Source organism: Sus scrofa, chromosome X (genome assembly GCF_000003025.6).
Source record: "Sus scrofa isolate TJ Tabasco breed Duroc chromosome X, Sscrofa11.1, whole genome shotgun sequence".
In the NCBI taxonomy this organism is placed as follows: domain Eukaryota; kingdom Metazoa; phylum Chordata; class Mammalia; order Artiodactyla; family Suidae; genus Sus; species Sus scrofa.
This window is the reverse complement of record NC_010461.5, coordinates 36,145,805-36,217,893: the sequence shown is the minus strand read 5'-3', so window position 1 is coordinate 36,217,893 and position 72,089 is coordinate 36,145,805. Positions and strand designations below refer to the sequence as shown.

At 49.6% G+C, this 72,089-nt stretch overlaps 1 long non-coding RNA gene across 1 annotated transcript; it reads right to left on the bottom strand.

Moving 5' to 3' along the window:
• On the bottom strand, window positions 40,166-65,751 carry LOC110257757. Its single transcript, XR_002340715.1, has 3 exons — window positions 63,710-65,751; window positions 63,518-63,589; window positions 40,166-40,657 (listed from the first exon to the last, which is right to left on the bottom strand). It is a non-coding gene; the product is annotated as an uncharacterized LOC110257757 (long non-coding RNA).

Here is a 72,089-nt window from a genome sequence, read left to right as displayed (position 1 = left end):
ATGAACAAAGAAGAACTACAGAAACACCTGGAAAACAAAGATTAAAATGGCAATAAGTACACATCTATTGACAATTATTTTAAATGTCAATGAACTAAGTGCTTAGATCAAAAGACATATAGCGGCAGATTGGATAAAAACACAAGAGCCTGGAGTTCCCCTTGTGGGTCAGTGGAAACAAATCTGACTAGTATCCATGAGGATGTGAGTTCAATCCCTGGCCTTGTTCAGTGGGTTAAGGATCTGGCATTGCCGTGAGCCATGGTGTAGGTTGCAGACACGGCTTGGATCATGCATTCCTCTGTCTGTGGCATAGGCCAGCAGCTGCAGCTCTGACTAGACCCCTAGCCTGGGAAATTCCATATGTTACAGGTGCAGCCCTAAAAAGCAAAAACAAAAACAAAAACAAAAAGCCCACAAAAACCTGCAATATGCTGTCTGTAAGAGACTCACTTCAGAGTAAGTGAAAGACTCACAGACTGAAAGTGAGGGGATGGAAAAAGATATTTCATAGAAAGAGAAATGAAAAAAAAAGTGAGGGTAGTGATACTCATATCAGACAAAATAGACTTAAATCAAAGCCATAAAGCCAAAGAAAGGCATTATATAATGATAAAAGAATCAATACAAGAAGGGGATATTACATGCATTAACATATATGCACCCAATATAGGAGCACCTAAATATACACAGTAAATACTAACAGACATAAAGGGAGAAATTGACAATAACATAATAAGAGTAGAAGACTTTAACACCATGTTGGCATCAATGTACAGATCATCCAGATAGAAAATCAACAAGGAGTTCTCATTGTGGTGCAGTGGTTAACGAATCTGACTAGGAACCATGAGGTTGCAGGTTCGATCCCTGGCCTTGCTCAATGGGTTAAGGATCTGGTGTTGCCGTGAGCTGTGGTGTAGGTTGCAGACGCGGCTCGGATCCTACATTGCTGTGGCTCTGGTGAAGGCCGGCGGCTATAGCTCCGATTAGACCTCCTAGCCTGGGAACCTCCATATGCCACGGGTGCGGCCCTAGAAAAGACAAAAAGGCAAAAAAAAAAAAAAAAAAAAAAAAGACAACAGTGGTCCTAAATGACACAATAGACCAGTTGGACTTAATTGATGTCTACAGGACAGTACATCAAACCCCCCTCCCCTGGATACACATTCTTTTCAAGCATGCATGGAACATTCTCTAGTATACACCATATGCTAGGTCACAAAACAGGTCTTGACAAATTTAAGAGAATAGCAATTATTTCAAATATCTTTTCTGACCAGAGCAGCATGAAAGTAGATATCAAACAGAAAGGAAAACAAGAAAAGAATGAATGTGTGGAGACTAAACAACATGCTACTGAAAAAACCAATGGGAAAATGATGAAATCAAAGAAGAAATTAGAAAATACCTCCAGACAAACAAAATGAAAACACAACTCTACAAAATCTACGAGATGCTGTAAATGCAGTTCTAAGAGGGAAGTTTACAGTGCTACAGGCCTTCCTTAAGAAACAAGAAAAATCTCAAATAAACAACCTAACTTACTACCTAAAAGAATTAGAAAAAGAACGAACAAATCCCAAAGTCAGCAGAAAGAAGGAAGTAATAAAGATAAGAAGAAATAAATAAAATAGAGATAAACCAATAGAAAACCAATAGAAAAGATAAATAAAATGAGCTTTTTTTTTTTTTAAGATAAATCAAGTCAGCAAACCTCTATCCAGGTTCACCAAGAAGAAAAGAGAAAGGTCCCAAATAAACAAAATAAGAAATGAAAGAGGAGTAATAACAACTGATACCATAAAAATTTTTTAAAATCATAAGAGAATACTACAAACATTTATTTATGCCAGTAAATTAGACAACCTAGAAGAAATGGCAAGCTTCTAGAAACACAGAGCCTGCCAAAATTGAGTCAAGAAGAAACAGATAATTTGAACAGACTGATCACTGGAAGTGAAATAGAATCTATAGTAATTAAAAAAAAAACAAAAATCAAAAAACTCCCTATAAACAGAAGTCTGGGGCCTGATGGCTTCACTGGAGAATTCTACTAAATATACAAAGAACTTATACCTATCCTTCTCAAACTCTTCCAAAAATTGAAGAAGAGAGAACACTCCCAAATCCATTTTATAAGGCCACCATCACCCTAATACTAAAACCAGACAATGACACTACCAAAAAAGAAAATTACAGGCCAGTATCTTTAATGAATATAGATATAAAAATCCTCAACAAAATATTAGCAAATTGAACTCAACAATACATAAAAAGAACATACAACCATGATCAAGTTGGATTCATTCCAGGGTCACAATGATGGTTCAACACATGCAAATCAATGAATGTGATACACCATATTAACAAAAGGAAAGACAAAAATCATATGATCACCTCAATAGATGCACTAAAAGCATTTGACAAAATTTGACATCCATTCATGATAAAAACTCTCACCAAAGTGGGCATATATAGAGGGAATATATCTCAACCCAATATAGGCCATTTATGGAGCTCCCTTGTGGCACAGCAGATTAAGGACCTGGTGTTGTCACTGCAGTGGCTTAGGTTGCTGCTGTGGCGTGGGTTTGATCCCTGGCCTGGAAAATTTCATATGCTACAGGCACAGCCAAAAAAAAAAAAAAAGGCGGGGGTAAAAAATAAAGGCCATTTATGACAAACTCACAGCCAACATAATACTCAACAATAAAAAGCTAAAAGCTTTCTTGTTAAATTATGGAACAAGACAAAGATACTCACTTTTTTTTTTTTTTTTTTTTTTTGCTTTTTGTGGCATATGGACGTTCCCAATTCCCAGGCTAGGGGTCAAATCAGAGCTGCAGCTGCTGGCCACAGCCAAAGCCACAGCCACAGCAACATCAGATCTGAGCCACGTCTGTGACCTATACCTCAGTTCACAGCAACACCAAATCCGTAACCCACTGAGCACGACCATTCCAACCCGTAGCCTTATGGATACTAGTCATTACCACTGAGCCACAATGGGAACTCTGAGGATATCCATGCTTATCACTTCTATTCAACATAGTACTGGAAGTATTAGCCACAGAAATCAGATAAGAAAAAGAAATAAAAGGTATCCAAATTGGAAAGGAAGAAGTAAAACTGTCACTATTTGCAGGTGACATGATACTCTACATAGAGAGCCCTAAAGTCTCCACACAAAAACTATTAGAACTGACAAATGAATTCAGCAAGGTAGCAGGATACAAGATTAACATATGCAGATCTGATGCATTTCTCTACACTAATGGAATATTGGAAAGAGTTTAAAAAAATCCTATTTAAAATCACATAAAAAAAATACCTAGGAATAAACTTAACCAAGGAGGTGAAAGATATATATGCTGAAAACTGTAAATCACTGATAAAGGAAATTGAAGATGATTCAAAGAAGTGGAAAGGGAACCTGTGTTCTTGGATTGGAAAAATTAATAATGTCAAAATGGCCATACTACCCAAAGCAAACTACAAGTTTAATGTGATCCCTATCAGTAGACACGTGACATTTTTCGCAGAAATAGGACAAAAAATCCTAAAATTTATATGGAACCACAAAAGACCCATAATTACCAAAGTAATCTGAGGAAAAGGAACAAAGCTGGAGGCATAACCCTTCCAGACTTCAGGCAATACTACAAAGCTACGGTAATCAAAATAGTATGGTATTGGCACAAAAACAGACGTATAGATCAATGGAACAGAATAGAGTCCAGAAATAAAGACATACACACACATATTATTAATTAATCTACGACAAGGGAGGGAAGAATATACAATGGGAAAAAAGGTAGTCTCTTCAACAAGTGGTGTTGGGAAAGCTGGACAGCTACATGTAAATCAATGACACAAGGACACTCCCTCACACCATATACAAAAGTAAACTCCAAATGGTTTAAAGACCTAAATATAAGACAGGATAACACAAAACTCCTAGAGGAGAACATGAGCAAAACATTCTCTGACATAAAATGTAGCAATATTTTCTTAGATCAGTCTCCCAACACAAACAAAATGAAAGCAAAAGTAAACAAATGGGACCTAATCAAGTTTAAAAGCTTTTGCACAGCAAAGGAAACCAACAAAATGAAAAGACAATGTATGGGATGGGAGAAAATATTTGCAAATGATGTAACCAACAAGGGGTTAATATCCAAAACATCCTAATAGCTTATACAACTCAATATTGAAAAAACGAACAGCCCAATTAATAAATGGGCAGAAAACCGAAACAGACATTTCTCCAATGATGACATGTGGATGGCCAAAAGGCACATGAAAAGATGCTCAACATTGCTAATTATTAGAGAAACGCAAATCAAAACTACAATGAGGTATCACTTCACACCAGTCAGAATGGTCATCGTTAAAAGTCGACAAATAATAAATGCTGGAGAGGGTGTGGAGAAAAAGGAACCCTTTTACACTTTTGCTGGGATTGTAAATTGCTGCAGCCACTATGGAAAACGGTATGGAAAATCCTTAAAAACCTAAAAATAGAGCTACTACATGATCCAGCAATCCCATTCTTGAGTATATCTATATCCAGAAAAGATGAAAACTCTAATTTGAAAAGATACATGCACCACAATGTTCACTGCAGCACTATTTACGCAGCCAAGACATGGGAACAACCCAAGTGCCCATCAACAGACAATTGGCTTGAGAAGATGAGGTATAAATATACAATGAAATAAAAAGAATGAAACCTTGTCTTTTGCAGCAACGTGGGTGGACCTAGAGAATATTGTGTGTATTGAAATAAGTTAGGCAGAGAAAGACAAAGAGTTTATGGTATCACTTATATATGGACTCTAAAAAATAATACGAATGAATCTATATGCAAAACAGAAGCAGACTCACAGACATAGAAAACAAAATTATGGCTACCAAAAGCAAGAGGGAGGCAGGGAGGGACAAATTAGGAGTATGGGATTAATATATACAAATTACTACACATAAAACAGGTAAACAACAAGTTACTGTATAGCACGGGAAAGTATACCCAATATCTTGAATCACTATGCTGTACTCCTGAAAATAATACAATATTGTAAATCAACTGTACTTAAATTTTAAAAAGGTGGGGGGATTGTCCTGGGTGGGCCTGTCCTTATTCGGTGAGTCCTTAAAAAGGGTTTGGGCTCCTGCTCCCGAGAGGGACCCAACGCATAAGAGACAACTGGTGTCAGAGAGATTCTCCATTCCTGGCTTTAAAGATGGTTGGGGTCCCATGTCAAGGACCTAGAAGTCTCTAGGAGTTGAGAGTGACTCCTGGCCAACAGCCAGGAAGGAAAAAGGGCACCTCAGTCCTGCAACTGCAAAGAACGTAATACTGCCAGCAACCTGAATGACCCTGAAAGGGGATCCTGAGCTCCAGGTAAGACTGAAGCTCTGGTCAACACCTTGATTTTAAGCTTGTGAGAACCTGATCTGAAAATCCAGTCACACTGGGCCCCAACTTCTTTGCTTTGCTTTGCTTTGCTTTTTAGGGCTGCACTTGTGGCATAGGAGGTTCCCAGGCTAGGGGTCCAATTGGAGCTACAGCTGCTGGCCTACACCACAGCCACAGCAACACAGGATCCGAGCCATGTCTGCAACCTACACCACAGGTCACAGCAATGCCAGATCCTCAACCCACTGAGCCAGGCCAGGGATCAAACCTGCAACCTCATGGTTCCTAGTCGGATTCGTTTCCACTGAGCCACGATGGGAACTCCTAGGCCCCAACTTCTGACCTACACAATTATAAGGTAATAAATGGCTGCTGCTTTAAGCTACTAAATTTGCGGTGATCTGTCCTAGAGCCATAGAAAACACAGAACACCTCGGTCCTAGCACTGGTCCTGCCTCCAGTTTACTGTGTGACTAAGGGTATGTCACTCACCCTCTCTGAGCTTCAGCTTCCACAGTTAATGGAAACAATAACTCATCTCCTGCCTGCAGAATTCATGTGAAAATGGAATCATTTAACGTATGTGAAAGCTCTTGCAAAGTTATGAGGTGGCTTATAAATGGAAAGTGTATTACTCTATGTTAAAAAGAACCCCCCAACTCTGACCATAGGAAATGGTTTAGAATCAACCAACCCAGGGCTTTGGAGTTAAACAACCATGGGCTAAAACCCTGGTTCCTCCACTTATTAGCCATCTTTTGAGGATTTCTCTTTTTAACTTTTTTTAAGACTTAGTGTCCTGGGTGTACAAAGAACCTCGTAAGATTGTTGTGAGCTTCAAATATCATAGTACCTGGCACAGAATAAGCATTCAATATATAATACTAAAAGTCATACATGTACCAAGCTTGGAGGGCAGCCTGTCCAGATTGGGGCGGATCAGAAGGCTCCAGGAGAGAGATTTAGAGCAAGATAAAACTGATTGAATACTTGATGTGTCTGAATGTCTTCAGAGGAGGTTCAGACACCTGGCAAAGTTTACAGTTGCATTTCTACACTGATAAACGTATAGAAAACTAAGAAGCCCAAAAGCCAGATGACTGTTAATTCCAGGGAAAGGATTGTATGAGAAAAAAAAATAATCACCATCATAATTCACTACATGGATCAGCTATATAAAATATTTACAAAATATTTAAACATTTAATAAATGTTTATCTGAACATTTAATGGAATAAAATAGTGATCCAATCAAAAGTACACTATAACTTTATTGGGAGCACGGGGGGGGGGGGCGGTGAAAGGAAAAGCATGCATGGAAAGGGCAGGAGGAGAAATTTTTAAAATTTAAAGAAAAAAAGAATGGATTCATGGATAAAATATTATGCTCGAATTTGATCATCATAAGTGAAAGATATTTTAGTCCATTAAAGATTTTAACTTGTGGAAAAAAAGATAGAGTGAGACTAATATTTTAAGAGGCCTCAACCAGGATTTGGGGCTAGCTCAGAGGCACCTGAGAGGGCAATATTTTCCTGGTAGAGGGAAAGTTGCAGTGTTCCGGAAGGCACAGAAGTTTCTAGCAAGTGAAAAAATAAAATTCCTATCTATTTTATTTGGGAAGGTAAAAAAAAAATAGCAAATAAATGTGAAAACATCTGCCTATATCAATTTTGTGCAGAGACAAAATGGTATGCAGGTGGCAGTGTTCAAAAGGAGTGAATTTTTTTTTCTTTTTTTTTTTGGTCTTTTTGCCATGTCTTGGGCCACTCTCGAGGCATATGGAGGTTCCCAGGCTAGGGGTCTAATCAGACCTGTAGCCGCCGGCCTACACCACAGCCACAGTAACGTGGGATCCGAGCCGCGTCTGCAACCTACACCACAGCTCACGGCAAGGCCAGATCCTTAACCCACTGAGCAAGGGTAGGGATCGAACCCGCAACCTCATGGTTCCTAGTCGGATTCGTTAACCACTGCGCCATGATGGGAACTCCTGAATTTTTTTTAATAATAATGAATTTTTTTTAATAATAATGATTTTTATTTTTATTCATAGCTGATTTACAGTGTTCTGTCAATTTTCTACTGTCCAGTCACATACATGTATACATTCTTTTTTCTGACATTATCCTGCTCCATCATAAGTGACTAGATAGAGTTCCCAGTGCTATAGAGCAGATCGCATTGCTTATCCATTCCCAAGGCAAGAGTCTGCATCTATTAATCCCAGACTCCCAGTCCATCCCACTCCCTCCCCCTCCCCCTTGGCAACCACAAGTCTGTTCTCCAAGTCCATGATTTTCTATTCTGTGGAAAGGTTCATTTGTGCCATATATTAGATTCCAGATATAAATGATATCATATGGTATTTTTCCAAAAGGAGTGAATTCAACATCATTTATTCCCCATGCTCACTTTGGGGACTGAACACGCCCGCATCCAGCTGACATGTTGACTGAGGGCCTATAACAAAATAGGGGCTCATCAGCGCTGGCTTGGTTGATTCTAAATCATTTCCTGTGGTCAGAGTTGGGGGGTTCTTTTTAACATAGAGTAATACACTTTCCATTTATAAGCCACCTCATAACTTTGCAAGAGCTTTCACATACGTTAAATGATTCCATTTTCACATGAATTCTGCAGGCAGGAGATGAGTTATTGTTTCCATTAACTGTGGAAGCTGAAGCTCAGAGAGGGTGAGTGACATACCCTTGGTCACACAGTAAACTGGAGGCAGGACCAGTGCTAGGACCGAGGTGTTCTGTGTTTTCTATGGCTCTAGGACAGATCACCGCAAATTTAGTAGCTTAAAGCAGCAGCCATTTATTGGCTTATAGATGTGTAGGTCAGAAATTGCCTCCCCCCACCCCAGTACCATCCTAATGTATAATTTACATGCAGGAAAGAACAGAGATCTTAAGCACTCGATTACTTTTTGTTTTTCTTTTTTAGGGCTGCCCCCAAGGCATATGGCAGTTCCTGAGCTAGGGGTTGAAGCAGAGCTGCAGCTGCTGGCCTACACCTCAGCCACAGCAACGCCAGATCTGAGCCGCATCTGAAACCTACACCACAGCTCACGGCAACGCCAGATCCTTAACCCACTGAGTGAGTCCAGGGATCCAACCTGTGTCCTCATGGATCCTAGTTGGGTTCTTAACCCACTGAGCCACAGTGTGAAATCCTAGCACTCAATTACTCTTTATATGTGTACATACTCCTGTGACCAACATTCGGATCAAGATCTAGAAGATTCCATCACCCCCTAGAGAGTTTCCCTTTCCCGTTGATATGGCCCCTCCTTTACCCCCCAGATGTAACCAGATGTATTGCGACCTTCACTATCCTAGATTAAGTTTTGCCTCTTTTTACGATTCCTTTAAATAGGAGTCTGTAGTATTTATTGTTATATGTCTGGCTTCTTTCACTCAGCAGAATGTCTGGGAGGCATCCGTGTAGTTGTGTGTATCCAGGCCTGTTCCTCTTCTTCTTCTTCTTTTTTTTTTTTTTGTCTTTTTAGGGCTGCACTTGCAGCATATGAAAGTTCCCAGGCTAGGGGTCGAATCAGAGCTGCAGCTGCCAGCCTACACCACAGCCACAGCCACAGCAACACTGGATCCCCAAACCACTGAGTGAGGCCAGGGATAGAACTGGCATCCTCACGGATACTAGTCAGCTTTGTTTCTGCTGTGCCACAACGGGAACTCCTTTTTTTTAAAGGGCCGCACCCATAGCAAATGGAAATTTCCAGGCTAGGGGCTGAATCAGAGCTACAGCTGCCAGCCTATGCCACAGTCACAGCAACGCGGGATCCGAGTGGTGGCTGCGACCCACACCACAGCTCACGGCAAAGCAGGATCCTTAATCCACTGAGTGGGGCCAGGGATCAAACCCACGTCCTCATGGGTACTAGTTGGGTTCATTACCACCAAGTCATAATGGGAACTCCCAGGCTCTGTTCTTTTTTTTTTTTTTTTTTTTTTTTTGTCTTTTTGCCATTTCTTGGGCTGCTCCCGCGGCATATGGAGGTTCCCAGGCTAAGGGTTGAATTGGAGCTGTAGCCATCAGCCTACACCAGAGCCACAAAAACACGGGATCCAAGCCGCGTCTGCAGTCTACACCACAGCTCTCGGCAACACCGGATCCTTAACCCACTGAGCAAGGCCAGGGATCGAAGCTGCAACCTCATGGTTCCTAGTTGGATTCGTTAACCACTGAGCCACGACGGGAACTCCCCAGGCTCTGTTCTTTTTTAAAAAATATATTTTGATTTTTTTAAATTGAGGTAAAATGGACATAGAACCGTATATTCGTTTCAGGGGTACAGCAGAGGCACTCGATACTTGTACATATCGTAAAACAATCATCACAACAAATCTAGCCAACATCTGTCACTACAGAGTGACAGATTCCCCCCCCCCCCCCCCCGTGATGAGAACTTCGAATGTCTATTCTACTGCAGATGGACATTTGGGTTGTTTGAAGCCTGTGTGCTTGACCGCTAAGCCATGTATGAAGTCAAGGTCAGCCTCCTGCTTTGCTTGGACTTCACTTAGCGAGGCTGGTAGGATTGCTGGGGCAGAGTCATTGTCAGGGAGCAGGCGAGGGCCGTGGGGCTTCTCAGGGAGTGTGCCTTGGACCAGGCTGGCGAGGGCAAGAGGCCAAGTACCTCTGCCCACTGGAGAGAGGAGCTCCCAGCTGCATCTGCCCTTCAAGGGCAGCCAGAGCTTCTCCCTGAGGTTGTTTTGAAATCTCCATGGAGACTCGAGAGCCCTCCCCCGCGTAGTTCCCACCTATCAAGCAGTCAGGGTTCGGAGGGGTTGTCTGGCCTCAAAAGCCATTTATAAAGCTAACAAACAAATCACAAGGCAAATTGAGTCCAGTCTGTTTCTGGGTGAACCCAGCAGCCGTTTCATTGTGGGCTTAAGGGTGGGATGGCTAAGGCGCGTGGGGTCACCTGCACAAAGCCTGGGGAAGTTTTATGGGCCCTCGGTGGACTTGCACGCCTGCTACAATGAACATGCCCAACAAAGGGGCCCTTTAAAGAAGAGAAGTTTTATGGCCGTCAGCAGCAAGCTGGGGCTTGTTCTCTGGCTTTGGGGAGGAGGCAAGGGAGAGCGAGATTTACAGCAGCTGGGGCACCACCCCTCCTGTGAACTTCTTCAGGTTAAAACACGCATCTGGTGGTCTCCAGAAGCCTGCAGGCCGGTCTACGGTGAGCAGCTGGGGGTGACAGCTTACAGCTGGGAGGATGATTAAAAGCCCACAGAACAGGACGGACAGGCACTCTTGAAAAGAACTTGGGAGTTCCCATTGGGAACTCAGTGGGTTAAGAACCAGACCGTCTCCGTAATGATACAGATTCGATCCCTGCCCTTGCTCAGTGGGTTAAGGATCTGGCATTGCTGCAAGCCACCTGCAGATGTGGCTCGGATCTGGTGTGGCTGTGGCTGTGGTGTAGGCCAGCAGCTATAGCTCTGATTGGACCCCTGGCCCGGGAACTTCCATATGCCGTGGGTGCGGCCCTAAAAAGACAAAACATTTTTTAAGAAAGTAAAAGAACTTGGATTATTCAGGCTGGAGAAGTAAAGCTGAAGACCCACACCCAAACACTTGAGGCTCCTCCACCAAAGTCGGTGGCCAGCTCTTCTTTCTCTCTCAGAAAAAGGGAGGAAAAACCATAAGATGAAGTCGTTTTAAATTCCAGCGGAAGGGACTAAGGGTTGAGAATAAAAAGCAAAGTTCTGATAATGAGACGTGAACATCAGACAGGGTTACCACGGAGGCCGATGAGCCCTTTTCTGTGGAGCTGGGCAAACAGACTGGATGCAGCTAAAGGTCAAGAGGGTGACGGCTCAGCTTGCTTTAGTTTTTTTGTTTGTTTGTTTTGTTTTGTTTAGCTTTTTTTTTTTTTTTTTTTTTTTTTGCTTTTTAGGGCTGCACCTGCAGCATATGGAAGTTCCCAGGCTAAGGGTTGAATCAGAGCTACAGCTGCTGGTCTACACCACAGCCGCAGCAACATGGGATCTGAGCTTGTCTTCGACCTACACCATAGCTCACGGCAACGCTGCATCCTTAACCCACTGAGTGAGGGCAGGGATCGAACCAGCATCCTCTGGATACTAGTCGGGTTCGTAACCCACTGAGCCACAACGAGGACCCCCAAGTTGCTTTATTTCTGCACGGTTGTCTTAGTGTGGGTCCCTGAGACATGGCCCCTGAGATAAGGATGTGGGTTCATTTGGAAAGAGGTCCCAAGAAGCACAGCGATGGTCTGGAGAGGCGAGGTGGGGCGGAAAGGCGGAGCAAGAGTGAGCCAAACTGGGCAGCCTCTGTGGGCAACTGAGGTGCAGTGGCACTTGGGGACTCTTTGGGAGATGGTGCGGAGCAGAATTGTTGTCTCCCATGAGTAAAAAAGCTAGGAGACTTCTCTCTCAATTCCCACCTCTCACTGGTTGAGGCTTATTCCTTTTCTGAAGAGTCCTGTGGCCATTTCCTTGGGTGACAGAGCCTTAGAAAAATGAGGCGACACAGATTTCAAAGATTTGGGATACAAATGTTAACACTAGGCACACAAAACACTGCCGTGGGCCCCCTGTTAGAATGGGAAGAACATGGGGGCTGGGTGCTACATGGAGTTCTGGTCCAGGTCTGCCTGATGGTGGTTCCATCCAGTCCCTGAACCTACCCAATGGCCATGTCTCTGGTCGCTGAGGGTCTAATTGGAATGGACATACTCGGTGGTTGGCAGGACCTCCATCCATATTGGTTCCTTAGCCTATGGAGTAAGGGCTACTGCAGTGAGAAGATGGAAGCCTCAGAAATGCCCCCTTGCACACCAAGCCAAGATGGTAAATTAGCATAAGCAGCAGCACCTCCGGGGGGGATGGCCGAGATTAGAGCCACCCTCAATCATTTAAAGAAATCATTGGCTTTGGGAGTTCCCATTGTGGCTCAGCGGGAAGGAATCTGACTAGCATCCATGACGATGCAAGTTTGATCCCTGGCCTTGCTCAGTGGGTTAAGGACCTGGCATTCCTGTGAGCTGTGGTGTAGGTCGCAGAGGCGGCTCGGAGCTCATGTTGCTGTGGCTGTGGGGTAGACCAGCAGCTGCAGCTCCGATTGGACCCCTAGCCTGGGAACCTCCAATATGCAGTGGGTGGGGCCCTAAAAAGACAAAAGGCAAAATAAAATAAAATAAAGAACACAGGGTTGGAGTTCCCATCGCGGCTCAGAGGAAAGGAATCTGACTAGGAACCATGAGGTTGCAGGTTTGATCCCTGGCCTCGCTCAGTGGGTTAAAGATCCGGCGTTGCCGTGAGCTGTGGTGTAGGTCACAGACATGGCTCAGATCTGGCGTTGCTATGGCTGTGGCGTAGGCTGGCAGCAACAGCTCCGATTAGACCCCTAGCCTGGGACTCTCCATATGCTGCTGCAGGTGCAGCCCTCAAAAGACAAAAAAAAGACAAAAAAAAAAAAAGAATGCAGGGTTGATGGTCCCCAAATATCCCCCATTTAATTCTCCAGCTGGCCCCTAAAAGAACTGGACGGATCGTGGTGAATGAGAAAAGGCAGCAGTCCCAATTGCAGCTGCTTTGCTTAAATGTGGTATCTTTGCTGCCGACACCTGGCACATATACTCTTTGCCATCTCTAACGGCTTACATTTGTGTGGGATGGACAACAGTAGACACGGAAGGTCTCGCTTCTGGGCTATGTTAACTTTCCCACCCTCTCTCTCATAACCTGAAGGGCTCTGGACCATCTGGACATTCGGCAAAACATCACATGGATGCCCACGTTGCTGGTGACACGTTACTCTTAGCAGATGGGCAAGAAGTGGTATGTTGGAGGTCTGGATAAGACACATGAGCACTGAGTTCCTGTTGTGGCTCAGCAGGCTACGAACCTGACTAGTATCCATGAGGTTGGCGGGTTCAATCCCTGGCCTCGCTCAGTGGGTTAAGGATCCGGCATTGCCGTGAGCTATGGGGTAGGTCGCAGATGCAGCTCGAATCTGGCATGGCTGTGGTGTAGGCCAGCAGCTGCAGCTCCGATTTGACCCCTGGCCTGGGAACTTCCATATGCCTCAGATTCAGCCCTAAAAAGGAAAAAAAAAAAAGACATATGAGCACCAGAGAGCGAAAGATAAACTCTATGAGTTGAGATAGGGCCCTGCCACATCAGTGAAGATTTGAGGGACCCAGTGAGCTGGGCCATGCGGGGACACCCCCTACAAAGTAAAAGACAACTTACTGCCTTTCACACGTCCCACCACTAAGAAAGGAGTGGCATGTTTGGAGAGCCTCCTCTGGTGATATCCATCACCTGAGTGATACAGAAGGGCTGCCAGCTTTGAGAGGGGCCCATGGCAGGAAGGAACTCTGAAACAAGCTCAGAGGTGTCAGCAGCCCTGTAGCTGGGACTCCATGGCCTGATACTTGAGATCTGTGCAGAGGGAAAAGATGCTGGCTAGAGGTCATGGCCAGCCCCGATAGAAGAATCCCAATGCAGATGCCTAGATCTAGCTTCCAGGGCAAGGTCATGTCATGCCATTCAGAAAGCAGCTCCCTGCATGCTACTGGGCCCTGATGGAGATGGAGGATCTAAATATGGGACATCAAGTGACCAGAACCACCCATTATGAGCTGGGACCATAAGATCTCAAATCACAAGTCTGGGCAGGCCCAGCATACTCCATCGATTATGAGAATGGTACTCGTGGGTTGGAGACAAGCAGGAGCAGAGAGCACACGTCAGGTGCACGAGCAGGTGACCTGGGTACCATGTCATCCACCACTGTTACACCAGCATCTTTCCTTCAGCTGGCCTCAAAGGGCCACATGTTGGGGGTCCCTGATGACCAGCTGATGGATAAGGGAAAAGGCTGAGCTTGCGTTATGGAGGGATCGACTTGGTACATTGGTACAAGCCAAAAATGGATGGTAGCTACATGATAGCCTTTGCCAGGGGTGGTTTTGAAGACAGAAGTGGGGAAAAATCCTCTCAATGGGCAGAGATCTAGTTGAGGCACCTGATAATTTCCCTTTTCAGGTGGTAATGGACCCCTGATCATCTTGTGCAGAGAGAGAAGAGCCTGAAGAAAGAAATATATGGACTCATAGGCAGCGGCAAGTGGCCAGGCTGGGTGGTCAGAGTCCAGAGAAGAGAAGATCAGATCGGGGACAAACAAATCTGGGAAAGAGGCATGTGGAGGGCAGGACCTATGGGCATATGCACAAAATATGAAGATCTTTGTACTACACACAAATATGCACCAGAGAATGCCAACCACAGAAGAAGAACTAAACGACCAGGTAGACTAAATGACTCTGCCAGTTGACATCAGCCATCCTCTGTCACTGGTCACCCCAGTACTGGCTCGATGGCATAACAGGTGAGTGAATGAAGTACTTATGGCAGCAGGGACGGAGGTTACTTGTGGGCGCAATCACATGGACTCTCTCTCACTAAGGCTGGTCCAGCTACTGGCATTGCTGAGTGTCCAACCTGTCCAAAACTGAGAGCAATGCCGCACTCCCAATATGGCACCATTCCTCAAAGAGGCCAATTGACCACTTGGTAGCAAGCGGATTTCCACCATGGAAAGGGCAATGATTCCACTTGACTGGGATCAACTCCTATCTGTGGTGTGGGTTCATCTTCCCTGAGCCCTGGCGCTCAGCTAGCATCCCTACCTGAGCGCTTACAGAGCAATGGATCCACTAACATGGGATCTCACAGAGCATCACCTTGGCCAGAGGGACCCTCTTTATAGCCAACAAGGCAGGACAGTGGGCGCACAACCCCAGGATGCTCTGGTTCTAGCGTATACTTTACCACCCAGGAGCTGCTTCGTGATAAAGCAAAGGGATGGCCGGAGTTCCCCTTGTGGCGCAGTTGTTAACAAATCCGACTGGGAACCATGAGGTTGTGGGTTCGATCCCTGGCCCCACTCAATGGGTTAGGGATCTGGCGTTGCCGTGAGCTGTGGTGTAGGTTGCAGACACAGCTCAGATCCCGGGTTGCTGTGGCCCTGGTGTAGGCCGGCAGCTGTAGGTCCGATTAGACCCCTGGCCTGGGAACCTCCATATGCCGTGGGTGCAGCCCTAGAAGAGACAAAAAGACAAAAAAAAAATAAATAATAAAGCAGAGGGATGGCCTGTGAAGGGTGCAGCTGCTGCCCCAGTTTGGAGGAAATCTTCCGAAAGGATGGGGTGCGATCCTCCAGGGCACTGCCCACACTCTAAGTCAACAATGATTCTTCTATAGGGCTGTGGCCCCAATGGGTAGGATATGTGGATCCAGGAACCAAGAGGTAGAAGGAGGAGTGGCCCAATGAATTCCAATCCCATTGACCCACTTGGGATTTTGTGCTTCCGGTCTTCTTACTATGGATCTACACGCAGGTCTTGGTTCTCAGAAGAGGAATGCTTCCGTTAGGGGGCGCAGTAAGGTCTTCATTACACTTTAAGGTTCAGCGGTCTCCCAGTCTCTCTGGGCTCCTTATGCCAAGTGACTAGCAGGCAAAGAAAGGTGTCACCATCCTGGTGGTGGTAATGGACCCCTGATCATCAGGAGGAGCAGGGCTGCTGCTATACAACCGGGACAGTGAGGGATCTGGCTCCCCGACATCCACTGAGGGATCTCTTGGGTCCCTACTGCCCCGGGCTAATGGTAAATGGGCAAGTACAGCAGTCACAGCCTAAGAAGACCATGGTGACCCAGCATCCAGACCTTTCAGGGATAAGGGTCTTTGTCTCCTCACCAGGAAAGGCAGCTAGACAACAGGAGTGCTAGCCAAGGGGAATCTACAAAAGCTGGTGCTTTTCTTGTACATTTCTCGGAAAACAAGATCCCAGGATCCTGGAGAGGCTCTTCTAAAGTGGAGTGAACTCATTATAGGAAGCAAGTGAGGAGTTCCCATTGTGGCTCAGTGGTTAGTGAATCTGTCTAGGAACCATGAGGTCATGGGTTTGCTCCCTGGCCTCGCTCAGTGGGTTAAGGATCCAGTGTTGCCGTGAGCTGTGGTGTAGGTCGCAGACGAGGCTTGGATCTGGCGTGGCTGTGGCTCTGGCGTAGGCCAGTGGCTATAGCTTGGATTAGACCCCTAGCCTGGGAACCTCCATATGCCTCAAGTACAGCTCTAAAATAGCAAAAAAAAAAAAAGAAGAGAGAAAGTCAGAATGTGGAGGAAAGGGAGCCCTCCTAAACTGTTGGTGGGACTGGAAATTGGTGCAGCCACTGTGGAATATGGTATGGAAGTTCCTCAGAAAACTAAGGATAGAATTATCATATGATCCGGCAATCCCATTCACGGGTATAAATCCAAAAAACCTCCAAACACTAATTCTAAAAGATACATGCATCTCAATGTTCATAGCAGTATTATTTACAATAACCAGGACATGGAAGCAGCCTAAATGTCTATCAACAGAGGAATGGATAAAGAAGATGTGGTACATATATACCATGGAATATTACTCAGCTATAAAAAAGAATGAAGCAAGGCCATTTGCAGCAACATGGATGGACCTGGAGGGCATTACGCTTGTGAAGTAAGCCAGACAGAGAAAGACAAATACTCTATGATATCACATATGCAGAACGTAAAAAATACAACAAACTAGTGAATATAACAAAAAAAGAAGCAGACTCAGATCTAGAGAACAAGCTAGTGGTTACCAGTGGGGACAGAGGAGAGGGGAAGGGCAACATAGGAACAGGGGATTAAGAGGTAGCAACTATTAAGTATAAAATAAATAAGCTACAAGGATATATTGTACAACATGAGGAATACAGCCAATATTTTATAAGTGGAATAGAACCTTTAAAAATTGTGAATCACTATATTGTACACCTGTAACATGCAATATTATGCATCGACTATACTTTTTAAAAAAATTTCATAATGGGGGGGGGAAGAAAAGAAAAAGTCAGTGTCAGGCCTGAAGGCCACAGGCCTAATTTATCTGTCCTGGGAGATTTGGTCAGAAAACTCAGCAGGCAGGGCTGCCTACATAACTCGTGGGGCTCCACGTAAAACAAAAATGCCGGGTCCTTATTCCCAAAGCAAGAAAAAAGTACTGTTAAAGTTACAAAAATAGAAAGCTTTTTCCTTTAAAAATATTTTACTACTTAGAAAACACCACAGGAGTAACTGTGATGCATGAATAGCAATATATTTATAAACTGCAAACGATAACATTTTCGGGGTCATAATATTATGTAGTACAATAAATAGGACTTTGTTAATGCATTCTCTTGATTGTTCATATTTTTCTGGCTCACTTTTCCGCAAATTCATTTCTTAGGTCATCAAAATTTATGCTTTTAGCAACTTCATTTTCTATCAATTCAAATTCAAAGCAACATCAGTCACTCTTGGCAAATGCGAGATTGCAGGTAACTTTGATAATTTTTAATTTGGAAAAGGATCCTTCTGCTGATGCAACTGTTACTAGAGCTGTTAAGAGTATTTTTATAGGCTGTGACAACATTGGGATGCGTACCTAATCAATTATTTCAATATATGTTTTGAAATTCAAACATTTCAGTGATATTTATTTATTTTTTGGTCTTTTTAGGGCTGCACCCATGGCATATGGAGGCTCCCAGGCTAGGGGTCGAATTGGAGCTGTAGTGGCCAGCCTACACCACAGCCACAGGAACATGGGATCCAAGCCGTGTCTGTGGCCTACACCACAGCTCACGACAATGCTGGATCCTTAACCCACTGAGCAAGGCCAGGGATCAAACCTGCGGCCTCATGGATCCTAGTCAGATTCGTTTCTGCTGAGCCACGAAGGGAACTCCCCAAAAATTTCAGTAATATTTAGAGCTGACTGATGATTTTTTTTTTTTTGGCCGACCCCCCCCTCCACCCCGCCCCGCCCCGGCATGTGGAAGTTCCCAGGCCAGGGATTGAACCCATGCCTCAGCAGTGACTTGAGCCACTGCAGAGAACACTGGCTCCTTACCCTGCTACGCCACAGAACTCCCAGAGCTGATGATTCTGATGGAATTTTTTTCTAAAAAACTTTACACAAATCAGTTTCATGTAAGGCTGAATTTAAGTCTAAATGTAAATTTACACAAAGGCATTTTAATATTTTGTCTGACATTTCCTGTAACTTGCAGAGGTCATAGAAGAAACCGAAAGTGGTTTTGTGATTAATATATAATTCAAAATGCCTGTTTCTGTATTCTATGACTGTATCTTTAATTACAAGGAAAACAATTTTAAAGTCCCCTTCTGTTAATAATTGGTTCATCTGAAGATTCCTATGAAAACAGTGTTCTTTTCTGTCAACTGTGACAAACTTTAAGTTTAATTTCTGGAGTGGGAGGTTGTGGTTAGCAGATGTAAGCTATTATACACACAGGGGATAAACAAGGTCCTACCCTAGCGCACAGAGAACTATATTCAAATTCTATGATAAACCAGAATGGAAAAGAATATTTTAAAGATGTATATACATGTATAACTGAATCACTTTGCTGTACTGCAGAAAGTAACACCTTATAAGTCAACCTATACTTCAGCAAAAAAAAAAAAAAAAAATTAATTTCTATTTCTGAACCCGTGGACATTTATCATGCAGTGTTGCCATGGTTTTCCAAACCTGGGATTCTAAACTCTTCGGAAAACTCCAACAGCTTCCTGATATGCTTTATTGCAACATCCATGCATACACTTTCATTTTTTAAATAATTGACTGACAAAGTGTACTGTCTGAGCTCAGGCAGTTCCTGTCCAGGCGCTCAGGCTGGGGGGTTAATGATTGTGCAGATGCCACAGGGATGGGGTCCAGGGATTGACAGGCAAGCTGACCTCCCACCTTGGCTCCCAGGGCTCACCCCACGCAGAGCCCCTCGCCCCTCCCCCGCCGCGGCAGCAGCTGCCGCCCGCATCAGCACCACCAATCTGAGCCTTGGGGCTCTGTGGTCACCCGGACTGCCCGGAGGCGTGCATGAGGGCCGGGGTTATCAGGGAATCGCTTGGGCTGTGCCATCTACAGAGCCAGAACTGCCAGCCTGCATTATCTGTGCTGCTCGCGCGCATGCTCCGTTGCCTCATCAGATGTCACTTACGAAACACCGGTTCAAAGATAAAATGATTCAGCATTGCAAGATGGCTTAAACCAAGCACGGGGTTCTTCCGAGAGCGGGCCCTGTGCTGCTGCTGACACTGTCTGCAGGCATCAGGTTGTGCTCCTGACCAAGTTTACGGGTCAGCGGGTGCCAGACTACCCGTCTTGATTTGCGTTGCCCGCAAAGCAGATGGGCCCTGAGACCAGGACGCTGGTGCAAGTTGTTAATTGGGAGGTGATCACGGGAAGCACAGTGACTGGGTGAGAAAGTGAGAAAGAGAAGTGGGGAAAGCCAATTAAAGTCTGTTCAGGGGTGGACTCTCCCCTGGGCAACTGGGCTGCAGTACTGCCGGAGGCTCCTGGGGGCGCTACATGGAAGACACACAGAATCGGCCTTGCAGAGAGAGACCATGAAGCTAGCTGGCCGGGTGGCGTGGCAGGGGTATCTGGGCGTTTGGGGGGGGGTTGTCCTTCAACTCCCATTCCTCATTGGTTGAAAGTCACTCTGGGGTCACTTTGCTGTACAGTAGAAATGGATAGAACAGTGTAAACCAACTATAATGGAAAACATAAAAATCATTAAAAAAGAGTCACTCTCGTCCTCCTAGGGCACTGATACCCAGTCAGTCTGTGCCCCCCCCCCCACCGGCTAGTGAAAGCCTTTTGGGGGAGATACAGGAAGTGGAGGCGGTGTGGGAACTCTCCGCAGATGCTCTCAGGGTGGAGCTTGGGGGGACGTCTGAGTAGCCAAACCCTCTGCCACTCCGGCCGCGCCCCCGCCCCCTCCACGCGTCCTTTTCATTTATCCTCAGTGCTGTAATTAGCACTTAATTTCCTCCCTACATTAGTATTGCAAGGGCCTCCAACAACTTTATTTTCTCACTTTATTTATACCAGTGAAAAGGCACTTAGAAGCAAATTATGCTCGCCTCCATCTATCTCTCGACCTGTTTATCTCTGTGTTTACGGGGGTGCCTATCACCGCGGTATCTGGACATTTAGACAGTCCCATTAGCTCAAGTTCATTCCCCATTCCTCCTCCAGCCTCCAGTGCAGAAGGTGTTCGCTCGCTCGCCCGCCGGCAGACGGAGGGCTCCCAGGCTCGGGGAGATGTGCCAGCCCCGAGCCTCTCATCCTCCAACTCAAGGAGAGGAACATTTTTGGCCAAGAACTGAATCCCCTCCTGGAACTGGGCACGGAGAGCTTGCACACTCATTTGGAAGAGGGTGGGTCTCAATATGTTGGGCATTTAAAATTTGAAACCGTTTCAGTTTCGCTGCTCTCCAGCGATCCAGTGGAGCCTGTTTTTCACAAACGCGGCTGTGCGGATGCCTGAGCCGCTTCCATCAGAAGATTCCAGCTATGAATCCGCGCCTTCTCACCGTGGAGTGATGGATGGTGCCGAGCTCCAAGAGTCCCGAGCAGCTCTTTGGGCCGGGCCTGCGGAGCTGCATTAAGGCCCCAGCGCCCCAGCATGATCTGGGCACGAGGGTGCTCTCTGGCCCTCAGGACAGGTCACAGCCCTGGGCCCCCTGCCCTGCCCCTCCTTCCAGCTTCTGCCTTCTGCTCTTGGGCCTCCCTCTGAGGTGATGGCCTGGTCCTGCCTCTCAGGCAACAGTGACTGCCATGACCCCACCTTCCCCAGAGCTGGCTTCTGTCTCAAAGCATTGTGCGTGGGCTGTCCTGGCCATCCAGCCTCTGATCCCAGGACCCTTCAGCACCCCCCATGGTGGGTGTTTCTCCCCAGGGAGCTCACATGGGCCCTGGTAGGAGAAGCCAAATACCTCTGCAGGTGAGGAAACACAGCTAAAGGAACCATTGCATTTTAAAACGGCACATCAGGACTTCCCATTGTGGCGAAGCAGAAACAAACCCAACTAAGTATCCATGAGGATGCGGGTTCGATCCCTGGCCTCGCTCAGTGGGTCAGGGATCTGGTCTTGGTCGGTGAGCTGGGGTGTAGGCTACAGACACGGCTCAGATCCCTCGTTGCTGTGGCTGTGGCCGGCAGCTGCAGCTCCAAAGCAGCCCCTAGCCTGGGAACTTCCATATGCTGTGGGTGAGACCTAAAAAGCAAAAAATAATAAAATAAAATAAAACGGCGTGTACATGTTAACAATCTTAAAAACAACCCCTACCACACACAAACCAACAGCATAGATGAGCAATACAGTGAAAACTGAAATCATCCAAAGTTCTCCCCAGCCAGAGATTGCCATTATTAACACAGGGCACATGGAGCTTATCGAATTTCACCTCTGCAAATATACGCATGTAAACATATACATATAAACAGTTTTCTTTAAACAAAATTAGGATATGCCCTATAAATTAATTCAAAAACTGCTCTATTCACTTAACAATGGATTGTGAGTATTTTCTGAAATGAAAATAGATCAACATTGAGCTTTTTTTTTTTTCTTCTTAGGGCTGCACCCGTGGCATATGGAGGTTCCCAGGCTAGGGGTCTACTTGGAGCTGCAGCTGCCAGCCTACACCACAGCCACATCAACATGGGATCCGAGGCGCATCTGAGACCTACATCACAGCTCATGGCAACATTGGATCCTTAACCCACTGAGCAAGGCCAGGGGTCGAACCCGCAACCTCAAGGATACTAGTTGGGCTCATTAACCACTGATCTATGACGGGAACTCCCAGACTCTTTAAAAAGTGTTTTATGATGGGACTTTGTCCATGGGCTCCAATTCGACCCCTAGCCTGGGAAATTCCATATGCTGTGGGTGCAGCCCTAAAAAGTGAAAAAGCAAAAACAAAACCCTGAATGCCCAGATAGTTTTCACGGAAGGGTTTTTAAAGGCAACATTTGGCATGAGGGCTATAGCTTGTGGACCTTTTGATTGGCTGGTGGTGAGGTAACAGGGCAATGTTTCAGGAATCTTACTCTCCAACCTTCTGGTTCCAGCCACTCTGGGGTCCTATCTACTTGGGGTTAGCATGTAGTTACCATCCTTCACCTGGGTGGGGAATCTTAGTTTCTGTGGAATGACTAAAAGAGATGTATCAGATTATTATGAATATCTCTTGAAGAGGGACTAAGACTCTTTTATAGCTGAACTATTGTGTTGTTGTTAGGGCTACACCCGCAGCATATGGAGGTTCCCAGGCTAAGGGTTGAATTGGAGCTACTGCTGCTGGCCTACCCCACAGCCACAGCAATGTGGGATCTAGTCATGTCTGTGACCTGCACCACAGCTCATGGCAACGCCAGATCCTTAACCCACGGAGCAAGGCCAGGGATCGTACCCGCAACCTCATGGATACTAGTTGGGTTCATTAACTACTGAGCCACGACAGGACCTCCTGAACTATTATTACTCTTCTTGCTTCACTTCCTTTCCTTTGTTTCTGAGTTCCTTCACTTCCCTAATTTAGTAATTGCTGAGTTCACCCTTTGGAACTCAGGGAAGGGCCTAGGAGACGAAACCCTTTTTTCTACAAACAAGAAACAGGAGACACGAAGGATCTTTTGTACCTGGGAAGGCCCTACCGGGTCCTATTCGGTGTCATTATTCCTGCTCCTAGGCTGAGCTGTCTCTTAAGGCGACAACATCATTTCATTTTCAAAGGCAAATGTCACTGTGAACCATGAAGTTTTCAAGTCCCAGCTCTCCAAGTGGCCACATTACAGACTCACTAGGTGGGGAGGAGGTGGGTGTCAGACCAGAGAAAGAAGAAGAAGAAGAGGCAGTACTAAGTACCATCTGGAACCTTCTATGTTCCCCCCTACAACACACACAAAGCTTGCCTCAGCTGAGGCAGAATTTCTAGGGCTCTAGGGAGCTCAGACTTTGCAGTGAACATGGCTGCTGTGATATTGTGATTTATACTAAGAAATAGGTATTTGATCTTCGAAGAGCCGTTTTCCATGATAAGGGCGATAAAGGTGTCTTCTGTGACATTAATGAGGTGACTTTTGGAAAACACTTACATAACCCAAGGAGGGGGGCTGCTTACCAAGGGAACTGACCATGTGATTAGAGGGTAGGAACTTTCAGCTTCATCCCCCTCAATCCCAGGGGAGGGGAGAGGACTGGAGCCTGAATCAGCTGCCAGGGGCCAATGACTTCATCGCTCCGGCCCAGGTAAGGACGCCTCCGTAAACACCCCAAAGGACGGGGTCCGGAGAGCTTCGGGCTTGGTGAGCACGTGGCAATGCGGGGAGCCTGGTGAGCCCAGGGTGGGCATGGGAGCGGGGCGCCCCTTCCCACACCTTGCCCTACGTGTCTCTGCCACCTGGCTGTTCCTGAGTCAAATCCTTTTATAATAAACCAGGGATCTAGTAAGTAAAATGTCTCCCTAAGTTCTGTGAGCGGCTCTAGCAAGTTAATCCAACCTAGGGAAGCAGAGGGTCATGGGAACCTCCCTACTATAGCCAGTTGACCAGAAACAAAGGTGACAACCTGGGCTTATGACTGGCGTCTGATTTCCGAGGAGGAAGTCATTGGAACCTCCAGTTTGTAGACAGTTATTTAGAAGCACAGATGACAACCTGCACTTGTGACCGGTGTCTGAGGTTGGGGGTGGGGGTGGGGAGCAGTCTTTATCATTGAGCCCTTAACCCATGGGATCTGATGCTGTCTCTGGTTAGATGGTGTCAGCATTGAGTTGGATGGTAGAACACCCAGCTAGTGTCCAGAGCATTGCTTGGTGTTGGTGTGGGGGGACCCGCATTACCCACACATACATTGGAAGTGGGTTCAGGAACCCCAAATAGCTGCCATTCTGAGCGACTCTGGGACAATGAGGAGGGCGTCTGAAATGGAAAGCTGAGCATCCACCAGCACCTTGAAGCCCAAGGGCCAGGGTGTTCATGCTGTCAGAGCTGTGGTGATAGAATTATAACTATTAGTACCACTGCTCTTACAACTGTGACTTCTAGTACCACTGAGCCTTTGCACCAAGGGGGGGATGTGGAGGACCTGTAGCTCCGGGGCCCTATCTGCTACAGCCCAAGGTGCTCAGGAGCCCCTTTCTCCCATTTGGGGCAGTGGCTTAGGAATTCCCTTTCCACAGACATTCGTTGTTGCATCCATGCTTCTAGGTGGTGATCCCTTTAAAGACCAGAATTGCATTTTGTTTGCCAAAGGCAAGGATCAAGTCCAATTTGACCTTGAATTCCAACAGGTGGACCACAGTGAGTAGCTATGAGTAAATGTTCAGTGAATGAATTATCACCATTGCTGTGACTTGACCACGCACTCCCTGTGGTCCACACAACAGCAGCGTCAGGAATGACTCTTCCCATTTGACAACTGAGGAAACTGAGGCTTGGAGACGGTAAGTAACTTGCCCAAGGTCCAGAGCAATGAGTGGCAGAACCGAGACTTCAACCTGGTTATGTCCAATCCCAACACTTGTATTCTTTTTTTTTTTTTTTTTTTTTTTTTTTGTCTTTTTGCTATTTCTTGGGCCGCTCCCGCGGCATATGGAGATTCCAGGCCAGGGGTCGAATCGGAGCCGCAGCCACCGGCCTACGCCAGAGCCACAGCAACGCGGGATCCAAGCTGCGTCTGCAACCCACACCACAGCTCACAGCAACGCCAGATCGTCAATCTACTGAGCAGGGGCAGGGACCGAACCCGCAACCTCATGGTTCCTAGTCGGATTCGTTAACCACTGCGCCACGACGGGAACTCCCCAACACTTGTATTCTCAACCACTGTATGAGTTTCCTTTTGCTGCTGTAACAATTACCACAAATTTAGTGGCTCAAAATGATACAAATTTATCATCATACAGTTCTAGAGGTTAGCATCTGAAATGAGTCTTATGGGGCTATAATCACAGTGGTGACCAAATTGGTCCCTTCTAGAGGGTCCAAAGGAGAATCTATTCTTTGCTTCTTCCGGCTTCTAGAGGTTGCTGGCATTCCTTGGCTGGTGGCCGTATCACTCCAACCTCTGCTTTCATGGTCACATGATTTTACCCTCCTACTATTCTGGCCTCCTGCCTCCCTCTTAGAAGGATCCTTGTGATTATAAGGGGCCCACTTGGATAAGCCTGGATGGTCATCACATCTCAAGATTGTTAACTTCATCACCTCTGCAAAGTCCTTTTTGCCATATAAGGTACCACTTACAAGTTCTGAGGATTTGGATGTCAATATCTTTGGGGACACCAATATCTGGTTTGTGACAGCCACTCTCTGTGCTGCCTCCCTTATAGATGGCGATGAGAGGAATTAATAAAGGGACTGTGTGCCCTAAGTCAGGGTGCTCCCCAAAGAAGACAAGGACTTGGGTGCACCTGCAGCATATGGAAGTCCCCAGGCTAGGGGTTGAATTGGAGCTGTAGCTGCCAGCCTACACCACAGCCACAGCCACGCCAGATTCTTAACCCACTAAGTGAGGCCAGGGACCAAATCCGCATCCTCACGGATACTAGTCAGGTTTGTAACCCTCTGAGCCACAATAGGAACTCCTCATCTTGAGATTCTTAACTTGATTATGTCCACAAAGACCGCTTTTCCTTTTTTCCTTTAATTCAAGTATATTTACTTTATTATAAAGTTGATTTACAATGCCGTGCCAGCAAAGTAACCCAGTCACACACACATATATATATATATACATTCTTTCTCTCATACTATCTTCCATCATGTTCTATCCCAAGACACTGGATATAGTTCCCTGTGCTACACAGCAGGACCTCATAGCTTATCCACTCCAAATGCGACAGTTTGCATCTACTAACCCAACTCTCAGTCCATCCCACTCCCTCCTCCTCGGCAAGTACAAGTCTGTTCTCCATGCTCAAAGACCTTTTTGCCAAAGAAGGTCATTATCACAGGTTCCGGGCAGACATATCTTTTTTTTTAGGGCCACACCTGTGGCACATGGAGATTCCCAGGCGAGGGGTCAAATTGGAGCCACAGCTTCCAGCCTACACCAGCCACAGCCACATGGAATCCAAGCCGCGTCTATGACCTACAGCATAGCCCATGGCAATGCTGGATCCTTAACCCACTGAGAGAGGCCAGGGGTCGAACCCACATCCTCATGGATAGTAGATGGGTTCATTAACCATTGAGCCACAATGGGAACTCCTGGGCAGACATATATTTTGGGGGCCACCGTTCAGAGCCCCCTGTGGCTGTGAAGCCGGAGTAGGGACCTGCAGCCTCACCTTCCCCACTGGCTGGGGTTGCCTCTGGTGGTGTCAGACCCTACAGCACCGAGCCTTGCCCCCTATCAAGCAAGCTCCCCACCTCCACAGAAAGCCCCGGGCAGGGAATAAAAGGCAGAGAGGTAGTTACTTGAGGTGGAAAGCCATCAGCCAGCTCAGGCACTGTCCACCATGGCTGCAGGCGAACCCAGAGGTGGCCCAGGGGACACAGCGGGAGGCACCATTCAGGGATATGTAGAATCTGCGACAGGGAGAGGGCTGACAGAGAGCCTTCCTGCTCTGCTCTCAATATCTTTCTTCCCCCCCCCCACCCCGCCCCCCTAGCCAACTCCTTAGGTGTCCTGGCCTTGCTCAGCCTCTGGAATAGATGAATCAGCAGGAAAACCTCTCGTCTGCCCGGAAAGCTGGAGAAAGATGGAGGCCCAGGGTGTCTCGTTGCCCCTCCCACACGAGCAGGCCCAGGAGTTGGGCTCTGAAGCAGCCCAGCCAATGAGGTTGCGCAGCTTTCGGGGCGGGCCAAGCGGAAAGAAGGGCGGGGCGGGGCCGGGGGCGGGAGGGGGGGAGTGAGAAGTAATTAGTTTGATGAATCTTCTTTTTAAGTCGTTCCCTACATGGAGCTCTTGCGGCGTTATAGGCTCAGTGATGCATTCCCCAAGTTTTATGAATCCTTAAACACGGGCCATTTTTCAAAAGCGAGAGGTGAAAGGAACCATCTGCCCGCACAAGCCCTAGGTGTCCCCGGTCTGGAACAAGGACACCCGATGAGGCCCCCCGGGGCCAGAGAGGGCTTTGGAGAGTCAGGACGAGGCTGAAGTCTTCTTGCTGCACCGCCCCCGCCCCCCCCACTCCCACCGCCCCAGCCACCAGAAATGATGTACATTCAATACGCAGCCACACTCTTTGCTCCTGCCTGATTCTCAGATCTGTGGCTGGGCACCTAAGGCCGATGACACAGCCCTGTTCTCCATAAGCTCACAGCTCGCTCGGATGTATGGCCCCGAGAAGATGGGGCCAGGAGACGCTCCTCCCCTAGGCTGGGCGGCGATCTCCGTCTGTGATGGATGGATTGCAAAATTAGCCCCATATTCTTCCCCGCCCTTTGGTAATGCTCTCCCACGCTGACCTTGAACGTGGACATTGACTTGCTTTGGCAAGTCACAAACAGTCCATGCTAAGTCAGGGCTTCAAAAGCTCTTGCACAGTGGGGCTCATGCTTCGACTTGCTGCTCTTGGAATCTTCGGCCGCCAAAGCCCAGGCCGGCCTGCGGAGGACCAGCGCCTTGGTCTAATTAGCCCTTAGCTGCAGCCGACAGTCAGCCCCAGAAGCTGAGCTTCCTGGCTGACCATGAGCCATGGGCCAGAGGTGGGAGGGGGCCAACAAAAGGAAACACAATCGGGCAGGTCCCCACCAGGGCACCTGAGGTGCAGTCCTACCAGGGACCACTGGGGGATGGTGGGGTCCCCATGAGGAGTCCCCACTTGAGCTCCTTAGTGGGGCTACTTGTGGTTTATTGTCAGGCTGATTCTCAGCCTAGAACAATTCCCAACCTCGATCTTAATGCTCTGCCAGCAAAATTAAGTTTACTTTCATTCCCTTTGGGGGGCTTTTTGATCTTGTTCCCAACTTGAGGTTAGCCCCCAGATTGTAAATTTGTTTTAATGGATGGGGAGGTTTCCCTGGGGGGTTGAGTTTTATGCCAGCAAATAGAGCAGAAGCCTTGCCCTGGGAGGTGGCTGGTTATTGGGCCAGTGTCCGGGCTGGGCGGCTTCCTCTCCTGCTGGGCCAGTGGACATTATCTCCAAGGTGGCCCAATCTGGCATGTTCTAGACTCCACCTCTACCTATCACTAGCCTGAAAACCACAGGGAGCTCCCACTGCAGTAACCCAGGAGGAGGAAACCTAAAACAGTCAGATCCAGAAAAAACAGCCCCTTCCCTCCTCACTTGGGGTTCTAAAAGACGCAGGTCTGTGGAGCTCCCCTTGTGGCTCAGTGGGTTAAGTACCCAGCTCTGACCTGTCTCTGTGAGACGCGGGTTTGATCCCTAGCCTTGCTCGGTGGGTTAAGGATTCGGCGTTGCCACAAGCTGCTGGTGCAGGTGGCAGATGTGGCTCAGATCCGGCATGGCTGTGGCTGTGGTGTGACCCTCAAATGCAGCTTCAATTGAACCCCTGGCCCGGGAACTTCCATATGCCGCAGGTGCGGCTGTAAAAAAAATAAATGAATCAAATAAAGAAATAAGTAAAAGCAGCAACTCCTTTTTCCTCCTTTCTCTCAATGATCACAATCTGTCCCTCTCACTTTGACCTTTGGTCATCCACAGAATTGCCTGCCTCCAGAAATGCCCTTTTTGAACCGGGGCCGCAGCAGTGAAAGTACCGAGTCCTGACCGCTAGACTCCTAGAGAACCGCCAACACGTCCTTTTCTCGGCCAAAGTCAAATTGGCCATGAGGGTCACAGGGCTTCTCTGTGCAAGGCTGCCTTGCCCACTGGATACGGCAGGAGGACACAGATACTGTCCAGCAGCAGGGGCGGGGGCGCTGGCCTTGCCTGGTGGGCAGACACGTGGGCCTCTGAGTGCCCTGTGAGGACGTGCAGGCTGATCGGCAAGCGCGGGCCTGGAACCCGGAGCCCCCACCCGGCCCTGAGCCTTGTTCTCACGTTGCCCTCGACTGGGTTGGCTCCTGAGCCCAGGGAGAGGGCCCGCCACAGCCGATGGGGCACCGGGTCATGTTCTAGGGGAGAGGCCTTCACTTTGGACGCCTCCGGAGCTGCCAGTTTGTAAGAGAAACAGCAGAAGCCAGCGCCAGGCCTGTCTCCTGACTCATTCTTGGGGGTCGGAGGGGGAGGGGTGGGTAGAAGGGGGGGTACAGACCTTCACACCGACAGAGGTCACATCCCCAGGGTGGCCCTTTAAGACCTTTCTTGCCTGATGGGGTCACAGAAACCAACAGAAAACATGTGTGGGGGAATGAATATGTGAGTGTGTGTGTGCGCCTTTGTATATAAGTGTGAGAACACATGTATTTGGGTTTTTTGTTTTGTTTTGTTTTTTTGGTGAAAGCCAGTAGTTAGTCATCGACAAGCTTAAGCTAGAGATACTTATATTTAAAGCCACCTCTGAAATAGGTATATACTATGGCTCTTTCTACCTTTGTTAGTCATTTTATTTTATTTTTTTGCATTTTAGGGCCACACCTGAGGCATATAGAGGTTCCCAGGCTGGGGCTGAATTGGAGATACAGCTGCCAACCACAGCCACAGCAATGCAGGATCTGAGTGCTGTCTGTGACCTACAGCACAGCTCACTGCAACGCCAGATCCCTGCACTGAGCAAGGCCAGGGATTGAACCCGCATCCTCATGAATACTAGTCAGGTTTGTTACTGCTGAGACACAACAGGAACTTCTTTTTTTAGGGTGGCACTTGCAGCATATGGAGGTTCCCAGGCTAGGGGTCAAATCAGAGCTACAGCCCCAGCCTACACCACAGCCACACCAGATCCGAGCCATGTCTGTCACCTACACTGCAGCTCATGGCAATGCCTGCTCCCTAACCCACTGAGTGAGGCCAGGGATCGAACCTACGTCCTCATGGTTAATAGTCGGGTTCGTAACCTGCTGAGCCACAGTGGGAACTCCACCTTTGTTAGTTCTCATTGACTCTAACCCACTGCAGTCTGGTTTCCATCCCCAGTCCTCTGAAAAGAACACGTGCACTTGTGAATGGGGGTAATTTGTGTGTGTGTACTATATGATTGCCTGTGCCTGTATTCGTGTATACTTGTGTGTGCATGTGTGCACCCTGCTATGCTCTTACACCAAGGGAAGACCTAGTTGAGGTCACAGAACTCTCTAGGCCTAGAAGCTAGAGGTAAAACCTGGATGGTGGAGTTGTTGAGAGTCATTTACTAACTGTATTTCCCCTTCGAGTCACAGGCAGGGGCTGCGGCTCCCTTCTGATGACCTCACCCTTGTCCTTTCTGCCCTCGTCTTGGCCGTGTCACTGCTGGTCAGGGCTGGAGGAGCCCCAGTGCCAGACTCTCTACTGCCATTAATATCCCCTGTCCCCACCCCGCCCACCAAGCAGCAGGATGGCGGGGCAGCCAAACCGCCAGACGGTAGGGTCCCCCATTCCTGCCGGCAGGATGGGGGACGAGTAGAACGATCACTTCCGGAGAACCTAGCACGTGCCAGGCTCTGTGACTCTTGGCACATGGCCACAGGCCCTCCCATGTCCCCTAGCGTCCCCTCTCACACACCCTAGGAGCACCCCCATCCTTATCTCAGGGGCTACTTTCAGGGCACCCCACCAAAGCGAGTGATTTATGTGATGAGTTGGGGCAAAGAATCCAGGCCCCCGGGGGTCTCAGCCCCTTGTGGGTCCCCTTCGGAAGGCAGCCCCCTCCCTGGCAAAGCACAGCATCTCTGCTCCCTAGGGCCTCCGCGCTGCCTGTGGCCGAGCGGGTCAGATTGATGCCGGGGCAAGCGGCGGCAAGACAGTTGTGACGGGCCTCAGGCCCCACCTGCCAATAGAGCCTTTTCGGTCATAAAGAACGTTTTTGAACTGCACCTCACGGACTTCTGTGTCTATTTCTCAATCGGTCAGAGGAGAAGAAAGGAGCATTATGAATGGATCCTCCCGAAACCCCAACATTTATCACCGTATTCCCAGAACCCCAAAGTGCCAGGAACATAACAGGGACTCATCAATATTTGCTGAATGGAAAAAAAGGGACAGAGCAAGATTCACACTCAGGTCTGCCTTCCACCAAGGCCCCGCCACTGTTTCTAGACCTTGTCTAGGAGGGGGGGCTGGAGGGAGCCGGGGTGGGGGGGGGCAGAGGAGGCGTGGGGTCGCCCAGACGCCCGGCTCTCTTGCCCTTGCGCAGAGACAAGTTCCCCGGGGGCCCCAGCCCAGGGGCGAGGTCGGCCGCTGCCCCAGGAGGAAGCCGGGGCCGGGCCGGGAAGGTGCAAATCTCTGCACGTGAGCCTGCCAGCCTCGTCTCATCACAACCCTGTGTGTTTTGACTGAGAAGCTCTACCTGCCTCTCGGGATTGATGTGAAGATTAATGCCTGTTTAGCAAATTACAGCTTCCCCGGCACCTCCTGCTCCTGGGAGAGAAGGAGCCTTGGAAACGGAAAATAAAAACAAATCTCAGCGCTCCGTGTCAAGGCTTGGCCGTGGCCATGACAGCTGGGCCCGACTCGACAGAGCGTGGAGGCTTAGCAAAGCCAGGTGAGGCCCGGGATGCGCCAGCACCAAGGCCGAGGCGATGCCAGGCCCCCCCCTCGGGCTCTGGGGGTGTGCGGGGGCTGAGGGAGGGGCGCGCGGGGTGGGGGGGGCAGGGCTTTGCTGAAAAGGTGGCCAAGGGCAGCTGGGGGCCAGGGCCTGTATCGGCTAAAGGCCGGAGCAGAATGGGGGTGGGGAGGGGGAGGGGAGGGGAGCCCCGCCCCCACACGGGAGGGCTGGCTCAGTCCGCCCCTCTCCCAGGCTGTTTCTGTGGTCTCCAGGGCAGGGAGGCTGATTCCTTTCTTCTCAGGAACTCAGAGACGGAATCCAGGGATTACGGCGACTTTTGCTCCAGCCACGTGGGGTTCTTGAGAGATGGATGTCGGAGATGGTGGCAGGTGAACGCTCAGCCGATCGTGTGGGAATAAACTGCCCACAGAGGAGCTCCCTTGTGGCCTAGTGGGTTAAGGACCTGGCCTTGTCACTGCTGTGGCTTGGGTTCGATTCCTGGTCGGGGAAGGGGGAACTTCCGCCTGCCAAGGGAGCGGCCACACACAAAATAGGGAGTGAGCCCACAGAGAAGGCTGAGGACAGGTCTGAAGGGAGAGAGCCCGCTGCAGGCACAGGAGTGGCCCTGATGTCGCTGATGGAGGGCCCCAGGACTCCCAGTTTCTGTGCAGGCCAGCCAGCGGGGTCCACTGTGAGCTCGGGTGACCTCCGCCAGAGGGCTGCCTTCTGGCCTCTGCACGCAGGCCAAGTTCTCAGCAGGCAGCAGGCTGTTGGCAGGAGTCAGGAGATAATTACTCAGCTCCTGGCCCCGAGGCGGGGGACTCCGAGGCAGGCGTGTTGAACCCCATGGCGGCGGGTGGCAGTGACTCTCTCCTTCCCTTCTCTCCGTCCCCACCCCCAACCTCCCCGAACAAACCAGTTTATGCTCAGATTTTGCCCTCAGAGTCTGCTTCTGAGGAAGCCCAAACTAGGTCACAACGGAAAGGAGGGATCTGAGGAAGCGAGAGTCTGGAAGACACCGCAGGACGAGCAAAAACAAACCTAGTGGTTGCTGCTTAGGACAGAGAAAGGTGTTATGTCCACACTCATCAAAGTCTTCTTTTTAAAATAAAAAAAAAAAAGCCCGATCCAGATTCTCTCCCTTATGAACAGTCTGTCTTTCCAGAACAGCAGCAATGTGCTAAAAGAACTTAACCCATCTGTGACTGAGAAGATTTCCTGGTGACAGGAACCTGGCCCTGGCCAGCCTGGAGAGTGCGGCTGGCCACTTCCCCACTGGGCGCCCAGCAGGCTGGGGACACAGAGTCTTCTCTATGGATCAGGCGCCTCCTCGCCCCCTGCACCCTCTTCTAGATGGACTCTGGGATCTGGAACCCTTGGATGCCTTATGCAAGACAGGTCCTCGCCGGAGGCATGGCCCTTGGTCATCTGGAGGACAGATTTTTAAAGGACTGCCATCGGGATTTGCAGGGACTGGTTTGGGGAAGACCTTTTTTTTTTTCATCTTTTTAGGGCCGCACCTGCAGCATACGGAGGTTCCCAGGCTAGGGGGCGAATCAGAGCTGCAGCTGCTGGCCTACGCCAGAGCCACAGCAACGTGGGATCCAAGCCGTGTCTGCGACCTACCCCACAGCTCATGGCAATGCCGGATCCTTAACCCATGGAGCGAGGCCAGGGATCAAACCCACATCCTCGTGGGTGCGAGTGAGGTTCGTTACTGCTGAGCCACAAGGGGAACTCCTGGGGAAGAATTTGATGGCTTTACTTCACTTCCTGTCCCAGCCCTAGGCCACAGCTCAGAGTCTCAGAGGTTGCCCAGGGCAGGAATGGAAAGCCTTGGGGACCGGAAACCCAACCTGTTGATTTTGCAAATAAGAGGCCTGTACTCTTCTTCGATAGAGACAGTTTGGGCCATGGGGTGAGCAAAGCGAGGTTTGGGGCTCCCAGAGGCGCATTCAGAAGGGGGTAGCCCCCCAGAGGCATCTTCATCCCCGCCCCTCCCCCCCGGAAGCAAGGAGCCCAGAGTCGGGGAGGGGCGCTGCGCGGTGAGGTAGCGAGGCTACAGAGTGGGAGGGAGGAAATGGGGCAAACTCCTGGGGAGTTCCCGTCGTGGCTCCGGGGTTAACAAATCCGACTAGGAACCATGAGGTTGCGGGTTCGATCCCTGGCCTTGCTCCGGGGGTTAAGGATCCGGTGTTGTCATGAGATGTGGTGTAGGCTGCAGACGCAGCTCGGATCCCGCGTTGCTGTGGCTCTGGCGTAGGCCGGTGGATACAGCTCCGATTAGACCCCTAGCCTGGGAACCTCCAGATGCCGCGGGAGCGGCCCTAGAAAACGCAAAAAGACAAAAAAAAAAAAAAAAAAAAAAAAAAGACAAAAAAAAAAGTGACTCCTGGGGGTGCCCGGGCTGTCCCCTTCGCCACCTCATGTACCCCTCCCATTTACTCCATGAACGGGGATCTGCTGTCCCCATTTTACACATGAGGACACTGAGGCGTTCCACCAAAGTCAGCAAAGCCAAGAGGGGAAGAGGCCAGGTCTCGAACCCAGACCTTTCTGGTTTCTGAGCCCATGCCGATGCTTTTTCCCACCAAACGTTGCACGGTCCCTCTAGGGGTCTGAAGAGCCAGACACCAGCTCCTGTCCTGGACCCCAGGGGGGCTGCAGACTGCCGCATCTCTTGGAAGGTCAGTGTCCTCATCTGTAAAGGCGGGCGAGCAGGACGTCCCCCAAGTCTTCTGTTCCCAACCCTGGACGGGCGGAGGGCAGCGGGGGGTCCTGTGCTCTAGCAGAGGCCCATTGGGAGCTGGAAGATGCAGGCCCCGCGTGTGGGCTCGGCCTGATTGCCAGGGACTTGACGTGGCTGGTTTCTCACGGATCAGGCTGTTCTGTGGGGGAGTCCAGCCCCCGTCCCCACCAGTCCCAATTCCCAGAAGCGTCCATGTGAACTGTCTGCGGCGCTGACTCTCTCAGGCCCGTTCCTGCAGCCCTGCTGTTCCGCTTTAGTTCCTTCTGCATAAGAAGCCACCACCATCCTGAGCAGCAACTGGTTCCTTATATTGCACAGCTTCCTAGGTCAGGAATTGGGGCGGGGTTTGACCGCACCACTCCTCTGCTTCTGGCGGCACTGAGGGAGCTGTTCCGATGGCAGATGGACTGTTCTGGAGGCTTCCCTCACACGTCTAGAACCTTGGCTGGGCTGTCTGGCAGGCTGGGCTCAGAGGGAGCTTTCCAGCGTCGGGTCGCAGAGCAGGCGCACTTCTCACAGGATGACCCCGGGCTCGAAAAGCAAATGTTCCAGAGAACCAGGAGGAAGTTGTGTGGCCTTTGATGACCAAAAGCCTCAGAGGTTACATCGGGCGCCTCAGCAGTCACAAGCCCACCCAGGTTCAAGGGGAGAGACCATAAACCCCACCCCTCATTGAAAGGAGTGTCAAAGACTGAAGGCCATGTTTTAAAAGTGTTATAATGGCCCAGCTGTCCAAGTCTGCCCTCAGCCTTCCATGCTCCACCCCTTCGTCTATACTCCTCCTCCTCTGCCCCCAGCTGCTCCCCCGCCAGCAAGACAGCCAATGCTCACCTCCTCTCTTAGGAATGATCTGAAACGCTCATCATTAAGTATCAGGGTCTTCACGTGTTACTCCCCTGAGGGGCGTTTTTACTTGGAAATTGTGGCTCAAGAATGGTGTGGCATAACCAAAGGAATGCATTGCTAATGGTGGAATTTTAGGCATTTACCACAGGACAGTAGGGGATATATTTTTCAGCCAAGGAACTTTCCTGCTGCAGACAGCTGGCTGTTCAATCTGCCCTGAGCCCATAAACACCAAACCGTGGCCAAACTGGGACTCTCAAAGCAGCCTGGACAGCAGCTTCTGCATAGCGGCTCCCCAGCCATCTCTGAGAATTCATACCCAGCTGGCAGAAGGGGACGAGGTGATGGCTGGGCCACCCTGGTGGCCAGCTCAGACCTACCCAGATGGAGGGCTCCACGGCATAAGGGGCAAGAATGAAGTGGGGTGCACAGAATTCAAGTTTGTTTGAAAGCGAAAATATTTACGTAGCACGGGCTGCCGCAGAGCATTCTGCCTTCTCCTCATTATTTTGTTTCTCAGCACTAACCTGTATGCTAGAAACAAAGACCATTCCAAAAACCCCAAAGCAATTAGGGAATAATGCCCCAATAGAGAATATTAATTTTAAGTGTATGGGGGGGAGGACCCCCCCCATCTGCTTCTCCCTCTCTCCGCATCACACCAGGACTTGATCTGATTAGTTTTCTTGGTTTGGTTTCGCTGGATGTTAGGATAAAGTGGGTATGGCCAGTATATTTCAAGTTTTTTTCAGATAAATCTCAGAAATTTTCACACAGATTCCTTTTTTTTTTTTTTAATTTTCTTTTTATGGCCACACCTGCAGCATGTGGAGGTTCCCAGGCTCGGAGTGGAATCGGAGCTACAGTCGCTAGACTACACCACAGCTACAGCCATGCCAGATCCTTAATCACTGAGTGAGGCCACAGACACTATGACGGATTCTTAACCCACTGAACCACAATGAGAACTCCACACAGAGGCCCCTTTATAACGTACCTTTTTTTTTTTGGCTGTATTTGCAGCACGAGAGAGTTCCCAGGCCAGGGATCAAACCCACGCCACAGCAGTGACAATGATCAAACCCGAACCATAGCAATGACAGTGCCAGATCCTTAACTGCTAGGCCACCAGGGAACTCCTTAACATTATTTAGCTTTTTAGGGCCACACGTGTGTCATATGAAGTTCCCAGGCTAGGTATTGAATTGGAGCTGCAGCTGCCGGCCTGCACCACAACCACGGCAACACCAGATCTGAGCCACCTCTGCGACCTACACCACAGCTCATGGCAATGTCGGAGCCTTAACCCACTGAGCGAGGCCAGGAATCGAACCCACATCCTCATGGATACCAGCCAGGTTCACTGCTGCTGAGCCACAACAGGAGCTCCCTTAATGTACCTTTTAAACCAAAGCTGAGAGTGCCTGGTTTCAGGGGGAAAGGCGAAGAGACATCTGGGAGGTTCTAAGAGGAGACACCAAAGACATTACAGGTAATTTTAAGTGAGCACTCACAACGCGCAGGCATCATTTCTAAGTGTTTAAGTTCTAAGGGTTTTCCGTGCATTGACTCCGTGGAACTCTCACGGCAACCCGGGAGCCGGGGGCCAGAATGGTCCCCACCTGACAAGGGAGGATTCTGAGGCAGGAGAGGTTAAGCAAACAGCCCGAAGACACGGAGCTGGGAGGGGGCAGAGGGGAGATTTGAAGCCAGGTAGTTTGTTTCCAGCGTCTGTGGATCTGCTAGACCACAGACTGACTCTGGCCCTCTGCCTTTAGCCTGTACTTCTGGGATCAATTCTGAGCAAATTTAGGCCAAGGCTGATCTCAATAGATGAGGGGGCCTTGTGTGGGCTGGTGAGGAAGAAGTAACTAGAAAGGCTGCCTCTGCTTCAGATGCATAAGAGGCTCCGGGCTGCTTAGACAACAAAACTAAAGCCGCCCTGTTGCAACATTCAGGACAGGTGTCTGTCTGGATGGTGAAAACAGCAAGTTCTGCTCAGATCTGTCCAGCCTCTAAACCTTGCAGAGACCCTGTGGCCATAAGAACTCCCCATGCCTCCTTGACCAAATGCTTCTAGGAACATTCTTCCCAGGCCACACAAAGCCTGCCTGTGCCATTAACCCTGGAAGGGCCAGACCTGGCCCAGGCTCTGTGGTTCGGCAAAACAGAAAGCTCCTGCTGCCTGGACTTCACTTTGCAAACAGTGCCGGTGTTTGGTTGAGCATGATTTCTGGGTCTCGGTGCAAAGGACATCGCTAGGAGCCAGGAGATCCCGGGTCTGGTCCCCGCATTGCTGTTAACTTGCTGCGGGATCTTGGGTATCTCACTTCTCCCTCTCTCTGAGTTTGTTACAGCATCTTAGAAACTTGCATTATTTGACCTTCAAGGTCCCACCAGACCTGAAATCTGATGATTCTTACATGAGTCACAAAAGTGAGTCAACGAAACCTCTCAAACCCCAGGATCAATTTAAGCTTGGAGAGAGTAAGCGAGTATGGAAGGAAGGAGTTGACGTAGGCTAGACAGTTTGGAAACAGGACAGATGGATGAAGCTGTAGGATTCCCAATCTGCAGAACCAACATACCCCCTTCCACCCCATGCCTCTCTGCCTTATGAGATTTTTGAGTCAAAACCCTGTTAATAGCGACAAATTTCTCATTGCAGAGTGGCTTCCATCCAGAAAGATTTGAATGCAAATCGTCCTAAGAGACTTATTATTAAATTCATACTAAGGTGTAAATGACTCACATGAAATGCATTCCGAAGAGCCGGTTTCAAAGGTTGGGAGCCTGGGTCTAGGAGCTTAAAGACACAGAGAAGAAGGAGCATCCTGAAGAGCAGAGACTACACAAGAGTCCAATAGCACGATCGGACTACAGTCCAACATCGCTTTATACACCATTGTCCTCGTCTTCCCCATTCTGATGCAGGAGCTGTGCTGGTGAGATTTCTGGTCTCAAGAATCAGAGAGGAGAGGCCCATCAAGCTGAGATACCGGGGAGGCACCTGACGGAGCTGTGTCTGCCAAGCCTGCCTTGTGTCCAGGTAACCAGCCAGAAAGACGACCTTGTTTCCTCAAGGGCTGGGGAGGGAGACACGGGCCCGGCTGGCTTGGAGCCCAAGGTAGAGGGGCGCGGGGAGGGGAGCCAGGATGTGCTGAGCTGGCAGGTTGAGCACTGCCCGTGCACAGCTCTGCATACATTTTGTGCCTTCGATGTCCTCACCTTGGAGGAGAGTCGTAGCTTGTGTTCTAACCAGCTGTCCCAGTGTGTGAGGTTTCACATGATTTACTAAAGGGGGGGAAACATTTGTTTCTTGCCGCAGACATCCAAGAGAGCCCTCGTGATGCATGGCAGAGGAATTGGCACAGAGGCTGCTGGAGCCCTGGCCCTGATGGCGATCATCATGCTCTGAGCATCAAGGAGGGAGGGAAGCAGGGGCTGGAGCCCAGGGGGCCCCCGAGCGGAGACAGAGCCGAGGTGGGGAGGAGGGACGGAATCGGTTGTGCTTGTCACCACGCTCCAGACTCATCCAGCCTCGGGCAGGGGAGCCTGGCCAGCAGGTCTGAGAAAGCCATCGCAGAGCTCTAGCTGCGGTGGCCTTCCCAGGCGAGCCATGCGGCTGTGAAGTCTGGTGTGAAGATGCTCTTCTAGCACCTCGCACACACTGAGCGCTCAAAAACGGACGGCACCACCACTAGTTATCACCTCTCGCGAGAGGCCGGGGGTCTTCGGGACGGGGAGGGGGAGGCCTGCTTGCCCTGGCCGGGCCCCTCCCGCCCCTCAGCTCCTGTTCTTGCCTTTTGTTCCTCCGAACCCATGTGCAAACGCTGGCTTTGCTGCATCACCTGGCTGAGCCCCAGGGTCATGGCACTTACCTAGCCCTGGGCGATGCTCGGAGCGTGGTGGCAATGGTTTCTAGGCAACACTACCCTTCTGGGAGCACCTTGGACTGTGGGCCGGGCCTTGAAGAGGTCTGAAGGCTGAAGTTTGATAGGGGCCTGGTGCCAAAGCAGCTGTCGGAACCAGGGCTGGGGGGGGGCATCCAGATGGGACGGTGAGCGTGGCCAGGCCCCAAGCTCCAGGCACTTCAGCCTCAGCAGCCACGGTGGCAGATGCTAGGACAGCCAACTGGGCAGATGCCAGGGGCCCGGCGTGGCCTGGCTGATGGAGGATTGTACCACTGGGGATGCAGAAGGGTGGCTGGCAGCAGGGCCCCGCACCCCAGGAGAGGGATTCAAAGTCAGGATTCTGCAGGCATGCTGAAACCATGGTGGCCCTCTGGTCCTTTCGGTAGTGGTGAGGGGATGAGGCAGGCAGCACGGAAGCAGAAGGCCCTTCAGGAGCCCATGTCCCAGGTGGGGGGCTTGGCCAGGAAGACCCGTTTCCAAAGACCTGGGCCCAAGGTAGGAGGGACACAGCTGGCCTGAGCCACCAGCAGCTTCGGGGCCTCCTGTCCCTGCCCTGGCCAGTGTTTTTGTTTTTGCTTTTCTTTGCTTTTTAGGGCTGCATCAGCAGCACATGAAAGTTCCCAGGCTAAGGGTCGAATCGGAGTTGTAGCCACTGGCCTACACCACAGCCACAGCAACACAAGATCCAAGCTGCATCTGTGGCCTATCCCACGGCTCATGGCAATGTTGGATCCTTAACCCACTGAGCAAGGCCAGGGATCAATCCCACATCCTTGTGGATACTAGTCAGGTTCCTAGCCCACTGAGCCACAACAGAAACTCCTGCCCTGGCCAGTGTTGACTGCACCACATCAGATCAAGAGCTTCCTGAGGTCTTGGACAGGACTGACAGACAGAAGGGTCAAGCTGGTGGCCAGAACGGCTCCAGGTGCAACATGCATGCTTAATACCCATCCACACGGGCACCACAGGGAATGGGATTGAGCAGCATTTTGGCGACGTCACCTTTCCCAGCAGAGAATTCCGTGGGCTTTATTTCGATCCCCAACACGAAGGCCATGAAAGGCTATGGAACTCTGGCTTAGGAGCTCTACGGACAAAGCAGATGCCACCCCGGGTTTCCAGGGAGCGGAATTCGCTCATCCTGATTCCTGTGGTTACGCTTGCAGAACGAAAGGATTCCTCCATAGCCATGTCATTTCAACAGCGCGGTGGCGAGGAGCAGCGAGGGACCTTCTCCAGCGTCCTATTTATGAAAACAATAGCTCAAGTTCACGGTATTAACCGTCACCACAGGCACTGCCCTTCTCCCGACTCGCCCTCTCCCCACGCATATAAATAGGCGCGCACACATAAATACGTACAAACACACACACTCAAAATACACATACACCCAAACACAAACTCACAGAAATGCACACACACACACACACACACATGCAGAAACAGATTCAGACACGTACACACGTCTTGATGAAAATGGAGAATTTCAGTTTGGAGGAAAAAAGCAGAGCAAGCAGATTTCCTGCTCCTTAGGAAGACAGTGTGGACAGAACCTCTTCCCGGCATTGGGATAAAGGTTCTCCATCCTATTCTGGTGCCTTCCAGCTCTTTTTGGACTCTGTAGGATAAAGGACAGAGAGGCGGGCACTGCTGGGCCCCATCTGGCTCTGTGTTCCCTGACTGCCGAGGTCGTGGGCTCTTGGCAGAGGTGAGCCGAGGGTGCTGGCTGCTGAAAAATTTAAAGCAAACTCTTGCTGCCATGCTGGCAATCAGAAGATGACTATCAGGCGTCAGTGCTTCTGCCGAACTGGTGGAAACCCACCTGCCTGTGAGGCTGACGGCGGAACCACGGATGGTACCGTTTTATGAGCTTCAAACCTGAAAACGTCCTTGGGTTCTACTCACCAATATGCCTTCCGGCTTCCTTGGTCTTCCTGGCCAGGATGGGAAACGCATCGTACCACTCAGGGTCCAGTGCAAGGAACGGAGACTGCTCCAGGTATTTTAAGCAGAAAGGGATTTAATACAGGGAAGCTGGTGCTTACAGAATCACTGGAAGGGGCAGTTGTTCCCTGAAGCCACTGTAACAAAATGACCACGAACTGGCTGGCTTACCACAACAGGAGTGAATCCTCTCACTGTTCTGGAAGCCAGAAGTCTGAAGTCAAGGTCGGGCCACGCTCCCTCAGGAGAATCCTCTACCTCTTCCAGCTTCCGGCGGCTGTCAGCATGCTTTGTCGCTGCATTGCTCCTGTCCCTGCCTCTGTCTTGCCCTGGTCCTCCGATCTCTGTTTTCTCCTCATCTGTCTAAGGGCATCTATCATTGGATTTAGGGCCTACCGAGGTCATCCAGGATAATCTCATCTCCAGATCCTTAACCTAATTCCATCTGTAAAACCTCTTTTTGCCAAATAAGGTCCCACGTACAGGTTCCAGGCAATGGGACATGGACATAGCTTTTGGGAGGCTACCATCCAACCCATTACAGGAGGGCCGTTGTGGAAACTCTAGGCTGGATCTCCAGGAATGACGCCCAGAATCCTGCAATCCTGACTTGCTGGGGAGCCACCTTCTTTGCCACATGTGGGAAGGCCAGGAGCCACCAATAGAGCAGCTGTGTCTAAAAACTCATGGCTGGAGCTGTGAGCTTGAAATCAGGATGCTGCCTCGGCTGCGGCAGCAACTGTCTCTGGACACGGACAAAATGTGAGTGGACACTGGAATGCTGCCACAAAAAATTCCACGTCTTCTCGAGCCCATCGGTGGCCCGGCAAAGTCGACTACACAGAGTAGATGGCTGTGGTGGGTTCCTCTGCATTGTCCATCTAGCATCCACTCATTTAATTTCCAGGAAAACCTTCGGGTTTTCACCTGGGGAGACGCTCTGTGTCAGCTCCCCGTGGCTCTGTAACGAACTCTCCCCAAACTCCATGACTTCAAACAAGGACCGTTATTTCTCACGGTTCTGGGTGCTGACTAGGCTCCGCCGGGCGGTTCTTCTGCTCCTTGTAGTGTCTGGAGGCCCAGCCGTCTGGACTGTCCTAGACGGCTCACCCACGCAGCTGGCAGTAGTGCTGGGTGCTGGCTGGGAGACCGGCGGAGCGTATTGGCCAAGATTCTCCCCTGCATGAGCTTCTCCACATGGCAGCCACACTCTTCTTTGCTCCTGCCTGGTTCTCAGATCTGTGGCTGGGCACCTAAGGCCGATGACACAGCCTTGTTCTCCATAAGCTCACAGCTCGCTCGGATGTGTGGCCCCGAGAGGATGGGGCCAGGAGACCCTCCGCCCCTAGGCTGGGCGGCGATCTCCATCTGCGATGGATGGATTGCAAAATTAGCCCCATATTCTTCCCCGCCCTTTGGTAATGCTCTCCCACGCTGACCTTGAACGTGGACATTGACTTTACATGGTGTCACATCTACCATGTTTGGGGGCCAAAACAAGGCATAAGGCTGGCCTCGGTTCAAGGGGAGGGGAAAAACTCTGCCTCTCAGCGGGAGGAGTGGCAAAGAAGTTGTGGGCAACTTTCACCCACCACTCACCCCAACTACTCTCAAGCCATGGGGTGCTGGTGGAGCTGACACCCCTGCCCAGAGTGGCGTGTGACGCATGCCGGGCCTGTCAGAACCTTTTTTTCCCCCCCAGCATCAGTGATTGGATCAGAGATGGTCACCTGATGCCAGTCAGGTCAAAATAGCCATCGGACTCACTTTTGGGGACTTTTTTTTAGAGTCCTTAGGAAAATAGCCTCTTTGCTTTCCATGCCAAACCAGAAGCCGAGTAAATATAAGGAGATGCTGCCACCATCTTGCCTAAGAATGAAGCCAGGGCCAGGAGGAGAGAGAGGGGGCAACTGAGTCCGGACGACACGAGTTAATGCCTGAATACATCTCATCCGACTTGGACAGCTGGTGGGCATCCCTGAGCTGATCCTGCTGCCCGGGAAGTGTGCCAGGGAAAACGGTTAGGGCTCTACCTGTCCTTCCTCACTACCCACTGCCAGGTGGTATGTTGGAGCGAACGCAAACCTCAGGTGGAATCTGACCAGCTGGATGATCATTTATTAGGAAGCAGGGACAAGGACAGTACCCTGTTCCCGCAGGCTTGCTAAGGGCCCGTTCTGTCCGCGGGCACTCTGACAGGTCCTCTGCATGCAGGCTTCATTCTGACGGAGATGCAGGGCCACTCTCTCGGCGGGGTCAGCCAAGCTTCTGGAGGGATCAGACACCACGGACCCCTGAAGATGGGGAAATGGTCGGAGGCCAAACGGAACTCCAGGTTAGAGTGTTGAGCGGAGGGCGCCAAGAGCTTGTGATCTTTTTCTTTTTAAATTGAAGTATAATTGATGTACAACATTGTATTAGCTTCAAGTGTACGGCAAAGTGATCCAGATACATATATTCTTTTGCAGATTCTTTTCCATGATGGTTTATTACAAGATATTGAATGTAGTTCCCTGTGTTATACAGCAGGTCCTTGTTCTCAAACCACATACCTTACTATTTCTAAGATACCTATGCTAATCAAGATGTAGATTTGTTTTTAGTTTTTTCATTTTACAGCCACACCTGTGGCATATGGAAGTTCCTAGGCTAAGGGTCAAATCGGAGCTGCAGCTGAGGCCTACACCACAGCCACAGCAACACCAGATCCGAGCTGCAGCTGGGACCCACGCCACAGCGTGTGGCAACACTGTATCCTTAATCCATTGAGCAAGGCCATGGGTGGAACCTGCATCCTCACAGAGAAAATGCTGGGTCCTTAACTCGCTGTGCCACAACGAGAACTCCCAGGTGTAGATTTAGATCTGGGTATTTGAGGTTCTTCAGTAGCCACTTCCAGAGTGTGGGTTCCTGATTAGCTTCTTCCAAATGCTAATTTACTGCCCCTATGGTAGGTGCACGCGCGCGTGCGCGCGCACACACACACACACACACACACACCCATCACTCTGTATACGTATTTAACAGTAGCTTGTCACACAGATAACACCATTCTGGTAGTATGACATGCCATATGCGACCTTTTCATAAGAAGCTCTCCCTTTCCTTGATTTCACCAAGAGGGAAGGCAAGTGATAAACAATGAAATCTTTGAGCCAATCAGGGGAGACAGATGACAAACAATAAAATCTTTGAGCCAATCAGGGGGAAACTCTGTGATGGGAGGGGCATGGGGGAATCTCATTCTGGGTTCCTCGGAAAACCATGAAAACGTCCCAAGGTATCTAGGAATCCTCTGAATCATGAGGAAAATGATTTGTCAATGCATATTGTGGAGGTGGGGAGAGGGTGGCAGCTTCTATCAGATTCTAAAGAGGATCCTGACACCCCCAGAGGGTGAAGAGTCTTTGAACTCGGCACAGTTTGGCAGAGCAGGTGTAAAGAAACAGCTTGCTTGGAGATGATGGCCTGGGCAAGTGTGAGCAATTTCCTGGTAGCTTCACATCTGCTGGTCCAGGACTTGTGTTCTGCAAAGGAGATTTCAAACAAATCGCGCGAGGGCCGAGAGTGGGTTAAACGTTGAGCATCTGAGACGCAACGGTGTTTTAAATTTCTTAAAAATTGTTCAAAGGTTGTAATGGTAGTAAAAACCATATCTTATAAAATTAACCAAGTATTTTTAAGTGTGCAATGCAGTAGTGTTAAATATATTCACACTGTGGTGCAAGAGATCTCCAGAATTTTTTTCGTCTTGCAAAACTGAAACCGGACTCATTGAACGAGAACTCCTCTTCCCCTCCTCCCCCAGCCCCTGGCAGTCAGCCTTCTGCTTTCTGTCTCTAGGAAGTTGATGATTCTAGGGATCTTGCATAAGAGTAATCATGCAATATTTACTTTTTTGTGACTGACTTCTTTTACTTAGCATAATGTCCTCAGGGTTCAGCCGTGTTGTGGCACGTGTCAGAATTTCTTCCTAAGGCTGAATAATATTCCTGTGTATGGACAGACCACATTTTGTTTATCCTTTTATCCGTTGATGGGCACTTGGGTTGCATCCACCTCTTGGCCACCGTGAATAATGCTGCTATGAACACGGGTGTGAAAAAAAAATCTCTCTGCTCTGCTTTCAATTCTCTTGCATCAATACCCAGAAGTGGAATTGCTGGATCCTACGGTAGTTCTATTTTTAATTTTTTTTTTTTTTGTCTTTTTAGGGCTGCATCCACAGCATTGGAGGTTCCCAGGCTAGGAGTCCAATCGGAGCTGTAGCCACTGGCCTACACCACAGCCACAGCAACACAGGATCCGAGCCGCATCTGCGTCCTACACCACAGCTCACGGCAATGCCAGGTCCTTAACCCACTGAGCGAGGCCAGGGATCGAACCCACAACCTCATGGTTCCTAGTCGGATTCGTTAACCACTGCGCCAAGACAGGAACTCCATCTTTAGGCCATTTTCTACTCTGCTATGAAATGGGCAGTCATAGTCCTCAGCTCACAAGGCTGTCATAAGGATTAGCCAAGATCACATATAGGTCACTAAGGATGGAGACCGAGGGTAGATGGTGCTTTTGTGCAGGAAAACACATCCCCATTTTCATGAAGAAGGATCAGAGCAAGGCAGCATCCAGAACAGAGAGGTTAGAACAAAGGGGGATAATTTGCTCTGGGTACAGAGGAATGAGAACCTTGATTTTTCCACAGGCAGGCTCTGGCCCCCACCCCAGCCCGGCCCCAAGGCTGGGGCAAGAGACTTGGAGTGAGGAAGGTGCCAAGAGGGAGAGGGAGGAAGCTACAAAACAGTGGCCCTCGGAGGCTTAGGTGAGAAGAAGTCAGAAATGGGTCCCTGTGAGAGCGCCTTCTCAGTTCGCTCTGGACCTTTGGGTCTCATGGATGTGAGCCTCCTTGGTGTTCAAAGCCAGATGTTTTGGGGGCTCATCTCTCAGGGACGGGTCTTAAAGATTGGGGTGCCCAATGTGGGGTTCAAACCCTTTACTCCTCCAGGAGAAGCTCCGGGTTCAGGAGTTCACTCCTGCTTGTGGGTGGCTATGCCAGGGTGGGGTTTAGGGTGAGAGGGTGTCTCAACCTTTCCTTCCCACCTCAATGTGGCTCTTTTCTCATTTTTTTTTTTTTTATATTTTCTAGGGCTGCACCCATGGCACATGGAGGTTTCCAGGCTAGGAGTCTAATCGGAGCTGTAGCCGCAGGCCTATACCACAGCCACAGCAACGCTGGATCCTTAACCCACTGAGCGAGGCCAGGGATGGAACCCGAGACCTCATGGTTCCTAGTCGGATTTGTTAACCACTGCGCCACGACGGGAACTCCTCTTTTCTCATTTGTTGAACGTGGGAACGGCTCAGCTGGTTTTCAGAGGAAATAGTTCCATATGGGGCTATGGATTCGGTGGGTCTGAGGGAGGGGGTGACTTCAGGATCTTTTTATGGGCGCCATCTTGGATCCCCTCTTGCTTCTTTTTTTTGGGGGGTGGGGTAATTGCACTTTTTTTAAATTGTGTCTTCAATGCAGAAACACATCATCTGTTTACAAAATAGCTCTTGAAAAAATACAAGTAGGGATGTTATAAAATAAAGCAAACTGCAGCCCTGAGACATTACATATGTCATGTGAAAGCAACAGCCTGATCTCTAGGTTATGAAAACTAGAATTAAAAAGTCACAACATGGGGAATTCCTTTCATGGCTCAGTGGTTAATGAACCCGACTAGGATCCACGGGGATGAGGGTTTGATCCTTGGCCTCGCTCAGTGGATTAAGAATCTGGCGTTGCCGTGACTGTGGTGTAGGCAGGCAGCTGCAGCTCTGATTCGACCCTAGTGTGGGAACTTCCATACGCCACAGGTGAAACCCTAAAAAAGCAAAAAAAAAAAAAAAAAAAAAAAAAGTCCCATGGGAGTTCCCTGGTATCCTGTCATTTAAGGATCTGGTATTGTCACTGCAGTGGCGCAGGTTTTTTCCCAGCCCTGGGATCTCCCACATGCCATGGAAGTGTCCTCCCCATCCCCCGCAAAAGTCACTACACAGAAAAGGTCCAAGTTCCCAGCTTGGCAAGACCTGACTACAGTCCCACGAAATGTTTAATAAACTGAATTCTTTTTCCCCAACACGTAAACAAAAGGACAAAACTAAATCTGATGCCTGGCAATTTCCATTCAACTCTGAAGCTACGCAAAACACACAGATACCCTGTACACGTCACCTGTCAGTCTGAGCATCTTTCTTAGGTGGTGCGAGGAAGGAGGAAGGAGCAAGGTGACGGTGCCGAGTGAAGATGTGGGAAGCAGAAACTAGAATTTACAGAGTACGAGCGAGAGAGAGCCTCAATTACTGCAGAGTCTAAGGGGGAAAGGACCGAGGTGGCTTCCGGGCTTTTACTCTACTGCAACTACCCAACATCACCTCCGAACCTTCCAGTCAAAGGCTGCTCCATTGCATAGGTCAGGGGGACGTACCATCCTTATAACAAACCCATATTCAGTGCTGACCATGTGCTGTTAGCATCCTGCCCAAATGTGAACTCTCATAACGACCAGACGAGGAAACAGGCACAGGGGCCGTTAGAAATTTGTCCAAGGTCTCAGAGCTGATCCATGGTAGTGCTGGGACTCCAGCCTTGAAGATCCGGCTCCAGAGTCCCCACGCCCAGCTGCTCTGCTGTACGGCTTCTCAGCAGGGCGGAGGGAGGAACAGGAAGGGCGGACAGCAGGAGCCCAGGAAAGGACGTGATTTGCAGCTGCCTGGAGACCTTGTCAGTCTGAGATGCTTCAGACATGTCTTTCAGGCACAGGGACCTCCCCTGGATAGGACAGAAGAGCACTTGGCACTATCCGATGACACGGGCCTGGCATGGGGTCGGTGCTCAATGAATATGATGGCTGGTCAGCATCACTGCCCTCCTTTGAATTGCGTGCCTTTGGCAGCAGGGTCGGGCTTGGACTTCCCACTTCGGCCAGGGTGCCTGAAGCCCTCCGCCACGCCTCTCTGAGGACCCGGGACTCGCACCTGCAGGAGTGGGATGGTCCCCGTGCGGCCAAGAGGAAACCCCTGGGGGCCAGGGGAGTCCTCGGCAGGGAAGGGCAGACCTCTTCCCAAGTCACCCCTCAAAAGTGTGGTTGCTGAGTGGCTGATTAACTCCCCTGCCTTTCCCGGCTTGACACTCATGGGCGGCGGGGGGCTGGAGTCAGTTGGGAGGCGGCTGTCAGAGACTCTCACCAGGGCTCAGATCCTGAACTGGTGCTTTTGCATGTGTGTGTGCATACGCATGTGTGTGGGTGTGTGTGTGTGTATCTGTGTCTGGGTGTGGCGTCTCTCCCCCTGCTCCCCACCGCCAATGACCAAGGAAAACAAAGATGATGAAAAGGAAAAAGCAAAGAGCAAAAAGGAAGAGCCAGCAAAACAGGATTCCTTTTCCTCCTCTCCGTTCCTTAACTTTGACCTTCTGGGCAGTGGCCGCCACAGTCCTCTCATCTGTCCTATAGTTCAGATCCCAGAGCATGGGGGTCTGGGCCCCTTTCTCTGCATCTGAAGGTGAGATTAAGTCGGCAGCTGGCAGGCAGAAAATAATTCAAGAGGAGAACAAAGAGGTATTTTCATGCTTTAAAAATTTTGTTTTCTGCACAAGCCGATGATCAGGTAAACACTAAGTGCTCACGAGTGGGCACAGCCACCAAATTACAGAAAACACTCCCTGCGTGCACTATGGACCCGTTCCCGGGCTCCTCCCGAATCCTCCTACTTTTGGAATGAATTCTGTCAGCCGGAAGGAAGAGTCTGAAGATCTCAGGAGTGCGTGCTCTCAAAACAAGTTGTTTTTCATCTGAAAATTAGAGCCTTTGGCTCAACAAACAACCATCTCCGGCACAAACGTGGCAGCGGGAAGTGGGCATGTGAAATGGGCTTTTCTTGGGACTCGGGGGGAGGCCCTTCTGCTGCAGTGGTCCACCACCCAGCACACGGAAGCCCCCCGCAAATGCACAAAGACCCCTCAGTAGAATCTCTGGTGTGGCGGGGGCAGACCCTCTCCAGGCACGCGGGCTCCTCCCTGCCAACAGTGTCCCTGGGTTTGAGTCGCTCTATTCTCCAACCACGAGCTCCAGAGCCACCTCTGGGTCCTGATCAAAACTCTTCCCTTAGCTTTTGACCTAGTGATTGGACTTCTGGAAAGTAATCCTTCAGATTGATTTGCCCACGTGCAGAACGATAGGTGCCCTAAGCTGCTCACTGCTACATTGTCTGGCAGGAAGCTGAATGTCCGCCAGAAGAGGACTGGATAAATTGAACACGGCACACCCGGACTGGGGGATGAAAAACAGTCCCTTGATATGTGTTGATAGGAAAAGGTCTGTGAGCCATACTGCTGGTTGAAAAAAAAAGTTCTGTGCAGACCAGTGTGTGACCGTACCATTCCCATCTTCGTTGGATTTCCCCCAAAGCAGACCTTGGGAAAGGAATCTGGGTGCTTGTCATTATTTGGGAGGTGATCCGGGAAGCACAGCGGGGAAGAAGGAAGTGAGACGGGGTGGGGGATGCGATAAAGGCTGTGTCGGTGAGTAGGTTTCTGCTGTGGGCAACCGGGGCTCAGCCCCGTGGGGACCCACCGAGGGTCCCTGTGGAACACGTGTCAGGATCATGCCACCAAGAAGCTAGGAAGCTGGGGAGTTTATTCACCAACTGTACCCCTCATTGGCTGAAGGGTATTCATTCCTAGACATGGACTTCCAGCCAACCTGGAGTGCCAGCAGGCATCTCTTTGGCCAGAGAGCATCCTGACGCAGAGAGGTGCAGGAAGAGGAAGGCTTGGATGGAAATGTCCACAGGTGCCTCTGGGAGTGGCCAGGGTGATGCAAGGGAGGTGAGTGGGTACAACAGACAGCATCTGCTGTGGTGCCATTTGTGTACCAAAAAATAAAAATTTTTGGCCACGACCATAGCATGCGAAAATTCCTGGGCCAGGGATTGAACCCGCGCCACCACAGTGACAATGCTAGACCCTTAATCCACTGTGCCACAAGAGAAGTCCTCAAAAATTTTTTGAAAATACATCGATATCATAGATATGTTTGGGAAAATTCTAGGGATGAAGGCATGAAGGCCCAGGGCATATACTGCGGAGAGGTGCTTTTCACCTTGAATCCTTCTATGGTGGTTGCATTTCGAAAACACATCCACCATGTGTATAACTGACTTACTTTGCTGTAATCTGAAATTAACACAACTTTGTAAACCAACAGTATTCCAATAAAATTTATTTTAAAAAAAACAGGAGTTTCTGCTGTGGCACAGTGGGTTAAGGATCCAGCATTGCTACAGCTGTGACCTACTGCAGCTGTGGCTTGGCTCACATTCAGTCCCTGGCCTGGGAACGTCCATATGCGGCAGGTGTGGCTGGAAAAAATTATATCCACATATATCTGAAATCATTGGGGGAAAAATGATGAATCGTTTTAAAACTGCTCTCCCTACAGCTACTAAAGCTCTGACCGAAGGTGTCTACCCCTCCTTGAGTCTCTTCAAGGACCAGACAATAATTCCTCATATGTCTTGCGTGCTGTCTGGGCACGAAGCACCACGCAATCCACCTGACATGCGCTGTCGAAGCCGAGCCCTATGACCGCCCCGGGGGGTGGGAGGTCGAGTTCCAACTTTAGAGATGGGGACATGGAGCCTTAAAGAACCTGACTCACATAACTCGTTGAAGGTCCTGCGGTAACAGAGAGAGGTCGAGGGGCACCAGAACTTGACCCAAGCCTGCCTGTCTTCTGAGCTTGTGCCTACAGCCGTGATGATGTTTCTGTCGCTTCTCCTCACATCTGGGGGAAACGTCTTCAGACCAACTGCTTTCTTCTTCAATTCTTCTTCGGGCCAACCGCTTTCCCCTCCCCTCACGCTTTGGAAGCTACCAGCCTTTTCTAGTTCATGTGCCTCGGACGCACTGCAGGCACAGGGAGGGACCGTGTTTTGAGTGGAGCCATTCCCCTCTGGCATGGTCTGAATTATATTTCCTGCCCCCCAAAATATACAGGCAGACCTCAGAGATACTGTGTGTTTGGTTTCAGACCAGCGCAACAAAGCAAATATCACGATAAAGCAAGTCATACCCATTTTTGGTTTCCCAGCGCCTATGAAAGTTCTACTTACACTATATTGTAGTCTATTAAGTATGCCACAGTATTATGTCTCAAAAGATGTACACATCTTTTTTTGTCTTTTTATGGCTGCACCCGCAGCATATGGAGGTTCCCAGGCTAGGGGTCAAATCGGAGCTGCAGCTGCCGGCCTACACCATAGCCACAGCCACGCCAGATCCGAGCCACATCTGTGACCTACACCACAGCTCATGGCAATGCCAGATTCCCAACCCACTGAGCGAGGCCAGGGGTCAAACCTGAGTCCTCATGGATACTAGTCGGGTTCGTTACCACTGAGCCACAACAGGAACTCCCAAGAAGCACACATCTTAATGACAAAGTATTTTATTGCTAAAAAATGTGAACCATTGTTTGAGCCTTCTGCAAGCTGTAAGCTGGTCTCACCTCTATGTGGATCATCCAGGCTGTTGACTGATCAGGGCGGGGGCTGCTGCAGGCTGGGGTGGCGATTTCTTAAAATAAGACAACAATGAAGTTTGCCCCATTGACTGACTCTTCCTTTCACAAAATTTCTCTGTGGCATGAGATGCTACTTCATGGCATTTTATCCAGAGAACTTCTTTCAAAACTGGAATCCATCCTCTCAAAACCTGCTGCTGCTTTATCAACTAAGTTTACACAATATTCTAAGTCCTTTGTTGTCATTTCAACAGTCATCACAGCATCTTCTCCAGGAGTGGATCCCATCTCAAGAAACCACTTTCCTTGCTCATCTATAAGAGGCAACTCCCACTTTGTTCAAGTTCTATCATGAGATGGCAGCAATTCAGCCATATCTCCAGGCTCCGCTTCTAATTCTAGTTCTCTTGCCATTTCCACCACATCTGCAGTGCCTTCCTCTGCTGAAGTCTTGAGTGCCTTGGAGCCATCCATGAGGGCTGGAATCAACTTCTCCCAAATTCCTTTTAATGTTGATATTTTGACCTCTCCCCACACATCATGCATATTCTTAATGGCTTCTTAGAGGGGTGCATCCTTCCAGAAGGTTTTCAATTGACTTTGCCTAGACCCACCAGAGGGATCACTATCAACGGCAGCTCTAACCTTATGAAATGTATGTCCTAAATAAGAAGACTGGAAAGTCAACACGACTCCTTGATCCATTGACTCCTTGATGGCTGCAGAATGGATGCTGTGTTTGGAGGTATGAAAACAACATTTATCTCACTGTCCACCTTCATCAGAGCTTTTGGGCGACCAGGTGCATTGTCAACAAGCAGTAACATTTTGAAGGAAATCTTTTTTTCTGACTGGTAGGTCTCAACCGTGGGCTTCGACTATTCAGTAAACCGCGTTGTCAACAGATGTGCTGTCATCCAGGCTTTGCTGTTCCATTTCTAGGGCAGAGGCAATTTAGCATAATTCTTAAGGCCCCCGGGATTTTCAGAATGGTAAATAAGCCTTGGCTTCAACTTAAAGGCACCAGCTACACCATTAGCTCCTAACAGGAAAGTCAGCCCGTCCTTTGAAGCCAGGCATTGACTTCTCCTCTCCAGCTATGAAAGCTCTAAAAGGCACCTTCTTCCAAGAGAAGGCTGTTTAGTCTACACTGAAGATCTATTGTTTAGCAGCCATTCATGATCGTAGCTTGATTTCCCGGGTAACTTACTGTAGCTTCTATATCAGCACTTGTTGCTTTACCTTGTACTTTGACGCTCTGGAGATGGCTTCTTTCCTTAAACCTCACGAACCCACCTCTGATAGCGTCACACTTTTCTTCTGCAGCTTCCTTGCCTCTCTCAGCCTTCATACCATTGAAGAGAGTTAGGGCTTTGCTCTGGACTAGGCTTGGGTTTAAGGGAATGTTGCCATTGGTTTCATCTTCCATCCAGACCACTAGAACTTTCCCCATGTCAGCACTAAGGCTGTTTTGCTTTCTTATTCAGGTGTTCACTAGAGTAGTACTTTTAACGTTCAAGAACTTCTCCTGAGCATCCACGACTTGACTGTTTGGTGCAAGAGGCCTTGCTTTCAGCCTGTCTTGGCTATTGGCGTGCCTTCCTCATTAAGCTTAGTCATTGTTAGCTTTGGATTTAAAGCGAGAGCTGTGACCCTCCCTTTCTCTAAAACATTTAAAGGCCAACGTAGGGTTAGTAATTAGCCTAATTGTGAGAGTGTTGGGTCTCAGGGAACAGGGGGCTGAGGAGAGGGGGAGAGACGGGGGAATGGCCAGGTGGTGGAGTGGTCAGAATACACACGGCATTTATCAGTTAAGTTCACCGTCCTATATGGGTGTGATTTGTGGCACCCCACCCCAAACAATTACAATAGTAACCCCAAAGGGCACCCATCACAGATCACTCTAACAAATACCAGTAATAATGAAAAAGTTGGAAATACTGACAGAATTACTAAAAGGGGACTCGGAGACACAAAGTGAGCAAATGCTGTTGGAACAATGGCGCCCACAGACGGCTTGACTGACGGTTGCTACAAAGCTTCAATTTGCAAAACTCACAGCATCTTTGAGGCGCAGTAAGGTGAAGCGGGATAAAATGAGGTTTGCCTGTATGTTGAAGCCTTAACCCCCCAGTATTTCAGAAAGTCATTTTTTTTTAACAGAGGTGATCCAATTAAAATGAGGACATTAGGGTGGGTCCTAACCCAGCATGATTGGTGTCCTTCTAAAAGAGGGAAATTTGGAGACAGATATGCACCAAAGGACACCAAAGACTGGCCAGCAAACCACTAGAATCTAGGAGAGAGGCCTTGAACAGAGTCTCCCTCATACTCTGAGAAGGAACCAACCCTGCCCGCACCTTGATCTTGACCTTCTAGCCCCCAGACCTATTAAGACAGAACGTATCTGTTGTTTACACCATCTGGTTTACAGTACTTCATTATGGCAGCCCTGGGAAACCACTACACCTTCTTTCAAGGCTGTCATGACCTTGTCATCTTCCACTCTGCCAAGCATTAGCCCCCACCCAATCCAGAAATCTAGAAAAAAAGGGAGAAAAGGCAGTTTTTACAGCAGCGGCAGCCCCCATCCCACCTCTGGCTTGTTCCCCAGTTGGGCTGAAATATCTTGCTGCTGATACGAGGACATCTAGAAGTGAACAATTCTGGCCAAAGGCTTCCAAGATCACACAATAATTTATCCTGTCTTTGATGGTTGCAGGAATGAATGACTGAGTGAATGAACTCGTCCATCACTAATGTCTTTGGCCTTGCTCTAAACAGAAGCTTCTCTGCTTATGAAATTTTGGTCCACAAACTCTGATGGAGCACCAGGAAAAAAAAAAAAAAAAAGTATGCTAACTCTGCTGCCATGAACAGATGGAGTGAGTGGTAGTCCCTTCGGATTAAGGAACAAATGGATTCAAGGACAGTTATTGGAATCCAACCTGCTCACCAATAGACACACGTCTGTGTCTCCCTTACTCTTCCTCCTTCCTTCCTTATTGCAAATTTTTTTGAGGTATCATGCCACAAAAAAAAAAAAACAAAAAAACATTCAGCCCAATGAATTTTTACAAAGTAAACTCACGTATTCTTCAGCAGCGAGGTCACAATATATACTATTACCAGCACCACTGACAGATCCTCTCTGCCTCCCAGTCAGTCAGTAACCACTTTTCTCATTTCTGTCCCCACAGATTCCATTAGCCTGCTTTTAAAACTTTATGTAGATGAAGTCATACAGAATTCAGTCTTTATTGTCTGCTTTCTTTCACCCCACATTCCATACTTGAGAGTGGTCTATATATTATGCAAAGAAGTAGTTTGTCCTTTTTCATTGCTGCATAATATTCTACAACATAAATGCACCAGAGTTTATTTATCCTTTCTACCTGTGATGAACATTTGTGTAGTCTCTCATGTTTGGCTAATGAAATCCTGTGATGAACATCGTTTTGCAGGGCTTTTAGTGAATGTCTGTGCTCATCTGTGGGTATTTTCCCAGGAGGAGAAATGTTGGGTCATTGGGAAAGCATCTATTCAGTTTTAATGGTTACCGTACAGGTTTCCAAAATGGCTCTGCCAAGTTTCAGCCCATCGGCAGCCTATGAAGTTCTGGCTGCTCCCCATCCTTACTGGTTGTGATTCTTTTTTTTTTTTTTTTTTGGTCTTTTTGCCATTTCTTGGGCCGCTCCCGCGGCATATGGAGGTTCCCAGGCTAGGGGTCCAATCGGAGCTGTAGCCACCAGCCTACTCCAGAGCCACAGCAACGCGGAATCCGAGCCGCGTCTGCGACCTACACCACAGCTCACGGCAACGCCGGACCCTTAACCCACTGAGCAAGGCCAGGAATCGAAACCGCGACCTCATGCTTCCTAGTCGGATTCGTCAACCACTGCGCCAGCGACGGGAACTCCTGGTTGTGATTCATTTTGATGTATTAGTCATTCTGATGGGTGTACCACGATCTCAGAGAGCTTTAAATGTACATTTCCCAGATGATCAAGGTTACTGAGCACCTTTTTCCTACACTCACTGATTTCTTCCCTTTGCTATCACTGCCCCATTTCTCCCTCCCTTACCTCTCTCTACTTAAGCCCCTCCTTTCCTTCTTTCTTTCTTTTTCTTTTTTCTTTTTTTTTTTTTTTTGGCCACCTCCCCCCTCCCCCAGCCTGGGCATATGGAGTTCCCAGGCCAGGGATCAGAACCCTGCCATTGCAACCTATGCCACAACTGTGGCAACACCGGATCCTTTAACTCACTGTGCTGGACCAGGGATCCTACTCGCATCCTGGTGCTGCAAAGATGCCACAGATCCTGTTGCACCACAGCCAGAGGTCCCCTTTTCCGGAGAGCCGGTCACCCAAGCAGAGGGATAGGGGCCTCTCTGAAGCTTAGCAAAGGCATTTGTGTCCATCCCCCTTCGCCTGTGTCTTTGCTCCCTTAGGGTCCCCAAGGGCCACGAATGTTGAATATCCCTGTCCCAATGCAAACGGGGCCCAGCAGGGTTGCTGCAAGTGTGTATAAGGAATTCGCTTTCTGTATTCTGGCCTTGCCTGGTCTGTCTACCTTGCAGAATTATTTTTCATTACATAAGACTCTGCAAAAGGCCTTGAGCTGAAGAAAAGCACTGCATAAAATGCAAACTAACAAAAGCCCTGATATCAAAGAATGGGGGGAAATCCATCACGCCCTTGTCACTGGAAGGCTGCCAGTGGACTCATCCCCACCTAACCTAAACAGCAAGATCTGCAGGCTCGAAACAGCCTCCTGGCTCCAGCCTGGCCAAACACTCAATAATTTACCTATCAGTTAAGCCCAAGGAAAAGGGGAGACGGGGCATGAGCAAGAGGGAGGGGGACAGGCAGGCAGGTGAGTTGCAATGGCTAGTGTGTCACACGCTCTCTTTAATTAGCCTTATCCTGTGCTCTCCCAAGGGACTTGTTTAGGCGTGTTCAGTTTGTCCATCCACAAAATGGGCCGAACTCAACCAAGCAGTACTTATCTCACACTTTGCAGACATTATGAAGGCAACTTTCATACAAGCATAAAGCACCTGGAGTTGCAGAAAGAAGCAAGAGGGACAAAGAATAAGATGCTCAGTGGACTCCGACCATAAGAAGACAGCAAACGAACCCACATCCAGTGACATTTTGCAAAATGGGCCTGAACTTTTCCCCACTGTCAGTGTCAGGAGCCACAAAGGCGGGCTGAGGAGCTGCTCCAGGCTGAAGGGGAATGAAGTGGTCAGGCGGCACAAAAATAATATGTGATCCTGGATTAAACCCTGGAGCAGAAAAATCACTAAAAGGGAGAATTTCAGGACAACTGGTGAAATGTGAATATGTGCTGTGTATTAGAGAATAATATTGCATCGATGTTAAATTTCCTGATTGTGATCAGTGTGCTGTAATTACGTAAGCAAATGGCTTTGTTCTTTGGAGAATTACACTCAAGATTTAGGAGTAAAGGTCCTGACATCTGCAACTGACTCAAATTATTCAACCATAATAATCATCGTGTGTGTGTGTGTGTGTGTGTGTGTGTGTGGAGAGACACAGTAAAAATGGTAAAATGTCAATAATGGGTGAATCTGGGTGAAGTGTATGTGGGAGTCTGTGGCCTTATTTTTGCAATTTTATTTTTTAATTTTTTTGTCTTTTTAGGGCTACACGTAGCATATGGAAGTTCCTAGGCTAGAGGTTGAACTGGAGCTGCAGCTGCCGGCCTACACCACAGCCACAGCAACATGGGATCTGAGCTGCACCTGCAAGCTACACCACAGCTCACGGCAACACTGGATCCTTAACCCACTGAGCAAGGCCAGGGATCGAACCCAAGTCCTCATGGATACCAGTTTGGTTCATTACTGCTGAGCCACGATGGGAACTCCTATTTTTGCAATTTTAAATCTGTAATTTGAAATCTTTTTAAAGTAAAAAGTTTTTTAAGACACACATGCAAGGAGTTCCTGTCCTGGCTTAGCAGTTAACGAACCTGACTGGCATCCATGAGGATGTGGGTTCGATCCCTGGCCTTGCTCAGCGGGTTAAGGATCTGGCATCGCTGTGAGCTGCGGTGTAGGTTGCAGGTGCAGCTCGGATCCCACGTTGCTGTGGCTGTGGTGTAGGCCGGTGGCTACAGCTCTGATTGGACCCCAGCCTGAAAACCTCCATATGCCACGGCTACAGCTCTAAAAAGACAAAAAAAAAATAAATAAAACACACATGCAAGATGCTCAGGTCGGGTTTAACAATGATTCTGAGGCCAGCATAAGGAGCCTTTGATTTCAGAGGCGGTACAGCGGTGGGGGTAGGGGTATGAACTTGGGAAGTAGGTGAGATTGACAGGTTCCCCAGTCTCCAACCTGCTAAAGGAACCCAAATCTAATTCACGCGTCCACCCTTAAGAAAGCGGATTCCACCTCCAATTCATGGCAAAATCTCTATCGTTCTAACCTTCCCCCCAATAAAAAACTGGTTTGGGGTGGGGTCATGTGATGCAGCGCTGGCCAATGAGCTGTGAGCTAATGCTGCTGGGGAGATTCTTTCCTCTTAGGAAGGCAATCCTGGAAACACTCCTGATATTCAATGGGCCCCTGCCAGAACAGCTGGAGTTTCTTCCCATTGGTTCATACCTTGTTTACTGGTTGCTGAATGTTTTGAATATCATCTCTGGCTCGAAAGAATAGTTCCTTGTTTCTAGAGGTTGTGGACCTGCCTGTGATGCCCGGAACTGCGGCAGCCGTTTTGGGACCAGTTGGAGGCTGAAATTGACACACATACCCAGACAGGCAGAGCCAAGCGGATCACGGAGGAGAGGAGTCTTGAAGAATCATCCTGGGGATCTTCCTGTCTTGAGGGTTTCTGTCACTTGCCACCAAAAACATCCTAAGGAGGCAGCCTAGGGATGATTTTAGAACCAGAGCAGTGGAAAAGGCCCCTGATGGGCAGCTGGAACAGAAAGGCCTGCCTGTCCCAACAAACAACCATCCATCAAAGTCTATGCCGTGTGGAGCACTGGCGTGAACTGGTGAATGAGGCCCCTGTGGCGGGCCCCGAGGCATCTGAGGGCATGTGGGTGGGCTAGGGGTCTGGGGCGCCTTCCTCCACTGACAAGTAGAGACCACTAGAAAAGCAGAGTGTCTCAGCACAGGTTTCATGGAGCAACCAAGGACAGAGAGATCCGCTAGGAGTGTGGGAGGCAGGGCATGGGGTGGGGGCTCCTGTGGGAGGAGCATAAGCCAAGGCAGAGGCTGTTTCCACAGAGCGCTCTGCGTTGCCATAACAATCACCATCCTGGGAAAGCTTTCAGTTTGCACAGGTACCTTTGAGTCCTCGGGATTCACTGAGACGCATCGTCTCACTCCTTCCTCACAGAATCACAAATCGCAGCCTGTGAGGGTTTGAGGCCTGAGAGATGATTCTAGAAGGAATCTAGACAGAAATTCAGAGAGGTCCAGTTCCTTCCTCCGCAAAGGGTGAACCAACCTGCTAACCTGACCTGGCCTCAGTGGACTACATACCTTCAGACACATTCCTTAAGACCCCGAAGACGCAAGAGGGGGCTGCAGAGGCTGGCCTCGTGTTTCCGAAGGTGCTTCCTTACCCTTCTTCCCAGACTCTGTGCTGCACACAGACAAGCACAGGGTAACCACACGCGCCACTTGTCCCCGCCAGCATCTTTGTTTTGGCCCGGGGCCAACCTTGACTTAAGACTTGGCATTCTTCAGAGAGCATTTGCTGGCTCCCAAAGCACTCAGGGGCTGAGCGGGTTGTAATGAGCAGCTTGTGGGACGTTGGAGGAGGAGGGTTACATGGCACCTGGGGGAGGGGGTACCATTCGCACGGGATACAGTGTGACGGGCGCCCCCTGCAGGCGTGTGAGGCAGAAGACCCATGTGTGCCTCCTGCAAAGGGACTAGAGATTCTCATCAGAAACCATCAACTGTCTCAGCAGACGCGGTCAGGGCCCTGGCTAGACCCTCTTAGCCACCCTGGAGGCCACCAACAGTCTGGACACAATGACTATGCGGGGATGGTTACCGGTACAGAGTAGGACTAAAGTATTAAAAGCTTAAGATCTTAGGGTCAACTCTTGATTAATAAAGAAAGAATTTGGTGTATAAATAACACAGCTTTGCTGCTCTTAGGCTGACAATTCCAGAGGAGCTTAGGCAAAGTCTTCCAGGGGGCTCTGGGACCAGATGCCCACTGGCTCCTTGGCTCACCCTTCACTGGTTCCCTTCCCGTCCCTTCTCACTTCCCCAGCACCCCCTCACTGTGCTTCCTGGGGTCGCCTCCAAATTAACTCCCTGTGCCTAAGCCTTCATTCTCAGGCTCTGATTTTATTTTTTTTAATTAATTTTTTTTTTTTTGTCTTTTTAGGGCCGCACCTGCGGCACATGGGGGTTCCCAGGCTAGGAGTCGGATTGGAGCTGTAACCCCTGGCCTACACCACAGCCACAAGCAACGCTAGATCTGAGCCACATCTACAACCTACACCACAGCTCACGGCAACGCCGCATCCTTAACCCACTGAGCGAGGCCAGGAATCGAACCTGCATCCTCACGGATGCTAGTCAGATTCGCTTCCTCTGAGCCCGATGGGAACTTCTCAGACTCTGATTTTAGAAGAAACTCAGATTCAGACAATGTCAAGGTCCTCCTTTCCTGACAACTGCCCCCGCCACCTCCGCAACCACAGGCATCTCTCCTGGATCTCACCCCCAGCCAAGACAGCAGCCCTGCCCTGCCCAGATCTGTCTCTCATCTCGCCCCGATTTCTCTAGCAAACAGGGTTTTTCCAGTAACTTAGGGAAATGGAAAAGTCTACCCCCACATCTGGACTTAACCAGAGGAAGTAAAAAGGGGGGGACGAAATAGCAATACTCGTGTTATCTGATCTTTTGCTTAACAGCATCTCCCACAAGTGCCAGCAGAGAGGAGAGGTGACAGTTTAAAGCTGGCCACCCACGCTTTCACACTCCTCCCAAGGAGAGGAGGGAGGCTAGGCTCCTGTCCCACCCCCTTCAAGCTGGGTGGCCTGTGATATCTTTGACAAGGGAGTATGGCAGAAGGGACGCTGTGCCAGTATTGGTGCCCAGGCCTCAAGAGACTGGCAGCTTCCACTTCCTGTCCTTTGGAACTCTCACTCTTAAAGCCACCAGGTACAAAGTCACACTTAGCTACTGAGGGGCCCTGAGTGGCATAACGAGGGAGCACGGCCTAGTGATACAAGCCCTTTTTGGCCCAGGCACCTGACAGGGTCCACCTTGACCTTGACGACCAGCCGGGCTGCCAGCAAATACCGAGTGCTCACAGCAGAGGCCACGAGGAGCGAAAGACTCGCCCAGCTGAGCCCTGCCTAAATCCTGACCCCTGAGGTTATGAGAAAAAACCAATACGGTTTTCCTTGGAAGCCGCTAGATTTTGAGACTATCATCATGCAGCCACAGATAACGGGGACAGTCGGCAATGAAGAAACGTTTTCTGAATAAAAGAATGAAGGAAGGGAGGGGAGGAGGCAGGCGCAGAGACGAGCAGAGGGAGCAAAGGCAGGCAGTTCCCAATTGTTCCTGGGAGGCTGTAGCAGGGCTGATTAAATGTCAGGCACTTGCAATGTTCATACCCCCAATTTAAGGAGTTCTAGTTCCTTTGGCATAAGCTGCCACCTTTGTTTTGAGTCATTTAACTCTGTTACCCTGTTACCGCAGATGGGCTCAGGAACCCGGCACCTGGCTGGAGAACTCTGTCCAGCCCGAGAAGGCACGGGGGTCCACGGGGCGTGGCGAGGAGCCCACCTGATCCCGATCTGCTCTGCGGAAGATTTCCAATCCCGGGCACCTTGAGAGCAAGTGGTAGAAGCCAAGAGAAGCTGGGTCTTGAGAATGGAGTTGGCCTTAGAGTCTGGAACAGCCAATGACAAGACCAAATGACAAGCATGGCCTCGGCGGCTGCTGTATCCACAACCAAGGCAGGAGCTCTCGCTCCCACGTGGGCCTCCTGGGGGCTTCGGTAAACCCCAGCACCTGTGCTCAGCCCCTTGCATCGCATGCTGCCTTATAACCTGAGAGCGCCTAACAGGCTGAAAAAATCAAATGAGCAGCACGTCTGCATGCACAGGCCTCAGAAGTGCATTTGTGTGTGTGTGTGTGTAGCTTGTGTAGGCACGTGAGTGAGCCATTTGCTAGGATCTCTGGGGTTAAACCTGGGAAATAAAACACTGCCACACCTCCCCCAGGTTTCCTCTTAGAAAAGACATTTTCTTTACAATTTCCTCTCTGATGAGCTAAAGAGCTGGCCACTGTTGCTAAGGGTAAGGGGGTGGTTTTAAAATATGGTTAAGCCTCATCGTCTTTTGTTTCAAATAGGATGCTAGTGGGAAGCCAATAAGCTAAGTTAGGTAAAAGCCACACTGTTCTGCTTTGGGTGAAGGAAGGCAGGCAGGGGCACGGAGCCTACTCATTGGTACCCTTGGCTTTGAGGCGGTCTCCAGGGTTCCCTAAGACTCTGTAGAATTCAGAGTTAGAGAAGAGTACCCTGGATGAAATTGGAACCCTTGGATTCTAGACCCCTCTCTGCTACTAATTAACTCTATGACTTAATCTCTCCCAGCTTTCTTAACTATTACATGGGGATGGAACCCATTAGGATGTTCTCAGCAGTGTCCAATAAAAAGCATTTTAAACAATAAAGGTATACTAATCTCATATATAACAAGAAGCCCAGAGGCAGGTGGTCTCGGGTTTGACGGCCAAAGTTGTCATCAAGGACCCAGGCTGCTTCCGCCTTTCTTTTGGATCATCCCCTCATGGTCACAAAAGAAGATGTGATATAATACACACACACATATACACACACGCCATGGAATATTACGCAGCCATTAAAAAGAATGAAATAATGCCATTTGCAGCAACAGAGATGAACCCTAGAGATTATCATACTAAGTGAAGTCAGAGAAAGACAAATATCATGGTATCACTTATATGTGACATTTAAAAATATGATACAAATGAACTCATTTATGAAACAAAATAGATTCACAGGCCAAAGGGGAAGGGTGGGGGGAGGGATGAATTAGGAGGTTGGGATTAACAGATACACACTACTATGTATAAAATAGATAAACAAGAACCTCCTGAGAACTATATTCAGTATCTTGTAATAACCTATAATGGAAAAGAATCTAAAAAGGAATACATATAGGTATAACTGCATTGCTTTGCTGTACACCTGAAACTAATACAACATTGTAAAGCAACTATACCACCTCAATTTTTTAAAAAAAGAAGTAATGCTTCTATCATGATTGGCTTAGAGCAATTATGAATCATCTCCTGGGGCTAAGCCCACCTTCCACGAACACACCGCCATCCACTATCAGGAAAAATCTGGACTTTCATCAGCAAGCAACAAGGGAGGCAGCTATTGGTGAGTTTAAGGAGATGCAGCTGCCTGCCCTGCAACCCTCACGTTATCAGCGGCTCTAAAGGTCCAACCAGGTATCGACAGTGAAAATGCTCTGTCCCCTAAAGGGGCCGAACGACACTCAGAACCAACGTTGTGCTTTAGAGCACTGGGGTTTACCTGATACCCGTGGGCACCTTATTGCTGGCCGAGAACCCTCCGTTTCCCGGTGACTTCACCCTCAGGGCCAGGCTGTAGGGACAGAAGATTTAACCCAAGTTGAGAAAGGAACTCACAGCCCTGGTTGCCTTCTCGGCAGGCAGCCCGCATTCTAAGCCATCAGATCTAATGTATCTAATCTAATCTCCTCACCCGGGTTTTGCGTGGATTATCCGCCTGTGTGCAGGATCTCTTTGTGGATGGACACTGTCCCTAACCAAGCTTCCTCTGAGCTGGAAACGTGGGGACACGTAGCGGTGCAGTTCGAGGTGCCCATGCACTGCGGCTCCAAATCAGCACCAGAGGCCTCCTTGCTGCGGACACTTCGGAGAGCTGAGGTTTTTTTTTTAACTTCCCCCAACCCCAAGACAACAGGCTCCAGTTTGTGAATCCAACCTGTTTCGGAAGGGTTTAAGAAAACAATCCATATAATCCATATACCTTCTTAGGATGGAGGACACAAGAATCAGACCCCTATCTTCCCACCAGAAAACATGGAGGCTCACAGTGGTTATTGGCGTGGGAAGGCGGGAATTCACAGCTGAGTAAGGTTTTATAGAGGATCTGGGGTGGGGTTTTAGGCTGGTGCAAACTGCCCTGAGCCTGTTTGGTCTTGCAAAACAACAAAAACAAAAAACCCCCATGAGATTCTTTTTGGTGACTCTGTGGCTTTTAGTAATTAGAGGTGAGTCCGTGCGCAGCAGCGTGCTCTCCATACCGTGGCACGAGGTTCCTGTGAAAGCAAGTCTTTAGGCCACGTTCTGGGCAAGCTACTCAAAGCAGCCCTACAACTGGTCCCGTAATGAAGTTCCAGCCCTCGGTGCTTTGAAGAGCCTCGCAGGAAAGTTTGCCCGAGGCAAATGCCAGGAAAGTCTTGCAGCGGGATTCTCTAACCTTCCGGTGGGACTCCAGGGGTGCAAAAGCCACCAAAACAGCCGCTTGCTGCACGCAGATCCAGTTGGGAATCAACCACCCCACCTCCCGCCACGGTGCCCTTTCTAATGGAACCAACCACGGAGCGCACCAGCTTTTCCTGGTCTGCGCCTGTGAGGGCCGAGGTGCCGCTGGTACTGCCGACCAACCCCCTCCTCTCGGAACTGCTTCCGCCCGCGGGAACTCAGGTCTAAGACCTTTTATGCTAATGAACAAAGTCCCTGGTGCTGATTGAAGCTCAGGTCGCGTTGGGCTCTGGAGCGTGGACTTGTGATAAAATGCGGACTGTTCCCAAATGCATGTCCCCACTTAGGCCCACGGCCGTTTCCTAACGTCTCCTAACGTAGCTGAAACCTAGCAGATACACACGTGCGTGCGTACACGGAACTTATCGCAGCTGCAGAACCACGGTGCGCTTCCTGCTCGTGTGGACTCGAATAAAAGAGCCCGGGACAATTTAGTACCCCCTGTGGTGAAGTTTGGAACCGCCCAATTAGAGAGGGGAAAAATGCTCTGGGTTCAGCCCGCCCGCTCTTTACAGATTTCCCGGCGTTTTACAGCAAGACAGCGGGGGCCAGAGGGAGGGGCTTCCTGACCTTCTACCTCGAGGAGGGCAGTTCCGACGCCTTGCACACTTGCCCTGGGCCGCCGGATTGGACAGCCTTTAAAACTCGGAAAACCTCTGGGATAGCCCCCGGGGGGACGAGGGAAGAAAAGAGGGGTGGGAGGAGAGGCAGCAGGAAAGGGGGCCAGGCTGGCCTCGGCGGGGAGGGGGGAGCCTGAGGAATGCCCCCGTGGCGATTTGGAGGCGCCGGGTTCAGCAGGCCTCCCGGGGGGCAGGGTGTGGGCGGCCGCGCTCCCCCTTCCGGAAGGAAGGGCTTCCACCCTTGGCTGCGGGAGTGCTACCTGCCGCCTGCCTTCAGCTGTCAGCCCCTGCCGAGGGCTGAAGAAACCAACCTGCCCACCGACGTGCCAGCTTCTGGAGCAGCCCACGCCCGGGGGCTGATCCACGCCAGCCTCTGGAGGCTCACCCCTCCAGCCCAACTCCCAAGGGTCACCCCAGCTCCAGAGCCCTCCGTGGGGTCAGCCGGGGCCTCCGGCGGTGGCTCCCTTTGTGGGTTCCTCCTCTGACGCCTTGGCTTCCAGCCCCTCCCTTCCCCAGGTGCTGATCCTAGAAACTCTCCCTAAAAAATGGTCCTGCAGGGGGAGTTCCCGTCGTGGTTCAGTGGTTAACGAACCAACCAATATCCATGAGGACTTGGGTTCGATCCCTGGCCTCGCTCAGTAGGTGCAGGGTCCGGTGGCATTGCTGTGAGCTGCGGTGTAGGTCGCAGAGGTGGCTGGGATCCCCAGTTGCTGTGGCTGTGGTGTAGGCCGTCAGCTGCAGCTCCGATTTCACCGTTAGCCTGGGAACTTCCATATGCCTCGGGTGCGGCCCTAAAAAGCAAAAAATAAATAAAACTAAAAAATAAAATAAAAAATGTCCCCCAGGCTCATCTCCATCTCAGCATCTGCTTCCCCAGGAAACTCGACCTGCAACATCTATATCATGGGCGGGTTTGCTGAGATCGCAAAGCTGGGACGGGGGGGGCGGGGGGGGGGCCTGGCACAGGAGCCCAGGACCCCTCTGGGGTGGGGGTGGGGAGAAAAGAGACCCAACCAGCTTTAACGACCAGCTGGTGTGCTGAGCTTTCCCGGTCTGCAACCGGGATGTACCGGCTCCCGCTGCGGCTCCGCTGCCTCTCCCTCTCCCCGCCTCCTCGGGCCCTCTCCGAAGACATCATCCCCAGGTTCCGGGCCGTGTGCTTTCTCAGATCTTCCTCTTCCCCGTGAGCGAGCGCAGTCTCCCACATCCTGTGGGTTTGCTGGCTTAAAACCAGAGCGGGCAGGAGGAGAAGGGAAGAGAAGAATGCAGACGCCGAGGGGGAGGGAACGCCGAGGAAGAAGGCGCCTGTGTCTAATGTGTAAAGAATGGCCTCTCTTACATGCAACAATGTGACAATTGACCCCCCCCCAAACAGCTCCCTCCCGCCCTGAAAGTGTTAATCCACCTGGTAGCAGCGAGGCCGGCCTCCCTACAGGCTATTTCCCTGGGCCAGCCTGGCTGGGGATCAGGCCCACCGTTAATAAGTAATGACAGCCCAGCTCCTCCGTGGATTCCCCTGGGGTTTTGTGTCAGAAACGTCTTCCCTCACTGCTGCTCGAGCTGACAGGCTCCGGCTCCCGGCAGGCAGCTGTGAACACAGGCCAGCCTCTGCCAGGCTGCCACACGTCACCGGGCCCAGAGCCCCAGGGCAGCAGGGAAGGCGGTAATCCCCTCCCTCCTCCCTTCTCAGGTGAGGAGGACCTCAGCTGTCTGCAGGGATGGGCCGCAGGGAACCTCGTGGCCTCCTTCGGCAAGGGTGGGGCTGAGCCCTGGTGAGAGGTAAATTCCTGAAACCTTCAGCCTGCAGGAGCCGGCTGCCGGCTGCCTTCCCGGGGTCCCCGCCTCAGCTCTGGAGGGATTCAGCTCACCAGGTTGTTGTGGTTATTCATGCCACTGGTCTAAAGATGCTCCAGGATTAAGATTATTCAGGTTGGCCTGGCTTACTAGCAGGAAGTTCTTTCTTGTGTCTGCCCTAAGTAACCCGGCACATTTAGCTGTTCGCATTTGCCCGGAAAGAGTCCATGAATGGAAGCATTCTAGAAACTTGGGGAGAAAAAATGTTCCACCTTACCAATGTGAGGTCCACCTTTCTCTTTTCTTGTTTTTTTTTCACTTTTGGCCGCCCCACAGCATATGGAGTTCTAGAGCCAGGGATCAGATCCGAGCCACAGTTGTGACTTAAGCCGAAGCTGTGGCAACATCAGATGCTTAACCCACTGTGCCAGGCTGGAGATCGAACCGGCATCCCAGCACACCCAAGACTTTGCCGATCCCGTTAGCCACAGCAGGAACTCCAAGGTCCTCCTGTTTTGAATATACGTTTTATTTATTTATTTATTTATCTTTTTGCCTTTTCTAAGGCCACTCCCGCGGCACATGGAGGTTCCCAGGCTAGGGGTCCAACTGGAGCTGTAGCCGCCGGCCTACACCACAGCCACAGCAACACCAGATCTGAGCCATGTCTGCAAACTACACTACAGCTCATGGCAATACCGGATCCTTAACCCACTGAGCAAGGCCAGGGATCAAACCCACAACCTCACTGTTCCTAGTCGGATTTGTCAACCACGGAGCCACGATGGGAACTCCAGAATATACGTGTTATTATTGTTCAGTGATGCCAACAGAGCAGGAGCCGACTGCCATAGAAGAGATAATTGGTTACACTTACAAATCCCAAGAGGAGGGGGCATGCCGGGCCACGGGGGGCAGGGGCACATGGGCAGCACCGGTGTTGGTTGGGAAGCAGAGGGAGAGGGGAAACTGGTAGGCGAGGGCCTTTACTGTGGTTTCGTGAGAAGGAACAGGCGAGGCAGGCTAAGCGGGTTTCCGGTTGGCTCTTTTGCATAATCTCAGTGGGCTCTGGGGCACTGCGGCTGGCTCTAGTTGTCGGATTAGTGCAGGGGGACAGTGGTCTGGGGTGTGAGAGCCGGGTAGAGGCGGCGGCTGCGGTTAGGGGCATGCGCTCTGCATTGGTTGGTTTGCCTTTGAAACGTACACGCAGGCAAGTTGTTTTCTATCTCTAGGAACTGGCTAATCCTGGGAGGGGCAGTCGTCCCAGGGTCAGCAAAAGCCCCAGATATCAAAGCATCAGAACACAGAAAAGGCTTGGCTAAGACAGGTTTATAAACTGTCTGAAATAAGGTTCAGTTTATAATAATAATTAGTATTATTTGAAATCTGCTCATAGCACGTTCCTAGCAGCACTATTAAGGTAACAGAAGAGAGAAAACCCAAATATCCATCAGTATAAGAATGGCTAAGTAACCATGGGCTCGCCATGCTATGGAACAGTATACAGCAAATAAAAAGACATGCCCTGCAGCTCCTGTTGTGGCTCAGCAGAAAACGAACCTGACTAGCATCCATGAGGATGAAGGTTCAATTCCTGGCCTCCCTCAGCGGGTTAAGGATCCGGTGTTGCCATGAGCTGTGGTGCAGGTCGCAGAAGCGGCTCAGATCCTGCCTTGCTGTAGCTGTGGTCAGCAGCTATAAGCTCTGACCTAACCCCTTCCATGTGCCGTGGATGCAGCCCTAAAAAAAAAAAAAGAAAAAAAAGAAAAAAAAAGTCTGGAAGAATAAACATCCAAGAGTTAGCAGTTTTTACCTCTGGGCAGGCTTCTTTGGGAAGGAAGGGCTAAGATGGAGTCAGGAATGTCAAGGGGACCACCCCTAAAAGGATAAGGGCGGAAGCAGGATTAGGTAGGGGAGCCGGCAGGGGGCGATGCAGATCTGAAGAGTTTCCAGCTAGGGGTGCCCATTAGAGCATCCCCAGTTTGGGTGGAAATGGCTCGCTCAGCCCTTGGCCGGAGCCACCACCCCAAGCAGCGCAGGGAGGACCGCGAGGCTGTCAGCCAATCTCACTCTGAGGGGCTAGAGGGAGATCAGAGCAGCTCAGCTCCCTGGCTGCCAAGAGAACATGGCTTGTGAGGAGGACGAGGTGAGTGGGAAACTTATTTTCCTAGCCCTTGACTTTGTTGTACTTGGAGACTATATCCTGCTAGGTAAGTTACAAACAGAGGGACAGACAACTGTTCTAACTGGCTGGTAACTGTTACTCCTCTTTATGGAAAGTCTCAGCAGCTGCAGTGGACTGGGATCCACCCAGCTGCAGCATTTCCCCAGTTTTGTTTTTGTTTTTGTTTTTTTGTTTTCTTCTGGCTCTAGCTACAAAGACCATATGCTTCGTATGCGCGCTCTCCTCTTCCCCATCCTAAGATCGCTAACATTCCTTTCTAGGAACAGGTTTGCAGCGCTCATGTCAGGTGCAACATGAGCACTGAGAATGGAAGCAAGAGCTAAGTCCTCTGGGGGGAGACGGAGAATCTCATTTGCAGCTTCAAGCTTTTCAGGGCAGAAGGTGCTTCTCACAGAAGGAGAATTTCAAGTAAGGGGCATTAGAATCCTGGGGGGGTGGGGGTGGGGGATGGTTCTGACCATCAAGGAAAACTCAGAAGCCTAGCCTTTGGACTTGAACTTGAAGGATGGAGAAGGAAGAAAAGAGCATTCTAGTCAAAGGGAACATCGTGAATAAAGGCAGGAAGGTGGAAATATGCCGTACATTTATAGGTTCCAATATAATTTTAAAGTCCAAAAGTCAGATGGCCTTCAGACCTGTCCTAGTCCAGTGTCTCCCACACTATTTTCCAGGATGGGGTCTCTTTGCACCTCGCCATAACGGCCTCCCGTGCTGTTGGATCCATGGCCAGATCCCAAGCAATGACTCCTCTGCAGCTCCAGACGGCTTACGAAATGCCTGCCGCTGTTCCCAACCTCACATCCGCACATGACACCGACCAGGGGCAAGGAGAACCACTCCTTTAGCTATGACACTTTTCCATAAATTCCGGCAAATGTCTCCTAACATCTCATTGGCTGTAGTGGCTTATGTGCCCATGCCTGGACCAATCACTGAGGCTGAGGTGGATTTCTGGGCCCTAGAGGGACTTCCTGTTGGAGGCAGTTTAAGTTTAAAGAGAATGCCAATTCCTGTGAGGCAAACAAGTTTCAGAACTTACCATTTACTCCTAAATCTAAATAGGAGTTGAGATACGAATGTAGCCAAAGCCTTCAAAAGCATCGTTAGAGGAACAGACAGGACAACGCAGAGATCCATAATTTTTTTTCCTGCTACACTTTAATTGCCCTTCGCTGGCATGCACTGCATAAATTAAGAGCTAGTTAATGCTGTAATGCGTAAAACAATTTCATGCATCTTAAATATTGCACTTGTACTTTAATTCCACATTAAGTGGTCCCCTGAAATTTTTAAATTTACAAAGTCACTGCTGTGCTACATGAAAAAGGTGCTAATTAAGTGTTAATCAGTAGCCAGATAACCTTCCCTGAACCCTGCCCAAGGTCTTCAAAATGACCCATTGCCAGAGAATGTGATGCGATGGCCACGGAATAGAGACCACAGGCAGAGACTTGGAAAGGTTTCATAGCCGCATCCCAGCCAATTAAGGCAGATTTGCCTATTATGCAATTCTAATTAAATGACATCCACTATAGTGGACAACGAGGCTAATAATAATAATAATGGTATTTAATACTGGCATAGCGTTCCATATTCAAACACAGGGAAAACACTAGCTAATTTACAGGTAGGCATCTCTTTCTGAGAAAGGAGAGGACTTCTTTGGGATGGTCTGCTAAAAACCCAAAGCATGGATAAAATAAAAAGAAATGGTTTGGGAGTTCCCATTGTGGCACAGCGGAAACGAATCCGACTAGTATCCATGAGGATTCGGGTTTGATCCCTGACCTCGCTCAGTGAGTTAAGGGTCTGGCGTTGCTGCGAGCTGTAGGTCGTAGATGAGGCTCAGATCTGGCGTTGCCACGGCTGTGGCATAAGTCGACAGCTGTAGCTCTGATTCAACCCCTAGCCTGGGAACTTCCATATGCCTTGGGTGCGGCTCGAAAGAAAGAAAAAAGGAAAGAGAAAGAAAGAGAGGAAGGAAGAAAAGAAAGAAGAAAGAGAGGAAGGAAGAATGAAATGGTTCGTCTCTTTAAGGGACTCACCATCTTCTAGACCAACAGTACCCAAAGTGTGGTCTGGGGACCAGTGCTGGTCCACAATAAGAAAAGCCCATAAATGGAGATTAACCATTTTCAAAACTTGAAGGCAACTTGACCTTGCTGTGTCATCCAAGTGGGTGATCAGTGGACTCTTGTTGAACAGGAAATAGATTGGTTCAAACTTCCAAGGTGAGCGGCATGTGTCCTAAGCTCTGTAATGGTCATACACAGTAAGGTTACACATCAGCCTGCGAAGGACTGAGGATTGAACACCCACGTCCATGGTCCTCACCAGAGATGGCTTGAAAAGCACTGTCATAGACCCGTGGGTGTAGAGTAAGGGCATGCGGTTATAAATGTCTAACGGAATCACTTTTCTGTACACCTGAAACTAACACAACATTGTAAACCAGCTATACTTCAATTAAAAACATTCTTTTTTGGCTGCGCTCTCGGCATGTGGAAGTTCCTGAACCAGGGATCGAACACGCACCTCAGTTGCCATCTGCACCACAGCTGTAGCAACACTGGATTCTTAACTCTAAGCCGCACGGGACTTGTAAAAAAAAGTTTCGTTAATAAAATTTTTTTTTTGTCTTCTTAGGGCTGCACCTGTGGCACATGGAAGTTCCCAGGCTAGGGGGTTGAATCAGAGCTACAGCTGTCGCCTCACACCACAGCCACAGCAATGCCGGATCCAAGCCACGTCTGCCACCTACACCACCGCTCATGGCAACACCGGATCCTTAACCCACTGAGTGAGGTCAGGAGTCGAACCCGAGTCCTCATGGATACTAGTCAAGTTCGTTACCACTGAGCCATGACAGGAACTCCAATAATAAAAAAATTAAAGAATGGGGGGGTGTCTTGTGGGTTTAGTGACATCCCTACAAAGAAAGGAGAGGAGGCTTAGCGGCGTGCTATTTTATACCT